The sequence below is a fragment of the Tetrao urogallus genome, assembly GCF_951394365.1.
Source record: "Tetrao urogallus genome assembly, chromosome: 2".
NCBI lineage: Eukaryota > Metazoa > Chordata > Aves > Galliformes > Phasianidae > Tetrao > Tetrao urogallus.
Window position 1 is genome coordinate 71,691,008 of NC_136814.1, and position 72,089 is coordinate 71,763,096.

A 72,089-nucleotide genomic window follows, 5' to 3' on the forward strand; every position below is an offset into this window, starting at 1 on the left:
GATGTGAAAGGTTGAGTGAGCATTAACAAGTGACTTGAGCAGGAGTCAAAGTTCTTGAGTGACATGGTTGAACCTCAAAAAGCTTGCTCAGATTCTTGGTTTTACCAGGCAGCTTTATGCTTGAGTCACTTCCTTAAATATCTGAGACTGTACTCCTTTGCTTGCAGGGCAAGTGATCTTACTTTAACAGTAAGCTCTCTCTACCTGGGCATAGTTTATAGGCAGGGACTGAGTGTTTCTTTATTGTTCCGGTGCAATGGGTCCTCAAAACCTCACATAGACTATGGCATGAAAGGGTTTCACGTTGCCCTTATTTCAGGAATGTGATGATAATGCAGCCTCTCTCGTGCAAAAAGTAGTACAGGTAGTGCTAAAAAAATCTGCAGTGAATAAGTTGAGCACTTACAGTCTTGAATATCTTACTAGAGAGGACAGTAAAAGACTTGCAGCAGAGGCACAAGATGATAAAATGAGTACATGTTATCCAGGACAGAGGAAGGGTTTATTAGCTTGGATGCAATCCCTTACAGTGGTTATCCAGACACTGGATTGGGCTGTACTGAGCAAATCTGTCAGCTTATGTGACATATTTTCTTGTCATTGTGGGTATTTGTATGGCAGTGCCATAGAAATTTTCCTGGCTGGCCTTGTTGTCAAGAAGCTTCAATAAGCACTCAGGTGAAAAATGCAGGCTGTGCGAAGGAACATGTAACATGGAGTGGGACTTACCCTGAACCAAGGGTACTCCAGATGTTCCAGCAGTTCATTAAGACGTTCTTTGTTTGTTTGTTTACTTAGTTTTGTGGGTTTCTTTGTTTTGTATGACTCTTGCAAATTGAAATTCCCTTTAATCAAGAACTTTGTTGGCTGATACCCCCTTCTCTATTGAATATTAGGGGTAATGAAGGCCAGTTACATTTGTCAGTAGGTCCAAAGGAGCAGAAATGTAAATCTATAGAGATACTGAAATGGAAAATACAGGACAAATGTTCTCTCTAACAAAAAAAAAAAAAAAAAAAAGCTTGCTAGTTCAGGCAAAGCCAATATCCTTAGACCTTCCACTGTAGCCATGTGCTACCAATTGGATAACATTCCTGTGGTACAATAACTGCACCCAGATCTGTCCTGCAAAGGTCCTCTTGTACCTCTAAGTACTTGTATTTGGTACATCTAAATATAAAAAGAACTGAAGTTTCTGTTTAGAAATAGTAGACTGTAACCTTGATAAGTGCTCTGTACTGTGGCTAATTTGTCAGGTTTCCCATTACTCTGTCTTTCTGAGCTTTGGCAATTTGGGGTGAAAAAGCATGCAGGCAAACACACAAATTATATCTATGATGTATCATTAGCAAGAATGTAGAGAATTTATTGCAGCATTCCTACTTAATTTGTAAGCAAGTTTATTCTGGGTATGGTTTTGAATCCTGTCCAAAACTTTTGTTTACAGAAATGATCTCCCAGATTCCACTTAGGCAGACAGATATCATCACTATCCTTCGGCTATTAATATCTGTCATTGTGTAAATGTACTATTACCTTTACTTGTCTTTCTAAAATACAATATGCTGCTGAAGATTCATTCTGTTAAATCAAGTGTCATTCACAAAACCTTTGACTAGATTCTTGTCACAGGATGCTTTTTTTTAATCAGTGTTCCACACCATATCATCATGTAGTTCACTAGGAGTTAAAGAATTGATGCTCCAATTCCGTGGACTGTTGATATTTTCAGACACTCAGTTCTCAGAAGAGAAGAACTACATCTCCCGGAAGACTTTCACTATTCTGTTTCCATTTTATTTTCAGAGGGAAAGATAAAACTTCTTGTAAGTCACGAGATTGCCCCTTTTTCTTTTACTGCTCATCTCTGTGGTGTGTATTCCCTAGCTGTCTCGCCTTCAGCATTAAAGTAAGGCCATCAGTTTTGAACACTCTCTCATTTATTTGGTTTATTAGCTTCAATCACAATTAACTGTATTACTGCTATTATAACTAGTAAATTAACTTTTCTCCTCAGATAATTGCCACTGCCACTGTTTTATTATTATTATTGTTATTCCTTTCCCTCTTTGTTCCCTTTGTTCCCTTTCCATACCCCCTCCCCCAACCCTGTCCTCACTCCCCTTTTCCTTTCTTTGGGATGGTGGGCCTGTGGGACTGCTGTCCTCCTGTCACAGACACAGACAGATCTAGAGATAATTCCATGACATCATCTAAGTTGGTTAAGAGCATCTAGAGGTTATTCTGCAGAGAAGCATTCCTGGGTGAAAAAACTTACATGACCTGGGCAAGAAAAGCATCTATTCACAAAACAGTGTAGGAGACAATGTGTTAACAAAATAATTAAACATAGCAAAGAGGAAAATGGACCTGGGACACAGATGGGCAGAGGCTGGTGGGCATTTTGAGTTCCTGGAACCTTTGAGTCAAACTATTCACTGCAGTATGTGCATAGTCACATATTTACTGCATTCATCCTGGCTTGTATCAGAAATAGCATTGCTAGCAGGAGCAGGGAGGAAATCGACCCTCTGTACTCAGCACTGCTGAGGCTGCACCTCAGTTACTGTGTTCAGTTTTGGGCCTCTTACTGCAAGAAAGACATTGAGGCCCTGAACCATGTCCAGTGAAGGGCAACAAAGCTGGTGAGGGGTCTGGAGCACAGGACTTATGAGGAGTGGCTGAGGGAGCTGAGATTGTTTAGTCTGCAGAAGAGGAGGCTCAGGAAAGACCTTATCACTCTCTACAACCACCTGAAGGGCTTGTACTGAGCTGGCAGTCGGCCTTTTTGCTCGTGTAACTGGTAACTGGATTAGAGGGAAGAGATTGTCATATTGCTGGAAGGCCTATCCGATTGAGGTAAGACCTCTGGAGAAGATTTGCCTATCCTTCTCTTTGACAGCCAGTTCCTCCTGAAGGACCCCATACCAGTTCTGCAAGGTGTTGCCGCCACTTCCCCACGTTGCAAGGCTCTGTCACTCTGCAACCAGTGAACTGGACACCTGCGTGTTTGTGCAAAGCCTCTCCCGGGGAACACAAAATTTTTCTAACAGTCTTTGTACAGGTAACAACCATGGCAGGATCTCTACAAGCTACTGACACCGTACAAATCATATGTCTGGTAGGGTGAGTTAGGATGAGTGCCCTTGACGTAAACCACATCCAGCGATCAGACTCACCATGTGTATTGGCAGAGGCTCAACAACCTGCTGTACAGACTGCAGCCAGCAAGGCGCGCACACCAACACCGTTTGCTCACCCTGTGCGCTCTGTGGGTGGCAGCTAGCTGCTGCCCTCCCGGAGGCTACTTATGGCCAGGTAGCCTGCTCCACGGTGGGCAGTGCCAGCTGCGCCCTTGCGAGCTTGGCAGCCTGACCACAAGCTGGCAGCCTCCTGACACAGGCAAAGCACTTTTGCTGGCTGGCTTCAAGAAGCCCCCAGAGGAGCATTTCATCGGCCCTTTTTGCTTCAGATCCCTTCCCCAGTGCAGTCTTACATGCTCTGAAGCTGTTCATTGCAGAAAGAGCTTGCTCTTATTGCTAAAAGAAATAAGGATAACAATTCTCTGAAGGGTAGAGAGACTTTTATTAAATTATCTTTTAAAAATCTGAAAGCCCTCAAACTGAAATGGTATGATGCAAACGGTGATCTTAGGGCTGAGATTCAGTTTTCTCTCTTGGTATGTTAACAATAAACCCATAACAGTGACAGCAGTGTTTAGGTGCTGGCAGGTTTCAGTACTGCTGTCTCCTTTTCTGCAGGCTTGAAGCTGGTGCTGGTGTTGGTCCTGCAGCTTCTCCAGCTTCCATCTAGACTCTGGGAAGTGCTGGGGAGGCAATACAATACTCAGAAGACCACTTGGTCTTGCTCTTCCACCAGCATTTCCCCTCCTCTGTTTGAAGGATGTCCTCATGCTCGTTTGTCCCTTTCACTGGTGGCAGCGTGCAGGAAGAGCTGTCAGGTGGTTGCTCTTCAGTTCCGCTGCCTGACTTGTAGCAATTGTTGTTAGTCTTGGATCGTTTTAGGGACACCAGGAGCTGCCGTTACAGCCTTTCCATAGCGAGCAAGTCCGATTTCTCTGTGCTCCTCTTGTCGCTGAAGCCAGAGTTGAAGGGCTGGTGGGTTTCAGTTTTGCCATCTGCTGTTCTCTCTGGGCTCAGAGCTGGTCCTTGGGATGGTCTTGCTGCTGCTCCTGCTTTCTTGTGCACTTTGGGAAGTGCTGGGGAGAGCATACACCAAAAACGCCTCTTGGTCTTGTAGTCCCACCAGCGTTTTCTCTCCTCTGTTTGAACGAGGCCCACCTGGAAGACCTTCCCTTTCACTGGTGGCTTTGTGAAGTTGGAGATCTCAGGTGGCAGGTCTTCAACTCCACCGCCTAGCCTAGGACGCTGACGGAGCGTCCTGGGGGTCCCGCGTGCCACCAGAATCTGCGGGCGCTGGTCCTGTCTGGGAAGCCTGCCGGGTTTCCCCGCAGAGCTCGTGGTACCAGTGGCAGAGTCCGTGTGCAGAGAGGGGCAGCGACTGCGCAGCAAGAAAGGCCGGATCTTTCCTGGCTGGATGAGATGGGGCAGGATGGGACTGCCCTGCCGTGGCGATGCTTGCTGCTGGGAGCAACGTGGCCTGCACAGGGGGCTCCTGTGCCTGCCTGCCTGCCTCTCAGCACCTGTAAAACAGGGAGCGGGCATGAGCCACAGTAGGGTAGGGGGGCACCAGGGATCTTCCAGGCCCACCCGGCCTGGCTGCCACGTGACAGAGGCTGGTACGAAGCTTGGCTTCTCCCGGGGGGCTGGCCCTGCCTGGGAATGTGCCAGGCTGACCCTCAGGGAACTCACCTGACTTCGATGCCACCACTTGCAGACACCATGTCCACCATTGCTGGCGCCGGTCAGAACCCTACGGGCACATGAACGTGGCACAGTGAAAGGACTTGAGGGGCAGCCCTCACCCCCACCCCAAAGCCCTCAGTCACCTAGCCTCAAGTGACTCCCATCCTCAAATATCCCTACCTGTCGGCACCAGGAAACGGTGAGCAGAGACACCCCAGCCACCAGGAGCAGGAGGCTGGGGATAAGGAGAACGCTGTCGACAACCATCGCTCAAAGCTGGTCACGACCGCACTGGCAGAAGCCAAGTGCTGGCTGCTGGATCACATGGGCAGAGCCACAAGATCATAATCCAGCGGGTGGGGATAACTCTGTGAGGTCACAGCCCACACGGAAGTAGAGTAGCCCCCAGCATGGGGATGGGGGGAGTTATGGACATAACTTGAATATAATAAAAAATACATAAAGTTGGAGCTTTGACAACAAGGGAACACGTGTCCCAGTTTGGGGAGCATCCTTGAGATGCGCTGCTGCCATCCTTGCTTCAAACACCTGAGTTAGGCTCAAGTTAGAATGGGAAAGCGGTTTGAGTTTGCTTTTAGTTCTCACCATCCCAGTTCTTTTTTAATGGGTAATTAAATGAATCCTCTTCAAACTGAAACTGCTTTGTGCAGAGTTGTACCTGGTGTGTGACCTCCCCCTCCTTATCTGAGTTGTTCCATCATATCGTTCACCCCACCACTGTGAGCAGGGTAAGCAAGAGAGCAGATGGGGGGCGGGGGCATGGCAGTCAAGGTCAGTGCCCCCACAACTTCAGGATTCTCATAAGGTAGCATTCCAGGCACTGGTGTAATTGCTTTTGTCTGAGCAATGCAGATCTGGGCTCCTCAGGACAGCCTCCAGCACTATAGACAGAGACAGTGAAGGCATTTAGTAACTCCGCCTTCTCTGTATCTTCTGTTACCAGGGCACCCACCTCATTCATCAGTGGGCCTACCCTGCCCCTGCTGTTAGTTTTGTCTGCAGTGTACTCGAAGAAGCCCTTTCTGTTGTCCTTGCCCGCTCTTGCCAGGTTAAACTCTAAGGAGGCCTTAGCTTTCCTAGTTGCCTCCCTTCGTCCTCTGACAACAGTCTTATATTCCTCCCAGGTGACCTGCACTCCTCCTATTATCTGTAGATTCTTATCTTCCACTTATTGCATTCTTGCTGCAATAAATCAAATGTTAGTTACAATTAATCATGCTGACCATCTGGTTCACTTTGCCAGTGCTTTGGTATCCCAGGCAATCATGCATGCTCTTTAAAATACTGATAAAAGCATAGCTTTTCCCCACTTTGGTACCTGGATGTCCTGGAAGAGTCGCCATTACAAAGCATCAGCCTTGTAACTCCCACTTTCTGGTCATGAAATATGTGCTTTATTCTGTTTTCATGAATCAGTGTAGTCTCTTGTCTTTGAGCCGCTTTCTTATCTCCTGCATTATCTGCACAGATACATGCAGTTTATTCTTGTAGCCTTTTCTGGCCTTTATTCCAATTGGATTTCATTTATCATGAGCATAGGTTACCCAGATTGTGCAGAATATTATTGCATTTATGTTCAGATCTCAGTAACTGGTGACAGAATGACTAGGAAATATCAATCTAATGTAACTTTTATTCCAACTATTTATAGTAATCACATTAATTTCTTATTACTGCTCCGAAGTGAAAATGCTCAGTTTCAGGATTGACTGTGGTATATTTATTGCAGGAGAAATAAATAATTCATCTGGTATTTCTAAAAATATAATTAGTTGGTGAGTCAGAGCAGAATTTGATTTTCCTAAATGTTAGGGATAGAAGATTGGGATTATCGTGATCACTTTGTCTGATCTGTGCCTACACTGTGCCTTAAGGGTCTGCCTGATAATTCTTGTGTCATTTTGTGATTAAGCTAGAATGTTACTTGACAAGACTGAATAAAAGGCCTGAACCACATTCTTGCAGTTTGTTGAATGTTATTTCACACAACAAAAGTAATAGATAAGCCCCACACACTACATTTGGTGATTAATCATTTTCGTTTAAAAATTTAAGGCCATCAACATTTATTAATGGGCTAATTTCTATTAATTCAGTGCACATTTTTAGAGCATTGTAAATAACTGTGGACCTCCATAAATATGTGCGCGCATGTGGTTCTCTCTCTGTCCCCCTCCACTCCTCCTTTATATTTATTTAAGGCAGTGAAACCTATTTCTATTTATGGGAATCCAAATATTACCAAGAACCTGTATCAGCCATGTGCAGTGTAGAAACACAGAAGGAAGCAGCTACGTTTAAGTGAAAAGACAGAAACTAAACCAATTCCACACTCCAATAAAAGCAGTCAGGAAAGATGAAACTGAAAAAAAAATAATAATGAATACCACATATAGCAGAAGATTAATACTTTATTGATTGGGAAACAGATTGCTATGGACCTGTTTTATTTTATTGCCACTGCTATACAACTCTGCCCTACCTATGCTTACAAGTACTTTTTTTCTACTTTTTCTACCTGAAGCAGCATCTACATAATTCAGTATGAATAAAGCACTCTCAAGTCAGCCAAATAACTGTAAGCATTCAACATCAGAGTCGAGAGAATGATTTTTAGACAGAGAATAATGAGATGAGGAATAAAGCACTTCTAATAGGCTCAGAACCATGGTACCACACACCACGGCCTGGGAGAGGTACTGCATCATGTCAGGCCATTGTAACATACAGTGTGCATATAGCTTGAGCTGAGGAAAGAGAAACTAATGCTTTGTACTACATGTGAACACTGCCTACCTTGAGATGGCAATGTTACAAATTCTTGACATAATATTGGCAAATGCATGTTGGCTCATGGCAGAATGAATGGGTATTGGCTCTGAACAGCTGATAGCCTGCTACAGACAGCAGACATTTACAAGAAAAGGAGTAGACTGTGAATAAAAGACTGCAATGCAGAAATGGTAAAGCCATTATCAGTATTTTAATTGCTGGCAAATGACTGTTGAAGGGAGGAAAAATGTAAGTTTAAAGGTATAACAATGCGTTGGCTCTTGCCTCAAATAAGAGAAACTATATTTTAAGAGTGCACTTGAAGACCTAGAGAAGGTAATGGAGACAGAGTTTTAAATCATTTGTGATACTGGAAACTATACATTACCACTATCCAACCTCAGGCAATTGGTACCTCTTACAGTAGGTTAAAAAAAAAATAAAAAAAGGGTTGGTTTGTGTTCTAAAACATTTATGCCTGAAAAATAAAGTGCAATTGTGGGAAAGGACCTATCGTTTAGTTTTTTGGATGAATAAAGTTATTGGAAATTCTATTTTTCTGATGAGAACTCTCAACAATATCAATAAAGAGAGGAAAAAGACCTTTTATCCCTTTCTCTGGCCCTGGAACGGATTTCCCTGACTTGGTGTCTCTTTGTGTACACATACCTTCTCCTCACTTGCAATGCTAATGCCTCATAAGTAGACATATGTTACATAGACTTTCTATACATCTCCTTGGTTCATGGGAAATGAAAGGTAAAGTTTCTAACAGCAGAGTGCAGTGTGTTACAAAGAGAAACATACTGCAGTTCCATTTAAAATATATACTAATCTTTTCTGCACTGTTTTCTGAGGCAGTGTGTGGCTGATTATTTATTTGTTTTTATAACAAGCAGTTCAGAACTGTGATGGAATTAAACTGCTGTTGGAAAGTCACTTGAATTACTAAATAAGCGATACACCTTTTAGATGATTTTCTTACTGCAGAGTAACAAAATGCATGGTTATACAGTGAGAATAATGCATCTTCATAGCTCTACACAGAACTACAAAGAACCACATTCATGGCAAAGGACCACATCCTGCTTGGTGAGGAATCCTTGGCCCACCAGTGAGGCTGAGCATCTTGCACACTTAAAGCATTCTTCATGCCACTGACGCTCTTCAAATGAGACAAATTTGGCACCTCCAAGAGCTGAAAGAGATTATGAGAGGAAGTAAATTCAGCATTTCTGGACATAGTTCAGAAACGTAACTAATTGTTTCCTGAAATGTGATCATGTTGTTGTTCATATAAATGAACAAAAATCCATAGTCTGAAGTGCTGTTTGTTAGCTGAACTGGAAAAAAAAAAAGAACCAACTAAAACGCTGTAAGGTTTTATACAAAACATATTTTTTATACAAAACATAAAAGATAATGACAATTAATTTATGTAAAGCTACATGTTACTTGCTTGGTTTCATACCCTGTTATGCATTCTAAACAGAATGGGTTTACCAGAATGTCCCTTCAGTTTACAAACCTTCCCAAAAACTGTCATGAAAATTATCTGCAATGCAAAGATATACACATTCCTATATAACACTGAAATTTAGCCTTTTCCACTAAGTATCTTAATATCTTTAAGAAATTATCAGATCACTAAATTCCTACGACGAGTATTTGAAATGAAATAAAACAATTGTGCTTCTTTTTTTCTTCTCTTTTTTCCCCCAGAAGGAGGAGAGCAAAATCATCTCCATTTGGTTGGACATTCATGATTTTCTTTATGCATTTGCATATGCAACATGCACCTGTATCAGTCAGGCAGTACTTTTCAAGATTTGACTTCCCACATAATGGAATCATAATGCAGAACAGCAGCCAATGGTCTCAGATAATTTCAGCTACCATGGACTACTGACCCGTATGTCTAATTACAAATCATTTAGGGACACAGGGATGCATGCAATTAATCTTTGTTGCTTGGCAAGCTCTCCAACATAACAGCTGTGCCTTATCAGCTGGCAGTTAATTCACGTTCAATTTTATTACATTTATATTTAAAAACAAAGCTAAACCAATTACAGCCATAAGGGAATTGTGTGTATGCATTGTCTCAGGAGGAATCTTTTTTGAAATCAAAAGAATGCATTATTGGGGATGATTTTGAGTGCAGAAAAGGGTAAATTGAAGAATGTTTGGCATATGAAAGAACTCAGTAGTCAGAGAACACATGATCAGTATTTCTGAGTAAGACATTACATTGCATGGGGTGAGGCCTCTGTAGTACCTAACTCCCTCAGTCTTTAATTATGACGTACTACTTTTTAATGCTGTTCTTTAAACTAAACATCTGATTTCAGAGGAAACTATGACTCCACAGTATCTAAAAGATAGCACTCACCTGTAATAGGTTTCTTGCAAGTAGCACACTTCTTAGCATAAAACTTGCTGAAACAGTCTACACAGTATGGATACTCATCTCTGGAAACAAACCTTTGCCCAGACAGCTGAATTTTACACCCAGCACACACAAAACACTCTTTATGCCAAGGCTGGTCGTGGTAGGCCACTCCCCCAGAAGTTATTACCTAACAAAGTAATGAAAGAAAGGATCATGAAGGATTATCAAGTATTTCATAAGTCCTTCCACTTGTTTTTTCTCTTACAATATGCATAAGAGAGACAGTGCGGTCATCTCAATTTGACTCACTGCAGCTGATCTGAACATACCAGTGTACACACCTTATAGTTTATAATATAACAGGTTGTCTAGTGATGAAACTCTGGGTAAAGTCTGAGCATCAGGCGTACTCTTCCTACTCATACAATTCTCAGTGATGGAGAGTAGCTGATAGAACTGATATTGAGACAAGGGTTAATCTCCAACTGGAATTGACATTTTCCTGCCTTGAAACTCAGAGAGTATTTTATGCAGGAGGAAAGAGGCAGTAAAGAAGCAGAAATGAGACTAAAAGGAGGTCTACGCTGTCAGAAGAAAAAAGACTAGCATCTGTCAGTGTCATCAAGTTTATAATTCCTTGCAACTCGCTCAAAGCTCTCTATTGGTTATATCTGAAGGGGGAAATTTTCAGCTGCTCTCTGGCTTTTATAAGTGTGATCAAGAGTAGGTTTCACTGAAGTTGTCAGAGATTGTATAAAGGAATTTTTCTAGAAATAAAATGAGATGTAAGGTGGTATTTCTACTGCTAAGACACATGTATGAGAGTGAATGAATGAGTATAGTTGGAACAGGAGGAGAAAGAGTTGTAAACAATGAAATAAAAATAAAGGCATCACGACATCTCTCTGGAAAAGCACAATTTCAAGAAAACAAAGAATAATACTGGGTGATGTCAGGCAATAAAAAATGTAAATGGTTATTAATATTAGTATTCAAGTATTGGGCTACTTCTAACTCATATTTGCCTTTCTGTAAAAATCTCAAAATCTCAAATCATCTTTTTCTGGCACAAAATTCAGGATTTCAGTCTGGCAATTCAATCTCTTTGATCTCAGCTCTTGTTTATGGGACAGATGCAATTTCATACAGTAAAGTTATTTTAGCTAGCATGCATGTAGTCTGTTTGCATTCCTAGATTTTTTAAGAAGCAAATCCTGATTTCTTTCATGCAAATATTGCTAACCTCAATTTCTCTAATAAACTTGGATAAGAATTACTATATTTGTCATGTGATCATTTAATGCAAATTAATGCCTAAATACAGTAGCATAGGAATATTTAGACACACTTTATAAAGCTTAACTAACAAAGGGAAAAAAACAACAAACAAACAACAAAAAGCAAACAATAAACAAACAAGAGGCAGCAAGTTAAAAATTTAAGCAAGTTTGCTTAAATTAAAAACTTTTGTTAGAGGAAGATGTTTACAGCTTAACATTATAAAAATTTGGAAATAAGTAATTTGATGAAGAGAAATAAATCTTTTTTTTTTTTTTTTTTTCCGACCATGGACACTAAAGAATAAACAAAATTCTGTCATAATAAGCAGCTTAAATCAATTCCCTAGAGAATAGAATCAGATTAGTGGGTGTTTTCATCAACTTGAGACAATTTTAAAACACAAGAAATTGAAGGAGAGATGAATTGATATATTTGGAAGAAGAAAGAGAAACTTCGCGTTCTAAAATATTGGGAAACTTGACTTGTGTTACCATAACTAAATAGTACTTAAACTGATTATTGCTTGATACATTTCAAGAGACAAAGAGGTAGGACTGAATGCTTGTCTCAGCTTAGGTGGCTCATTATGCATGCAAATATATCTGACAAATATAAAGAGAGGCATGTTCATTAAGGCAAGATCAGATATTATTGGGTAAGAAAGGTGTTACACAACTTTCTGTAAAACATCAACCTTTGTTAAAAATCACAACCTTTAACAAAATAACAAAATAATCCCAATATATTTGTTTTGGTGAATAAATTTATTGCAAATCTAAACAAGTTTATATCAACCTGTTTATTATCAATTATGCACAAGGGGACAGCAAACACTGTCACAGCCAGCTTTCAGCATCCAATATCAATGCCAGAAGGAGGACTCGACTTGTCCTATCAGCTCACCAAACGTTTTGCATGATGCTGCTCTGTCCCCCATGAGCAATATTGCTTCACTAAGGAGCATAGGTATCTTTCTTTGAGATCTGAAGTTAGATGGTGTGACACCCTTGTCGTATTCTGTTTCTCCAGTGTTAATATATCAATATTTATGTATCTTGATATAAGTTTGCTCTCAGGAAAAGAGTTAATGGCTTCTACAGAGGCAGCCATTGCCTAGAAATACAGTAGCACAGAACCAAAAAGTCACTAACTACAGATATATAATTTTTGCTACTAATGCACATCTCTTTTCTGTTGATTACCTAAACTATTGCAAGGACTTGTCTTACAGAGCTACGCAGACACACCACAATTTCTGATGTATTTATCCCCATAAATACACCCAACATTTCCATGAATAAGGAAAGCTAACTGGTATTTCCATTCTATTGTTAAAGAACTGAAACAGAAAAGGGGTTATTAAAGCTTTCATACTTCATCCATACAACTCAGGAATCAGACAGGGGAGCTTCAGTTCATTATATTCTCCTAGATTCTCTCCTAAATGCCTTGAAAGCTCTATTGATGAAAAAGACTACAGGCTTCTAATTGGAGCATCAACGTTAAATACTTTAAAACAAGTGGTATGAATACCCACTAGACAGACAATACAGCCTCCAGGTGCTCCTGAAAAGGAACTAAAAGCAATTACAAGCAGTTGTAGTTGATAAGAGGCTCTGTTGATTTCAAGATCATTTTCCCTGCTTTTTTCTGTTTGGCTCAGTGTAAAGCACTAAAAACATACAGTGTTGACAAAACGGTAAGTAAACGGGTAGAAAGCTATGTTCTTACTCTGTTAAAGCTTGTTAAGCATGCAGTCTGAACTTTCAGTTAGCTGTGCAACTTGTATTCAAGAACTCCCACAGATAACTCCCCGCCCCCTTTTATTTTTCTTATCTTCAGCCCTTTTACAGAATATTTGAAAAGAGCTAATGTAAGAATTTACACGTTCTGATGATATTTTCTTTTTTACCCATTGTGTGATGCTGGTCTAGATTTCAGACCTCCAGATGAGAATGAAACTATGAATTTGCAGAGGTTGTTTTAAACCTGCACATTATAGATTGTGGAAAGAGTCTTTGTTGGTGTACTTCTGCTGTTGGACAATCTGGTCTTGATGAAAAATAACATGGTAGCACACTGCAATGCTTTCATTTTTCTATTGCAGTTACCTTTTTGCAAGAGTAGCAATGATGAGCAAATTGTTTCTCAAAACAGGGTACACAGTAATTCTCATTGTCTTTGGTGATCAGTGGTTTTGTTCCCAGTGGTTGCTGGCAATACTGACAAACAAAACAGGATTCATGCCAGGAACTGCCCTTAAATTCCATTTTACGGGAACCTGCAAAAATCAACACAAATTATGCTCCCAGGTACAGTCTTGCCAAAAAGGTTTCAAATGTCTCATTTTTCATTTTCTGTCATAGTATTTTATTATCCCCCATGTTTTCAAGTACGTAGCTAATCTCAAGAACACATTCAGTACTCTGTGATCACGAGGCAAAGGACATGCTCACTGGCCTAAAATGTGATTTTTATTCTCTATTTATTTGACTCTTTTAGAGTTACTCCTCTGTTATACACTCCAGTTGATCAGAGTTTCTCTCAGACCACTCAGTGATGATATGATGTTTAGGTACACAGCACTTCTGTAAATTAAATGTGAATTTGCTTGGATCTTTAGTATAAATATTAATGTATTTTATCTTTTTTAAACTAAGTTTCTTTCACTTATAATTGCACTATTTATCTTATCCAGCCTGAGCTGGAATTTTTAAAGTATCTCTATGATAAACTACCGTGTCTCTTCTTAAAACTCATCATTTTCATCCTAGTTCAGTGGCTCTTTTTTTAAAAATCATATTCAGCCAGTTGCTTTGATTCAGTGCAAGGACAGATGCAATCCCAAAAGAAAGTCTCTCCATTAAATGTCTACTAGAGAAGCTGTTAAATTGTGTGCAGGTGCACTGTATTCCTTAAAACATATTTGTTAAGCCTAAGATAAACATATATGTGTGAGACTGATTCTCCACTGCGGCTTCCACCCCTGCCAGTGGCATCAGCCTGCGCAGAGGGATGCCAGGTGCTTTTACCATCCTTTCCACAGGAAGAAAAGAATTATGCTATAAATGATTATTCCTGGATAACTTGTTTCCTAGATGTAGGTTTAAAGGAAAGAAAACCTACTGTTTGAATTCCAGCATAAAGAGTTTGCAGCTGCCTCCTAGCAAACTGAAGGCTAAATGTACTGTCTTTGCCTACAGAGTATTTTCAACACAGACCTAGCAAGCCAAAGAGTCAGTGGCTAAGGAAGAAGAAACTGGTTAGCATCTCTTCAGCTCTTTGTTTGCTCTGATTCTTGTACTGAACACTTGCTGAGAGGATTTAGTCTCCTAGACTCTGGAACAAAACCTGCAAGGAGGATATACACCAGAGGACAATAATGTAAAAAAAAACACAACAACAAACCAAACAAAAACCCTCTATACTCTGATGTTATTCCGGTCACATCTAACAAGGTGTGTCTCTATTAGACAACATTCTTCTAAAAATATACCACATTTAAGCAGTACATCACCCTACACTGAACACAACTATATTACTACAACATTTATTTCCACTAATATAAGTTTTACCTGTGATGAAGAAGAAAAAGAAATACAAGTGTAAAAGTACATAGTTGTATCAATGCTACAGGCTGAACCAGGATATCAGTAACCTAGTATTTATATAAAGAAAATAATTCTTCGTGGCCCAAACTAGTAATCATAGGACCACAGCATACAGTTTGCTGCTTGTATTTGGAGCTAAGTGAATCATCTGTAAAAAGGCTTAAGGATTTAGGGTAGTCCGCTGCTCCAATAGTTTGGGACCCACTCTCCTTGGCAAGCTACTGCATTTTGGCACTTACAGTGCCAAACCTGCTGTAAACAAATCTGTATGTGTTCTGTAGTAAAAATACTGCTAATTATTTGAACACAGAACTTAATGTTTTGACAACTGAAGTAAAAAGTGTTTCTGTGTAAAAGAAGTGGTTTATAAAGAATGTGAGATAGTTCTGGTTCTCAAGGCCTTGCCAACGTGACAGACAAAACGTAGATCTTTTGTCTAGCTCAGCACACCTGCTGATGATAGCTGTTTGTCCACCTATACTCACAGTGGGATGCACTTCCTACGGGCTGCAGGCAGAATCAAGGGCACAGCATGAGTACATTTTATTCTGTTTTGAACTCTAATATCCTTTATAAGGATTCATAAGTCCTGCCAGTGCTAGACCAGAGGGCCTGCCTTGCCTATCTTTGCTGCTGGCAGGGTACTGCAGGAGGGAGTGGCAGTCCTGCAAGCTGCACAGTTGTAGCTAGGCTATTTGAGGATGTGATTTTAATTGAAAATGCAGTTCCATATTCCACAGGAGGATCCCTGTTGTCTTACCAGGCATAATGGTCTTCTGGCAGTGGAAACACTTTGATGAATACTCATTGGAGTAGCATTCAGTACAGAGCAAGAGCTCATCCTTGGCAGCAAATGGTTTCTCTACCAGAGAGCAGCTGCATTTGGTGCACTTGAAGCACCTCTCATGCCAGTGTCGGCCTTTGTAAGCCAGATCCTTGGAGAAAGTAAGTGCATGTTAATAAAGGCATTTCTTTACAACAAGTGTTTACAAAAAGTGTTCTTTTCCCTCATCTCCTCCCAGAACTGAAGAGAAAAATGCAGAGCACTGCAATGGCAACTTGAAGAGTTGCATCCAGCAGGTGTGCTCAAAGGCAGTGTGTCAGGGTATTTTGCAACTCTTGCTAGGCCATTAGGAATTGCTTTGGCACAGGCAATTGAGGCAATTGTCCCTCAGCATGCAACATCAGAGAGATGTTTATATTGGAAGACCCAGCATCTATTTTTACTGTTGGCCTTCAAGGAGAAGCAGGTAATTAACATTTTAAATGTGCAGAGGCCTCCTGACAAGAAGCATATTCTCTACGGACTTTTAAGTAGAACTTCATGTATTTTTTAACATTACTACTTTTCCTTCCAGCTGACTCTACATAACAGTAAAAAAAGATCATATTATTGCAGAGAACAAGCAATTAAAATCTCATTAATTGAGAACAAAATGGTTCTTGGGACGTGTTATTAAAAAAATCATTGCTTTTGTTTACACCTAATATAACTCCCTCTAAAAGAACTGGCAGAAATATATTTGTTTAAGACTCAGCAGGCTTAAGAGATGAAACAGCTAGCAGTATACGTATGAGGCCTCCACTAGTAATTAAACAACAATAAAAAAAAGAAAGCATCAATTTTTTTTTTTCCAAGGTTAGAAAATACAAGGGAAAAATGTATCACCAGAAAAATAATAATCCTTAAAAAATTAACCTTTCCAGATCTTCTTTATAGGTAAGAAGCACCAAAAGGCACAAAGCCAATCTCATTTTTCTACTTTGTCAGTTCCCCACCACTTAAAATGCTAACATGAGAAATGAAATACATACCAGGGTTCATTTGGGCATTGCTGAGTGTTGAGAACTTTCATTTCCTTTAGTTAGCACTCTGAACCTTTTAGAAAATGGTCTCTCACACAAAAGCCAAGAAATGGATAAGAAGGAGAGGAAGAGAGCCAAGCTCTAGCAGCTTCACAGAGGTTGGACAACCTGCTGTAGACCTCTGTGGGTCACTTCTTTAGCTGTGACACTCCTGTCTTATTATCCCTGCTTTTCTGTCTCTATTTTTCTTTCCACTCCATCTGAAGATAAGATTTTTTTAGTGACCTTTTATATTGTTATTCCTGCCACTTAGAAAGTTTAAATCGTAGAAGTGGGGTTAGTGAGCTCAGAGTACGTGTTCTCCAGGTGATAGTGACTGGAGCATACAAGTTTGCAACTGAAAAACACTGGTGAGCATCTGAGAACAGTTAGCATCCATATCAGTGTTTTTCTTTGACTACTCCTTCATGGAACTGAGCTGTGCTCATACGGTATACTTTGAAAACCAAAATTATATTGGCTGGAGAGAGATCTCCTGAGAGATTTACTTGAATAACTTTATGATCTAGCACTCACTGTGGCACCAAGGGACATGGTCTAGTGGTGGGATTCAGTAGGTTCTTTTATTTCAAAAGAACATAAGCAAAATGAGCATGGGAGAAGGTGATCAGTACAAACTGAACTCAGAAAAACAAGAGGTTTTTGACAGCTTTCATCTTCTTTTAAAATTGTAAGTGTAAAGGGCTGTAAATTGAGCTAAAGGGTGCTGGAAAACCTGTCAAAGATCACAGAGGAATTCATGTTATTATTACTTATTCTTAAAAAGAGTAGAAGAAAATGGATAGCCAAGCCCAGAAACACTGCCGGTCACATTTCATCTGAGAGACAAACAAGGCGAGCATGAAAGTTAAAATGAAAATATACCTAATTTCCAAAAGTAGTACAAAAAATATGAATTATAAATCATCTTGATGTCTCTATGTCAGCATTTGCTGTCGACGTAATTTGCAGAATAGCTGAAGACAATTTTTCCAATGGCTATCTCTCAGAAATTCCAAAAGTTCCCTCATCCTAATACACTGAACTATATCAGCACCCCAAATTCCCTCAAGCACTGGTCAGCTTCTGCTGCTGACGAACTAGCGAAGGTGAGGGATGGAATCCAGATGTGGTCCATGCATATGCCACACAGAAGATACTTGAGGTGCATGTACAAGCAGATTTTCTCATCTGGATTTCCCGGTTCTGGAAAAATAGCTCTGCTGTACACAGATGCACAACCACTATGCTCAGGTTCCTTCACCAGCTCAGGACTACACAGAAGTCTGATATAGAATCAATCATTAAAGAAATGAGGATAACTTAGCAAAAAACAAGAAAGTTAAATCCTTACCTTGGAATCGCATTCAATAGGTTGCTTGCACTCCTCACAGGGGTTGGCAAATAGGCTGTCGTAGCATCTAACACAATAAGCATTTTCTTCCCTTAATGCGTATTTCCTTCCACGGAGAGACTGCAGGCAGTAATGGCACTCTGAGTGATTGCTGGTCATTCTGGTGGAGTTCTCCAGGTGGTTTGGAAAGATGGAAAAATCATGTAATTGAATGGATAACAGTTTTCTTGCCCAGATAATAATAAATTGTGCATTACCTATGAAAGTTAGGATGGGTGTTTTTTAGTCCTTTGCTCTGGATTTCTAGTGCTGAGTTGTTCCATAATAAAACAGTGGTCTTTAATGATTTGTAATGATGTATTGTGTCACCTAAATAATGCAGAGCAAGAAAGTTGCTTTGGCTTACTTGAATGTTATTTACGTTGACAGGACAGGTACCTGAAAAAGAACGTGCCTTCACAGTTGTTCTGTATATGCAACTACTGCCTTTATAAGCACTAAGTACTGGATTGTGAAGTACAGTGTATCCAGAAATTAGGGAATGGAAGGACAAATAAGATAAATAATTTTTAAGTAAGTTCAAAAATTAATCCAACTCTGGGGCTAAAAGGCCATATAGAAGAGGCAAGCTCGTTGTGGTGTTTTCTGGGCTCTTCTTTGCCTTTCTTTTCGTTCTGTTCATCCCTTTATTTTGAAAACAGCCACATCTCCGCAAGCAGAAGGAAGACAGTGAACTCCAAGCTTTATAGCCCTTTTTTTTTTTTTTTTTTTTTTTTTTGCATGATCCAGCTGTCCTGCTAACATTTGTTGGCAATGTATGTAGAGCAGTGTAAACACCCCCAGGTAACAAAGAGCAAAATATAAATAAACAAACTAAAATCCAAATAAAATTGTAACTTCAAGAAAATTCCTCTTGTTTTTATTTGAAAAGATTACTTTTTCTTACATGCTTATGTATTGCCAGGTTCACAGTTGGAAGAGCCAAAATACTGTGAGATAGATAATATTTCTGTGCCAGATAAGTGAAGGAAATATCACAAATCTACTGAGAGCCAATTGTATGAGTTTCTCATCCTTCATTTTTCCAGGCTAAAGAGGCTTGGATAAGCATCCTAACTTCAGCAGCTTATAGATCTGCAGTGTTGACTGTTTTGAGGATTGTAGAGATGAAGGCTTACTTATTTCAGTTATTTTGTTGCTGGTTGGATCATCAGCACTTTGCTAAAATTGGGTCTAGATTCCTGGGAATGAAGGAAGAAGAAACCAGAAAGTTCTCAGTGAAGCAAACCCTGAAACATCTGCCAGACTCACTGGATTACAATTTTCATTAAAGTCATCAGCAAGTGTCACTGCAATCAGAGCAATCAGCCAGCAATCATAAATTTTCAAGTAACTGAGAACAATCGGGGAAGGTTTCCTAACACATCAGTGACTTCGGGCGGCGGAAGTCTTTGCACACTGAATAATGGTGCGAGTTTATCTTAACCAGCTGCAAAGGAAGAGAAGCATATTAACTAAAACCAGGAGCACTTAGCACCACAGAGCTTATATCTAGTCCACTTAGGGTAAGTTGCTCATTGGTTTTATACATTCACTGGATGTTTTATACCCATGGTTCAGCTTTGAAAAAGCATTTAACTTCTACATTTCTACTTAGCTGTTTTCCAAAATGATAATTTGAACCATGAGGCGTTCAGTTACTGGAGGTCTCTACTGGTACTAATGCACAAGTCAAGGAATTTATTAACCTATTTCTGGAGGGGCTGCAGTAAAACTATGAAAAAGTGTCAGGGAGGAAAGCTATAATGCAAAAGTAATGACTTGTTCATTTGGCACAAGCTATGAAAAACTTGTTGTTCCTGTAAGCTGAAAATCTTTGGAGCTGAATTGATTTATTGTTTTTTTTGACTGCCCTAAATCTTAGAGCTAACCTAGACACGGTATGGTAAGGAAGTCAAATTATTTGCAACTCAAATCAGTGCTTGCTTAGATATGTGCTTGCTTAAAAATATTACAGATATATTTTCTGTGATATCCTTGGGATGATAGTATAAGAGAACTTGGATATGGAGTCCCATTTCCTTAAGATCAAACAGAGCTTTGAGTGTGCAAAGAATTAACCAACTTATAAGAGAAAACAACATGCATCAGCTCAACTATAAAAACCAGGCACTATATAGTAATTCAGTGCATGATCACTTAGCTGTCACTAGAATCATGGTTACGTTTTGCTCATTTCTATATTGGAGAATTCTTCTAAATTGGTGTTTACAGAGGCAGTAGAGAAGAAATGCCTGTGGCTAGCTGGGCTCTGTGTTGAAAGTTGAAGGACAGGCTTGAAAGTGGATTTCAGAATAACTTTCACTCCTTTTTCTTATGGGAATTAATGTTGTGATCTGCCCCTGAGGATTACCCTCACTATGCTACCTTTCCACCTTCCTCTCTGCCGAATCAGTACCTCAGCTTCCAAACAGAGTTCCATCTCAGCCTAGAAGTGATAACAGCAAAATCCTAACAGAGCATGCATGAAGAACTTATCTGTTGCTTACAGTCTTCTGTTTTTTTTCCCCACAAACCTTATCAACAAGTAATTTCATATATTTACAGATACATCTCTGTTTTTTCATTCTGATGAATGGCAATAGGATTTCACATTATTAAAAAGTATGCAAGCTGAACAATTTTGTTCAAAAAGTTGTTCTCTTGATTTTTTTTTTCCCCAGGCCAATCTATTCCAGGAAGCGTAGATTATGTGCTTGTACAAGATATGGTTTTCTAATACCTAAGCATTTCTGAATCTGTAATGTAGCTATCCTCCATAAAGCCTATACGGATATGGGAACAAAGTCCTAATAATGTTGCTTTATGTATCATAGTGGTTACCGGAGAACGTTAAAAGAGTATCCCCAAGACCATAACCAAGAACTGAGGTATGATCGGGCTGCTCCTCTGGTAAAGCACTCAAGTGCAGAAAAGATTTCTTCAGAAAAATTCTTCAGAGTTTGACCATGATGAAATAGGACCATGTTTGGATATGAAGCAGAGATGGTATGAGAAAGAGTGATTATTTTTGCAAATCCTTTGGCAAAGTTCTGGGTAATCTCTGCTCGCTACTTTTACCCTTGGACAATGAAAAAAAAAATCTCATCTCCCCCAGCTTCTCTTATCCTTGCTCCAATAAATAAATAATGTTACAAGCACCACGTAGTTAAGTAGAATGTTTTTCTTGTGCTTTGATCCTAATCTCTAGAGAAATATGTTTACTTTAAGTTTGCTGGAAGCTAGACTTCTTGTTTTGAAGGTCAGCTAAGAAATCTCTGGAGGTCTGGTGCTATTCACTCTCATGGAATGAAAAGCTGACTCCAGCATTCCAGCAGCCCTCTCGTGTCCCAGGCACAGAGAAGGACTGTGATTTCTTCATTCCTTGGGAAAAGATGATTTTGTTATCTAGATTGGAGCAAAGCTAAAGTACAGCTGATTCTTATATAGACAGTTGGCACAGATATGTGATATCAGTGCAACATACTGTTGGGAACCTGCTGTAGCAGGGGAGTTGGACTAGATGGTTTCCAGAGGCCCCTTCCAACCCCTACTGTTCTGTGATTCTGTGATTTGTAGCATCAGGGTAGTCCTAGAGACATAGAGGATGTTGCCAATGATGTAAAGATCTTGCAGCTGATGTCCCTGGGGTCAGATCTGAGAATGCAGCAGTCTGATGGTATAAATCATAGAGCAGATGAAAATAAAACAACAGAGCTGGCTTGTCTGCTCACTGTTACAACAGATGAAGACAGAATTTAGCTACAGAAAATTAGGAGAGGAACTTTCTGTAGACTCAGATTGTTTTCTACAAGATAAGGGATACTGTGAGTCTTCTAGCAAAGAAAACCATATTAAAATTGTTTCCAAGTCCATGAAAACCAGTTAAATGTAGGATCATTATGAAAAGAATAATGGTTTTCTCGTTGAAGCTAAAAACCACAGCCATAATGCTAATATATGTCTTAATAATTTATCTTAATATTCTCCATAAATATATATTAATACACTTTAGATTATCTAAACAAACAAAAAGAAGAACAGAAATGTTGATCATACACTTTTGTACATCTATTCATACATATGAAGATATTTTTTGAGGAAATCCTATTTCCTGATCTAAATAAGCCTGCTGTTCAGCTGCATAATTTTTTCCTTAAGAGAATACAAGGGCTGTGAGACAGTCATAAAGAAGGAAAAATGATGGCAAAATAAATCACTGTCACAACACTGAAGGATAAGAAAAACAAATCAATCCCTTATGAGGGTTACACCCTGAGTTGCAAGTCAACTCAGGCACTGTTTTATTTTCAGCTAAGTACATATTTTCATCTTGAAACATGTTTTTGCTTATTAGCATGTATTTTCTGATTTCATTTTCCCCATTTTTTTTTTTTGAAAGCTGCTGTATAATTCATCACATACATTTGCAAAACATATTAGTGACTCAAGGCTACAACTACATTATAAAGCCAACAACATCATTATAAGGAAAAGTTTCTAACAAGACCATTATTTCATAAATGAGAGTTTCTAACAGTGTTCTCCCAGACCTATTAAAAGTTCCGATCCCTCAAAAAACAATAAAGAAAAAATACCCCAAAATCCATAACCAACCTACACTCTCTAAAGGACAAATAAATGGATGCTGTATGTCCAAATGTTCAGCAATACCCTATCTTTCTCTCCTCCGCAAGAGTATCTGTAATTTTCACAGTTTGTCCCAGAAGTTATGCTGGAGTGTTTAGCATGCCAGAATATTTGCTCTTCTAAAAATGGGTATAGAAGCAATAGAAACCAGGGGCATACAGCATAAATCATGTCAAAACATGTAGGTACAAGAAAGCAGAGGCACAGGCATTAGCTATGCATGCTGTTTTGTCGCTGTGGCACAGCACAGTAACACAAACTCAGGTCCTGGAAGTACTGAAGTGAATGCAGAGCAATCACTGATGAAGTTCTGCTGCCAGTGGCCAAGACAGGCGTGCTGACCAGGGCTGTGCTGTAGCAGTGTGAGCACAGTGCTTCATGGGCCACTAGTGACACCGATTTGGTGGAATATCTCAACCAATCAGCCTATTGAGAGCCTATCTAGTAGCAACACCACACTGCATTATACCGTGTTTATGCGCCTTATGACCACGAGTGATAAGGGCAAAAGTTCTGTCTTTAGAGAGGGACTGAGCATCACAAGTATCCTCCAATTTTCTCCTTAATTGGTATCACTGTCTGCTTTGTTTACACCATACAAACTCAAACACTGGTGTTAGTTATATAAATTTGTCCTTTATCCCACTGTAACACAATTTACAACTTTCTCAAACTTCAAACAAGCAGACTAGAGCAGTGGAAATGCTTGGACTATGGGTGTGCCGTTGCATAGACATACAGAAATTTTGTTGCAGAAGACACATGACTGGCTTATGTCTCTCAGGCTCTCCTTGCTGGCTATGAAATGGCCTTGCCCCTGCGCTTCCACAACAAGGAAGGTATTTTTGCTCAAATTCAGCCACAGAACTTTCAGCAACAGCACTCAACTTGCCCATTGAAAGAGACAAAAAAATAGCCAGCTGGCCACAGAATTAAACTTAGATGATTTTCTGGATTGCTATTATTATTATTTTAACTAATCATAGAATGGCTTAGGTTGGAAAGGACTTAAAGATCACCCAGCCCCAGGGCATGGGCTGGGCTGTCCCCACCAGCTGCCCAGGGCCCCATCCAACCTGGCCTTGAACACCTCCAGGGATGGGGTACCACAGCTTCTCTGGGCAGCTATGCTAGGGCCTCACCACCCTTTGAGTAAATAATTTATTCCTAACATCTAACGAATCAGCATATGAGAGTCTGAAAGTGCAACAATACCAACATTAGATGCAGTCATTCCAGTCAGAATGGCACTGTTCTGAACACAGCAAGCTCAGCTGATTTTCACTATTGCTGTTCAGTAATGCTGCTCTGTGTTTAAGGAGAGACAAGCCATCTGTGGAGTGCTCAGTACTGTTTCCAGTCTCTGGCTGTTACTAAGGAACATAAATCCAGATTCCTGGGCACTGTCAATATCAACAGCAGATATTCAAGTAAGGAAGTAAGGTTAATGCTAAGGCTTAGATAACTGCTTTTATTTTTCTGAAATAATTCTAACACACACTTTTTTACAGGTATTTAGAGTGTGGTACAGCCAGAGCACTCTCCTATGTTCACTGTGAATCTCAGCCCTTTATGGCTACTGTCAGATTTACAGAACCAAATGAAACCACAAAATATTTCAGTCACGTATTGGTGTGCCTTTTTGTGTAAAATCCTGGCAGAATTCTCAGGCACACTGTACATATTTAGCCACCAAAACAGGTCTGAGGACTGCGCATGGCACAAAAGGGCATTTGAAAAGAATTATACCCAAATTACCTTGTGAATGATATGCTTAATAGACATTTATACTGTTTTGAATTAATTGACTTGAGTTTCACAGCTTCCAAGAGCAGTCATGAACCTAAGATGTAGATGAAAAATCACTAGTGAATCTTACGTAGAATATTAAAGGAGCAAGTTTAAAATAAAGTGGGATACACCAGGGGCTGACACTGGGACAAATGCTGCTTAACATCTATATTAACAACCTAGATGATGGGACAGAGTGTACCTGCAGCAAATTTACAGATGACAGGAAACTGGGAGGAGTAGCTGATAAACTAAATGGTTCTGCTGCCTTAGAGAGGAACCTGGACAAGGGTGGAGAAATGGGGTGACAAGAAACTCATGAAATTCAACATATATCTCCCCTGCATCTGGGGAGGTATAACTCCATGCACTAGGATGTGCTGGGGCACCCAGCTGGGAAGCTGCTCTGCAGAAAAAGATCTGGGGGTCCTGGCTGACAACAGGTTGAACCTGAGCTGGCAATGTGCCCTTGCAGGTAAGAACAACAGCAGTTTCTTGTGCAACATTAAGAATAGCATTGCCAACGGGCCACGGGAAGGGATCCTTAATGTCTACTCAGCAATGGTAAGACCAAATCTGGAAAACAGCTTCCAGTTCTGGACACCAAGAGAGACATGGACATACTGGAAAGAGTCCAGTGAAAGGCCAAGAAGATAACTGAAGAACTGGGACATAACTGTGATGAGGACAGGCTGAGAGCTGCGACTGTTCAGACTGGAGAAGAGGAAGCTCAGGAGGGATCTTATCAACGCTTATTAATATCTGAAGGGAGGGTGCAAAGAGTCAGGATCTTTCCAGGATGCCCAGTGACAGCACAAGAGGTTCCCTCTGAACACCAGGAGCACTTCAGAGCTCTGCAGGTGACAGAGCACTGGTACAGGATGCCCAGGGAGGCTGTGGATTCTCCCTCATTGGAAATGTCAACATGAAACATGACGTGGTCCTGGGCCACCTGCTCTATAGGACCCTGCTCTAAGGATGGGGCTGAACAAGATGGACTCCACAGATCTCCTCCCACCTCAAACATTCTGTGATGGAAAACAGGTTTATCAGTGCTAAATTCACAGAATTTCACAGAATTGTAGGGGTTGGAAGAGACCTCTAGAGATCATCAAGTCCCACCACTCTGCCAAAGCAGCAGGCAAAATGATAAAAGATAAATGATAAAACAGCAGGCAAAACAGTCCTCAAAACTTCAGTATTCCCTTCCAAATGTTTGGGAAGGAGCAAGGTCATTGCCATAAAAGGAATGAAGGTCTCCTGTAGATGACTTGTTGTGATTACATGTATAAGCCAGACATGCATGTAGTCTAAACACAAGAGAAATGCAATTGCTTTCAGCTGGAATGCTTGAATTTGAATGTATGTTTAAAGCTTTGCTGCCCATATCTTTGAAGCACAGATTTTGTAAGGTATTTCACAGATAGGCAAGTAGGATTTAAAAAGTAGAGAAGCAACTATATTCTTAATTACCATTAATGTTAATGTTTCTTAATATTTCAAATCTGATAAACAGAGTCTCTAAATCCATCCCAATTAAAATGCATTCAGTGGAATTGCGTACATTTGGTTAGAGAGGAAATGGCAAAGGAAACTAGTGATTTTAAACAATTTCTGTCCAAACAAACAAACAAACAAAAAAAAGTAAGCATTTTTAGTAGATTCAGCATTTCTGCTGGAAAATATCACTTCCAGCATTCTCAAGTCCCAGCCATGTGTGAAATTAGGAAAGACTGACACTACTTTGTACTGTCACTGTAAAATATGATCAGCACATCCTTTGTCAAGAAGCATGATATTTAGCTCTAAGCATGGCCCACATCCTTAGCCCTTTTTGTTGAGAAGGAGTTACTGACTTGTCTGTGGTATCTTGTTTGCAGTAACGAAGATTTTGTTAACTGGAGTGTTGCAGGCTGGTGCAAGACAAAACTCCTTTTCTTCACTGGTTATTTTAAATTGCAGCTGTTAATGCAGACCTGGCTACAGAAAAGATGTAGAGGTCTGGATGTCTTCAGTCATCCTGACTGTGTCAACAACTTGGCTCAGAAGGAAATGTAGGCAGAGAAGCATTGCTCAGCCCCTGTCCCGTATGGAACAATGAAAAATAGGGGGTGTTCAGAGTACCGAAATCTACACTACTTCTTAGCAGAATTTAGCAGGGCAATCATAGAATCACAGAATGGCCTGGGTTGAAAAGGCCCACAATGATCATCTAGTTTCAACCCCCCCGCTACGTGCAGGGTCGCCAAACACAAGACCAGGCTGCCCAGAGCCACATCCAGCCTGGCCTTGAATGCCTCTGGGGATGGGGCATCCACAACCTCCTTGGGCAACCAGTTCCAGTGCGTCACCACCCTCTGGATGAAAAACTTCCTCCTAATATCTAACCTAAACCTCCCCTGTCTTAGTTTGAAACCATTCCCCCTTGTTGTAAATAGCCATTCCCCCTCATGTTTATACACTCCCTTCAAATACTTGAGGCCACAATGAGGTTTCCCTGGAGCCTTCTCTTCTCTAAGCTAAAAGGAAGCAGATCTAAAAATAATTTTGCAATGTGAAATCACTATAAGCACACACATACCTTTTGTCAGTTCAGCAGGCAAAATCATCCTAAGAAAGATGCAAGAAACCCTGTGCAAGATGGCAACAATCTGCTCATCAGGAATGTATCCTAATCCCTTTTAGAGGATTAAATTCATGCTCTGAAACTTGAGCATTTATAAGCTTCCAAAACTAATATAAATTAAGAAGTCATTGCACTGGGGTATTTTTGAGGGGAAAAAAGTATTTTTGCATTCAGCTCTGCTGAAAATGCTCTAATAGTTTTATTTCAAGTTTTGATGTATTTCAACAGCAAATTTTTGTGAATAAACAAAACATAATGGAAAATATCTGTTTGTTTTAGAAAAGTAGGACTCAACAAAGTGAAATTTGAGTAAAAGATATTGGTGAAAAACACCTCAAATTCTCAGCAGAAAATCTTTCACCGAAAGCATGTGTTTTATTTTTGATTGAAAATGAAAGTTTCATTGGGATAATAAATGTTATAGCTAGCTAGCTACGTGTGATCAGTTTGAGGTAAGAAATTTGGTAGCAAAAGAAGGATCTTTGTGCTGGGTAATATTCAATTAAAATGGTGGGAACATAGAAAAAAACATATTGTACTTACATGGAAATAGCAATGAATGAAAATACTACGTATTTTTGAAAAAGAAGGATTAATAATTCGGGTGAAGTGGTCAGGGGAAGAACTGGGGTCACAGCCAGTCTCTAGCAGCAAATATAAATTCTTCCACCCACCCTTCCTGGCTTCCTCCAGCCCCCCTTCCTGCCTTCCTCTCACCCACTGTCTCCTGATTGTAGAAATGACTTTAAAAGCACTTGAGCAAAAAGGAAAGTTAAAAATGAAGAGCCATGCTCAAGTCCTGATCAGAGATTGTGCCGCTTAGTTCATCTGCAGTGTACAAATGAGAGCAGCACTTCTTACTGTTCCGTGCTAAAACTGCCAATGTTGGAAGTGCGTGCCAAGAGCAGAGGAGCCGACGGGAGGCCTGATGGAGGCTGCAGCTCACAGGGAGTGGAGGGGCAGCTCTGGGCTCTGCTCCCTGTGGCAGGGACAGGGCCTGAGGGAACGGCATGGAGATGTGGGAGAGGGGCAGTGGGGGTTAGATGATGGTTCTGCATCAGAAGGCGGTGGACGTGGAACAGGCTGCTCGTGGCGGTGTCATGGCCCAAACCTGCTGGAGTTCAAGGGGTGTTTGGACAGCACCGTTAGACATAGGGTTTGAATTTTGAATGGTACTGTGTGCAACCTGAGGTTGGACTCAAAGATCCTTGTGAGTCCCTTCGACTTGGGATATTCAGTGAATCTGTAAGTTAGTTCCTCTTTATACAATGCAGTAAAGCCAAATGCCTGCCCAGAGAACAGCAGCCTCTAAACAACATTGTTTTTTAGGCATTGTTGTCTTGCCTTTGGGACTTACGTGGGGAAAGCAATAACTGTAGACAGCGATGCCTGTCCTACTCCAGCAGTGAGGTGCTTGCAGACCATGAAATGAAACAGCCTGGTTACTAACAAGAGGTAACAGAGGTTCGGTAGGCAGCGTTGATGCTGCCTGCAACCTTCAAGATCTGAAAAATAGATCGGTCGCACCTTTCCTTTGCAGATACATCAACTGCAGGGAATGGAGCTCCTCTACCTCTTGTTTAGTTCAGGGACAGAAGGAGGATGGAGAGTAATTTATGAGGACGGAAACATCACAAGCATTAAAATCCTCATAAAAAAGTAACAACAACCCACCACTCACTAACACTTTAACTAACTGGGTTCCTTAAAAGTCTGTGACCTAGTTTAGAACTGCTTTAAGAAATACAATGAGTAAAGGACGAGCACAAGATAAGCTTTAAAGCAACCTAAAATTGGAAAATATTTTCATTACTTGGTTTAAAAAAAATAAAAAAAGGACCTCATCCCTCCAAATCCAAACATAGAACCCCCAAATGGTAAGACAGCAGCTGCTGGAGCAGCACAGCCTTCTATTTTTCTGTCTCAGTTGTACCTGACCTAGTTTTCTAAGAAAAAAAATAAATGGATCTTCTTGGCTTTTGTAATAACATTATGATATCAAAATGAACCAAGTCTAGGTTTCTGATTTTAGCTGTGTTAGAAGAGGCCATTAGCTAGGTGGCATTACAGCTTAGGAAGAACAAAGACTACTACTACTAAGGTAAGGAGCACTGGTAGATTCCTACCTCCGTTACCATTATTCCTGGGTATTTACACTTCCAAGCCCAATGAACAGCCTGAAGACAGAGATGACATGATTCTACAGATAAGCTCGGGGCTGCTGACCATAGGTCAGTTTGTGAGGCCACCGTTGTACACAGTCTAAGAAATGGTGACAACAGCAAGCATAGCATGTGCAACTTCCATTCATGTTACATAGGTGGCGCTAAGAGTGACCACTGTTAAGGCAGTCTCTTCTCTGCAGAGAAGAGCTCTATGGCGTGCCTCCACAGACCTTCCCAAGGGAAAGCTGTGCAGTCCCAAGGGGAAGGATCAGGCAGAGCAGTGTGCTGAGTGCAGCCACCAACAGCCTCATCTCACAGCAAAGGGTGCCTATGCACTCTTCACTACTGACAACTAACACAGAAGCATTGCTATGAGCACCAGCAGCAATAATTCTCTACATTTCCATTTCTTTGGAATGAAAGAATGTTATAACAATGCAGTCTGATTAAAATACATATGCATACATTACTTTGCCTGCTAGGTGGATAGGTGATAAAAGGTCTGTTCTGCTGGGGAGCATCTGAAGATGTGTACACTTCTGTTGCTTTTATAGCAGTGAATTGGTTATAGAATGTAACAGACAGAGGGTGAGAAAGAGTGCCAGAAAAACACTGTGGATGTTCTTAAGTCTCTTTCTCCAAGTTGTTAAATGGAAGTGGGCTTTGTCTTGAAACAGGACCCTAGGAACAGCTGTATATGTATATAAATTACCATAGCTGAACAATTCCACTCAATTCGTAGATGTCAAATTGGTTTAGTATTTTTCTAGATTAAATTTTTAACTCTGTATGCTAGGGTTGGTGTTCTCACATCTACTGGTGAGTGCTAGGCACAATTCACTTACAAGGTTTCAACATTTGCATCAAGGTGGCCAAGACAAAGTACTACGTTGTGGCTGTGTGTGCATTTCACTAACAATGTGGAATTATGGCACAGTACTTTGTTCCTTTTCTCATGATTAATTTTTGCCCTGCCCAGTATTTGTTTTAAACATACTGTAGAACTGGAAAACCTTACCAGTTTATATCTACACATGGGCATCAAGTGCAGGCTGCAGCTATTTGGACTCGAGAAACAAAAAATAAAATATTTGCTTCTATGACATATTCTCTGTTGATAGTAAGACAGCACACTTAATTTCAACACAGCAAAAGGGTAAACGACTCTGTGGGTAAAAGCTCAGTTCCAGAAAAGAGCTCACTATGGCCTTTCAAGGAAGCATGCATCTCTGGTTTCTTGTTCTTCCTTTACAGAGAGGAAAAATAAAGGAGTGTTACTAGGACTGAGTAGAGATTATCTTTTGTTGTTGTTACTGTTGTTTTAAATAGGCGTTTTTGTGCATTAGACATTAACCAGAATAAAAATGTTAATTGAAGACTTTCTGAAGATTTGAGCTGTTGAGTAGATAACATTGTGCCAAACAAGATAGAGTTGGTGCCATGACTCTGTCTTAACTTCAGCTCTCATTCCCTGGGAGCAGCAACAGACCTCTCTCAGCTCTGAGTTTTGTTCACACCCTGCCCATGACCTACCGTGAGGTCTTTCCCAGGTACTTGAAATATTTGTGACTCTTTCTTTACCTGCTCTGTTTTCTTAGTAGATAAGGTCTTCAGAGCAGTTATGTGGCTGGGTATCCTAACATTTCTCTTAAGGCCTCCGATCTCTGTGCCAGACGTTAGACATATTTCTTTCTATTTTAACGTAGTCTATCTTCCTAAAAGTGGCAATGATTTAAAATTAGACCCTGAAATGAATAGATCTTGGTATTCTGTCTTTCTTTATTATGAAGTGAGGTTATTGACCTTTCAGTTACTGCTCTGCTGGGATTTTTGTAATGTTCTGGCATGTGAAAAGATTTTTTATTTCATTTATTTGGCACTATGACTTTCATATTTTTTTTCTATGGTTATAAATACATTCTATCCAAATTCTGAATCCACTAAGGGATTGCCCTATATTGACTGCAGGAAAATTAAAGCTAAAAATTATCAGAACACCTCAGACAGTCAGCATTTGACTCAAATCATTAGGAATAAAAGCTCACTTAATTCTCTGAATGCTGGAGGAAATTTGTTAAAAATGAAGAAATTCCTCTCTAACATTTCGGAACATTTTAAGAACATGCAATTTAACTCAAGGATGCTGTGGAACAATGAGTCCACAGAAGATATTTATGTGACAGCATGAAGCCTGATACTCAGCAGTGGCAAAGCAACTATCCTAGCAAAGTAGGAACAGAAATCACCAGTTTCAATAGGGTACGATGCTCAGAATCTGTAACCAACCAGCAATGGGGAATAAGACAGCTCTAAGACAGCACAGTGGTGAAAAGCAGCAGAAATCTTTAAGGAACAAATATAAATTCAATTGCTTTTCTTTAACTTACAGTAAACTTAGCAAATGTTTTCAGTAAAAAGTGAAAGCCAGTGAATAGATGCATCAAAAAATTCTGTTGCTGCATTTAAAAAGAACAGCTTTAGCTTTTAATTTGAAATGTTTCTTAATGCTCTTCATTTCCAAACACAAAATCAAACAAAGACAGTTTTCCTCTAATCTTCTCCCTTTTTCTGCATGCAAATGGCATCCTCAATCCAGACATTTACACAGCTCTAATTGTGCAACAATTTCATGTGTTATAACACATAACTGAATTATGGTGTGGCTGAATTAGAAATTGCAGAGGTCACTTGTGAAAGATTCATCTCCTCATATATGCATGTATAACCTAACACTGCTGTGGGCTTCTGACCAATAGAACAATAACTTAATTCTCTGACATTTTTCAATCTTTTCAAAGACTTCAGAATGCTTTTCTAATGATAAAAAAGTAGCCCTAAAACACAGCTGTGAGACTTGCTCAAGGTCAGAGAGCAGACCTGCAGGTATGGGAAGGCGTGCAGCCAGTCTTCATGGCTTTGCCACAAAGCAAATCTGGTTGTCAGGGTGTAGTCATGGCACTGGCCTGGGATGCTGAAAACACTACATGAAAGTTGCCAGGTGGTCAGCCTCCCATGCCAGCTATGACTTAAGGGATCTGAAAAGGCTGCCTTATCTGGAATATGTTGCAAGGATTTACCAGTCCTAATATACGTACTTAGAACAAATTCAAACTTGAAGGCAAACATGGCTGAGAGGGAAAGTAACCTGATGTTATGGAAGAAGTGAAGTAAAATAAAAAAAATAAACCCTCTTAATATGAGAAAGGGAAACTGGAGGGGATAACAGCTGATATATACATGGTTCAGTATCAGGAGAACAGGGATATTACAAAACCTAACCTAAGTCCATAGAGGCTAACTCACAAGTCACTTTTTATAGTTAAGGGAGTGAGAAAAATTCCTCTCCAGGGTGATTCCGAGCAGAAACTTAATTTAGTCATTATCATGGAGGCAACCAAGGGAGGTAAGTTAGTCTTTGTAGTAATTTGTTCCTCACTGCATCTCTGTTACACAATTTTATGTCATGGGATTTTTTATGTCATGGGATTTTATGAAATTATTTTTAGATATCAGTTCATTGTTTTTGGAGTAATGTCTACGTATTTCTACAAATCTATCCTTACTTCATTCCTTTTACATTTTACTGGAAAATACAAATGTATAAAATGAGAAGCTCACAGCCTCTTAACTAAAACTAGGAGATTCCCAGAAGATCCCCACTGCAGGACCACAAATGGAATACTAGCAGCATTTCCTTATTCCAATTCCCCAACTTTGTCTCTAGAGATTTTAATAGAAGAGCTGAGCTGGAAATCATAAACATCATAAACATCCTAGAATTAGACATAAGGCATCATCTTACTCTTAGCTGGCAGGAAAACATGAAGAAAAACTTAGGTCAGTTTTACTCCTTAGGCAATGTAAAAGTCTGACAGAGTCCAGAGATTGTTTAGCTGAGAGGAGTACTGCTCATCTGAGCAGGGTCAGGGTTTTACCTTCTGATTCTAGCCCAGACATTAGGAAGCGTGCTGGTGAAGATTTTCACGCTTCTGTCTGTTCATGGTAAGGCAGTATGGAAAGTTTTAAACATTTTTGAGAAGTAAAACTCAGGCATGGTAAAAAAGATATGTAGAAAGCTGGGCTTATTGGCTTATGGCAGAACTTACTTCTTTCCAAGTCAACAAAACACGCTTAGCAAAATGTGATTGCCTGCAAATAACCTGGAGATACCACTGGTCACAATAGATCAGAATCTTTTTCAAGCAGCTTTTGCTTTCATTCGGCTCTAATGTTGCAAGAAGGTTAGTATGTCACCTCAAGTTTCTACCAAGTACACAAGTGTGAATCAAAGTGACTTTTGTGATACTGCAATCAAATGCATAGCAAGTCCATCAACAATCTGTTGTAACATCAATACATCAAATCTGTCCTGTTCTGTTAAAACACTTTAGAAATGTCAGCTGTTTATGGAAGAAAAATATTAAACACAACAAAAGCATCTGAGACTTATTTTCTAAATATGAGAGAGTTTGTGTCCAGCTCTAAGTGTAAAAACAGATCTTCTGACAAAAATATTTTCAACATTCCACTACCAAAATGGAAATAATATCTGATAGTTTCCTCCAAATTTAATCTTTATTAAAAAGATTGCTATTGTGAAATCAAGTATGTGTACAATTAATACATGTAGTCTTTAAATAATCCTTATTACCCATATTCCTTTTTTAATTCTATAATACATGCACACATTTCCAGCAAAATTTCAGTAGGCAGCAATATAGCCTTTCAATTCTCTTCCTCTTTAAGTTCCAAACCAAGATTATATCATAAAAATGTGACACAAAAAAGAAAATGTCTTACTGATACAGAATTTACAGAATTTTGAGATGCTACATGATTTCCACAACAAGATTAAATATTGATAGAAACACCAGCTTGGAAACTGGTTTTACTTCAAAGAAATACCAAGAACGCTCCATGTTAGGCAATGATGTTATTTGTGACTTACCAGGCACTACTTTAAACATTTGCAATTTGATTTTAAAAGGTACTACTTTGCAACTTCTCTTGTGATAGCAAATAGCTATGAACGTTTGCTAAAAGATAAAAATGATTCAAATGCCACAGGAAACAGTATATTCAATTTTCTTGGCTTGTTCTTTGGAGTAAACAGAATTAACTCCCATCTCACGACAAAGGAAACAACAAACAACATCTCCCACATTAATGAGCGAGCCAGTTCATAAAACAAAAACGATTTCATCTGAAAAAGCGTGCTTTCTCTTCTGAGTCATAAAGTCAAACATTTCTTATATATGCATAGCTCTGCATATAATTTAAAGAAGCAGTAGCCATTCAAATTTGCAGTTCTATCACATAAAGGGAGTAAGGAAATTAAGCTTCAATACTCACATTTGGTTTTATTCTGCTTCTCCTGGTAACTTCTGCAGCGAAATAGAGGAAGAAATAATTACACGGCTTCACAGAAACAAGCATTCATCAAATCCAAAAGAAACAGAACACTTTGCCAGAGCTATTTGAGGGTCCCATCAGAATTTGGCTGGATAGAAGAAGGCTGAGGGTCAGTTTGTTTCCCTGAGACCTCATGACATGCAAATAGCTCGCTGCCTCACCACTGAATCATTTTTTGACATAGTGCATTTACAAATCGCAAACACATACCGTGTAGGAGGATCTTAAAGGAACGTACTTCAGCCAGTTGTCAAGAAGAAAAAGGTATGTCTGCTAAAAACTCAAGAATCAAAACCCTTAAACCGTTCTGTAGATAGAAAAAATAAAATGATGGATCACCATTCGTCCCCAGCTACACTGTGGCCCACAAAGAAGGCATCCAAAGGACTTCACTTGGGCTTGTAATTCAGAGAAGGGAAAAAGTCGTGATTACTAACCTATGACTGTTGCGCACAGGAAATGGGGGTGGGTGGGCAGGAGTAAGACTTCTCCAATTAAAGGAAAGACTTCTGGGGACTGGGCTGAATTCCTCTGACACTACTAAAGCAATTTCTGGGCTGGAACAACTTGCCTCCCTTCCACTACACAGGAAGTGGCTTGTAAGGCATTACCATCTGTAGCGTTAACAGCCCCATCCAGGTTCTGCCTCAACATCCCTCAGTTCTGGCCTACTTCAAATCAGAGTCATCTCTTGCTGTTCAGACAGAGGGACCAGATAGCTTTTGCAGGCATTCCACCACATACATGAAGTACATAGAGCATATATTTTGCAAAAGACTCTCTAACCAATTTTAGCTAGGAGAAAGAATATTGCACCCATTTAAAGGAGTAGGCTGAAATTAAGCAGTGAAAAAAAAAAAACAAACAAGGATGGCCTCTCATCCTATGAACTGCTTTAATGTCCAGGCAGATTGTTCCACCACCAACAGCCAATGCATGTAAATCATTTAGTCTACAACGTCAAGTGGGTGGGAACTGCTTTGTACCACAGGCAGAAGACAGGAAACATTTCAAACATACGAAGATTTTGGCAAATCTGGACAATGTGTTCTGGTGGTTACCTGTGTCTGGGCAGTATCTTGCAATTAAGACTGATCATTTGATTGCTGTTGCCAAGAATTCATCATCTCTATTCCAGCAGCTGACTGGTTTATTAAACCTCTGCACACACTTTGTTTTCTACCCAAACTAGATTGAACTCTTTTCTCATATCTCTGTACAAACTATAAGCTTTGTTTATGCCAAATGCTTTTAATGCTGATTTTTCAAGCTTGCTATTTTCATGGATTGGGAAAGGAGAAGACAAGTTAGGTCCAAACATGAGTCCAGAAAGTGAATCATCGTTTTGCCTTTACTTCCAGAAAGAAAAAAAAAGCTGAAAGCACAATTCTTGATCGAATACCTTGTGAAGCCCACAGTCAGAGCAAGCAAATATTATCCAAACTGATCTGTCAAAAAAATTAATGACACTCAGAAATAGCTCCAACACAGTATGTTCTTTCCAAAAAGGATGAAAAGCACAGGAACATCCTTTAGCCATTACCTGCCTTTAACTTCAAAGATGATCCTTTCCATACTTTTCTAGCTGCAGAAAACAGTATGTTAATAGAACACATGCCAGGGGAAGTGTTTTAAAGTATTTTTGCCAAAAGATGCACACTGAATACAACACAAATTCTGCTGCTTCATTTCATAATTAGATGATGTCTCTCATCTCCTCCTGAACTTCCAGAAATAGAAAACAGCTTTTTAGTCTGAGCCCAGATGTGACCTGTCTTGACCTAGCTTCCTTTTCGCACTGATTTGGAAGTTCACAAAACAAATGGTGTTTCTCTTTAAACTTCTCAAATTCTCTTCCCATCTCACTTCACTTTTTTTTTTTTTTTTTAAATTTTCTATTTATTTATTTATTTTAAATAAGGTGTCCTTCCTTGCTTAAATATTTAACATTCCTATTAAAAACATGACCAATTTGTTGCTTTCCTCAGAAAACATCTTTGCCATTTACTGAACATGTTGTTACCTGGGTCAGCAGAGAAAGAATCCTGTGCACCAGTATCCTGTTTACCCAAAAGCTTCAGACCATTACTATCTGCTATTTTTTTGTCATGATTCAGAATGTTTGAGTAGCACGTATCTGGGGGCTCCAAAAGCACTCGGGAAAAATCAAGAAGTGCCTCTATTCTTCTGTTCCTCCCTAGGCACTCACTTTTGGCCACTGCTGGAGAAGTGATCCTGGGGTACACATTCGATCTGCCTTTTGTGTTTTCTGTATGAGTACTAAACTTCCCATTCCCCCCCCAAAAAAAATAAAATCAAAGAGCAACCATTTCTTAAGGAGCCTACTCAAGAACCTACAGAGCCTGTAGCTTCATCTAAGCAAGCTGTTAAGAAAGATTCTTTCAGACATCAAATCCCAATGCTACCACTCGAAAACTTGAGGACTTCTGTTTGTCTGTTTTTGTTATTTAAGAAGTTGCAGAACAGAATTGGAAAGAAGGCTGTAAGATCCAGTAGAGCAACAGTTTGCTTATTTCCAGCAGGCCTGGAAACAAACAGCTACAAAAGTCAGATTTTGCCACTTAAAACTGGGGGGAAAAAAAAAGGATGCTGAAATTTTTTACTACTTACAGTTAAAAAAATCAATTCTAATTTGCTGACTGTAGAGGTAAATGAGATTGAGAAGCCTGTTTATATATATTCACATCAGCTTTTAGAAGCTTTATAATGTGCTGCTTAAAGACTGTAGGTGTAGGACACAAGATCACGCTTACTACTGAAAGCCAAATTAACAGCACTGATTTACATACTGCATGTTACCTTTCATTTTCCTAGCTATGCCAATAATTGATTCTGTTTTGTGAATGGAACCTCTGATTTCTAAGACGAGAGTACTCTTACTCTCCAAAACATTTCTCATGGGTAATAATCAGAAAATTGTGAATATTCCTTTTCTTTCTCTCTCAAGATACTCCCATCTGATGAACTGAAGACTGATTTTTCACATTTGAGAGTGAAAAAAAAATCTGCGAAGATTTTCCTACCTTTATCTACTAGAATTCTTAGTAGCCAGAAGATATCTCTGAATTCTAGTGTATCTTTCTTATCTAATTAGAATGATACATATATTTTTATCATTCTTATAATAATGGCTACCATATAGCAACTGTGATGCATGATATAGTAGATTGTGTAAGTTATTCTTATAATATGTAAATCAAAAAAAATCAAAGTGTAAATGTAAATCAATCAAAAATATAGGAACACTCAAAACAATACGTTAAATCAAAAAGCGCATAAAACCTTTTGGAAGCTGTACATTGCAAGTCTAACAATCACTGCTTAAGTCAATATTGCATTTTAAATACCTCATCATTTAATTTTATTAAAATAATTTCACATTTGCATACAGAATATCACATAGCATATTATTTACAAAATAGATTCATGTCTTACAAAATTGTTTATGTTCACTGTAGAGCACAGTGATTATTCTGGCCAAATAACAGCAAACCAAGCCTATTCTCCATATGCAAATTCTTTCTTAAACATAGGTAAATACAGTATTTTTCATCTTACTCTTCAGTGTTCGCAAAGGTATCCTCCAGTCAAAGAGAAAAACTATCTTTCATTCTGCCTTAGCTCTATTCTTTCTGGCACAGTTTTTGCCTTACAATGTGTAAAAGACCAGAATTATGAAGGGAATATTGTTAAACATTAGGTACTTCTATGTATGGTTAAAATCCATCACAGTTAATCCATTACTGAGTTTTCATACTGGGCCTCACCAACTTTTTTTTTTTTTTCCAAGCTAGCAGATACTTTTGATCAACCACACAGAACAGACTAAATGCTGGGAAACAAATATTTTAAAAAATAATAACAATAAAAAATATATTTAAACAAAGCAGAACTTGCATAGAACCTATTTGCTTCCTTTCAACATCAAAGAATTTTGGCAAAAATGGGTGAATGGCATTTTCAGATTTCTTGTCTTGCATGAAATCAATGGGCATTACTGAAATAATGCAAGGTCAAGAAGGACCTGATACAACTAAAACATTTCTGGTTTGAAAACTACCTTCTCCTAAACACAAGTCAGAAGTGCATTTGACATACAATAATTATGTCAATAATAGTGGCAGAACTTGAAAGACTTATTTTACATATTTTTTACCTTCCTCAAGACAAAGTCCTTGTGGAAACAAGGCAAGTAAAAAACTTGAGAGAAACATTCAACATTTAGTTATTTCAGATTAGACAAACAGCCTATAAAATTTATGTAGAAAGATCTTAAATGTTAATATTTAAATTCTTTTCTAAAAACTTGGGGTAAACAGAACATCAGAAGTTCCCTCAAAGCAGCTGACAGAATGCAAGCAGGTACTTGGTACAGCTAAGGGAACTGGACAGAGCATTCAACAAGACTGCTGAATGAACACACAGAATGTTAACTATGGCAAGTGAAATAGTATTTACCCATCCTCAAATTACCCATGCAAAAGGATTACACCTCCTCTGTCCCAATTAAATTAGTTTTAAATGAGCTGCCATTACTGCCATTAATAGAATACACATAAATAGCATGGGTGTGCTGATTTTCAAAAGATTTCAGTATATTTAGAGGCTCACATAAATACTGGATCACTTCTTTCAAGTTTAGGAATATGACCCTGTACCTGATGGTTTCACTCTTTAGTAGAAAACATCCACTAATTCTATCAAAATGTAAAAATGGGCTTTTGTTTGTATACTACTTATAAGAATTATTATTTCAAACCTAGTCTTCAAAATTAAGATATATTCTTATGCACGCTTAAATGCAACCCTTACACCATGACAAATCCAAATCAGAAGAGCAAATCTATAAACAAGTGCATGTAACAGAATACAGTGTTATCACAAGAGAAAGCATTTCTTGAGTCTGCAAGTGAAGTTGCAAATTAAAACAAAACCACCAATTTTATACCCAAAGCATCCTCCTCATCCAATGTATTAATATCTTATATGCATATACATCTTACGTGTATGATGGAGTAGTAGATAAACAAAACTCCATTTGTCACCATTACATGATGATGTACTCCTTGGCTGTCATTTAATAGAAGCCAAATATTAATTAAAGCTTTTCAAGCATTTTCAAGCTGTATGATGGACACACTCAGTACTCATTTTATTCCTCTGTTACAGAAGATTTTCTAGGTCTGAGAACAAGATCTTTGACAGAGGTAGTGATTTCCTGGAGCTCCTTCCGAATGGTATCTGCTCCTTCTTCCTCTGTTTTATTGTCATCCTCCTGTTCTGCCTTCTTAGACTGACTGATCAACTGTTTCACTACTAACCCCTGGTATTTGATTAACAGAGAATGCTGATCCTGAGGGGAAAAAACAAAACAGAACAAAAAGTCAATGTAATGGAAAAGATAACACAGACCTTTAATTGACTGAAGAGTAAATGTTAAAAAAAAAAAAAACATCTTCCCATTCTTGTCTGAAGAGGAAAGTGATAGGCAAATATATTTCCATCGAAGTGTTTTGCAACCTAAATTCTGAGAAACAGTCAGAGAGGGGGAAAAATGAAAAGTGCACCCATGCAGCAGGAACAGGACAATTAACTGAAACAATAAAGCAATGTAGTCAGTAAAAATAATCAGTTTTGGCAGATTGGATACAGAATTTGAACATTTCAATTTTTGGAGAGGTACCTCTTTTCTCAAACTGAATTAGAAAAGTTCAAAGCAATCACGCTCTAACTAGGAGAAAAGAGAGAGTTGCAAGAATTGTCAGTGATTTTTAACACCCCACAGTATGCAGCTAGCTACAGATAAAGGCAAAAGCTTCAGTACTGATGTACTAATGACAGATGGACTTCATTAAAAATATTGAAAATAGACTTAAAATACATTATAGATCAGGCAAATGACATTCTGCACATACGGTAGTGATTAGACATGAAACACCAGGATGCCCGTCTCATATAGCAGCATTACTATAATGCCATTTGGTCATAGGAAAAAAAGTGCTTTCATGCAATAAGGCCAGAAAGGAATACCTCTGGGATCTTGCTGCTTAAGAAATTAATGATCTGTGGTACAGATCTTCCCGGTGCATGAAGCATACAGTGGGTTGAAAACTGAAATAACAGTACTGATGTCAGGTGCAGAACAAGAGCTGGATCTTCTGTTACTTTTAGCTGTTCAATCAGAGCTTGTCTATGTTGAAACAGGACTTGCCTAAGGAACAAGAATAGATTACAGTAAAATCTGTTTCCCATTCTGTCATAATTCATAATAGACTGTAAAACATATCTGACATTAAGAATGCTATTTTCTTCTCTGACTGACCGATTCTTGATGTGATATTTGTGATATTCCTTATTAAAAGGGAAAACAAAAAAAAAAACACAAAAACCAAAAATGGAAGCACTGGTGGAGCTCAGATACTGCAAACCACCCTAGCAAACTTAAATGTAATCAGTCAGTCAAATTAGCTAAATACAAACCCTTCTGTCTGCCTTCTCCCACAAAATTAGGACTGCCCACCTTTGTATTTTTCAGATAAACAGTTTGGAAAGAACAACTGACTCGTACTTGCACAATCGATGTGACTGCTAGCAAATGAATCAACTGACATTTGTGCAGCAACAGAGCTAATTTTCACATAGTGTACACAGAATAAACACAATTAAGGTACCTTTCCTTCTTTTTGTCTCCTTTTTTCACCATAATATCACAAATATCTGCTGCAGTATCAAGGTATGAGAGGAAATCTTCTAAACTCTATTAAAAAATAACAGACGTAAGAATCTGTGTTAACAGGCTACAAAATGAGGTAATTACTGTTCACAGCTAATCATCCCAAATACAACTGGAGTGAACTACAGAAAAAAACCCAACGATTTTAACGAACGTTTTTTTCATCTTCCAACAGTTCATATATTTAAACATGCAAACTATAGTATAAGACATCAGGTCTGAAAGTGAAATACTAAAAAGAAACAAATTTTGCAACTCCTTACAGATTTTTCTTCTGAAGAAACACACAGTAAGGCATCTTGCATATAAGAAGTAATAAATCACATTCATTTATACTTCACTGCCATTATCTGTTGTGTATTTTTTTTTTTTTTAAATACTAAAGAATACTTGTTAAAGAATACAGGAGAAAACAATCTTTCAATTACAAGAAGCAACAACCACTATACCGCAGATTATCTTTCAGATTTTGTTTTTCTCATTTACAAATAAAAGATACACTAGATTCCATCTGGAAGCAAACAGCTAGCTAACTACCAGTTTTAATGTGAGATCAAATATCACCTGTTAAAATTCAAATATAAAGAAGTACTTTGGCTTAGACAAATTCAAAAGATGTCTCCAGTTCTCACTGCAGCAGCAGTTATGTACTGTACAGAATCACAGAATCACCAGGGTTGGAAGGGACCTCAAGGATCATGAATCTCCAACCCCCCGCCACATGCAGGGCAATACCATACCATGCATTACAGCTGTTTATTAGCACATCACCAGAACCTGGACTCAAACATTCTGGAAAGCTTTACCTTGCCATTCAGAGAAGCATGCAGTTTAGTTAAAGGACCTTTGGTATCTTCTGGTAATTTACCTAAAATCTTGGTCCTCACCTGTATGAGAGAGGAATGGAAATAATTAGTAATACTGATTACTATTTTAGCTGTGGACGTATCAAGAGATCAAGATAATTAAATAAATCACTCAACTACTTGAAACTGCTGAAAAGGAACTGATAGCTCTGTACCTCGCTTGTAATGGAAGAATAATTTTCTGTCGTCATCATTGAATCAGATGCTAGGAAGTTGAAAATAAGATTTGTAATGTCGGTACAGACAGTCTTCAACAGGTGCTTAGCAAGGTTAGTCTGAGTCTCATCTGTTAAAAAAAAATAGAATAAAAATAAAAAGACAGGAAAATACCTTACTACAGCTATTTGCTTCATATGAACAGTTATCACAACACTTTCCAAAACATGGACTCTACCAACTACAAACATTAGCACTAGAAATTCATTTGAATGCATGAAGCAAACAGCTCTCATTTGCAGTTTCTTATGGAATATTATTCAGCATAAATGTGAGCTTTCAAATCTGTAAGTGCATTTTAATGCACTGTGCTTCAAAGGTATATGAGTCCCTATGCAATCCTCTTGAACTACTAATACAGCATTGATTCTACCCATCAACTGGTAAGAAGTACATAAAGGCAATGGGAAAAGCAGTTAAACTAAGCAGGCACAGGAGGTAAGACTGAAATAGAATTTTTCAAAAAAGAACCAGCATACAAGAACAGAAGTTAATGGGAAATAATTCCATTTATTTCAAACCACAGGAATGTATCTAGATTTTGTGTGTTGGCATTTCCTTTTGCTGTAAACTTGCTACAGAGAAAGTTCTCAAAGAAAACTGAATATAGCACAGAATCTTGGAAATGTCTATAGTATTTTCCCAATATTACTTCCCTGTAACAAAATACAGGTAGCTAAAAATGAGATTACAAAGTAACCTACTGAAAAATCAATCTACACCTTTTTGAAAAACCATCTTCAAGGAGCAGTTTCTTTCAATACCAAACCAAGAGAAGCGTGGGGGTTTTCAGAATCAGGAAGTATTCAATGCTTTCATTAATTACACGGGTGACAGAATGAACTAAGTTTACTATACATTTTAAAGAAATAATAAGAACTGTGAAGGGAGTGACATTTCAAAAGAAACATTTCAGAAGAAAGGACAAGAAGGACAAGAACACACAATAATTTGGACAGAATGAAGACTGTGGATATGAAGAGAATGTATTTCAGAAAGTGTACAAAGTGCACATCAGCGCAAGGTCAGTTTTAAACACTGTAAATACATCCTAAAGTTTTCTCATCTTCTTGAAACTGTTGTTCTCCTCTGACTCTGCATGTAGATTCTGAAATAAATTCCGGACTCTTCAGTAAGTATTTATAAAGTATGTATTTATTATACCTGTGAAATACTTGGTTCCCTTTTCAAATAATCGAATGTTGTTGTACATGTTTGAGAACTCCTCCTGCAAGTCCTTCATAGTCTGTCTTCTGCTTGCTCCGGAGGAAGATGTTGAAGATGTGAAAACGGAACGCACAACTTCCTGGTAACTCTTTGTTAGAGGTCTTAGAACAGGAGAGAAAAAAAATTAAGCATAAAAACATTGAAGGTTTTCCAAACATACCAGCAGAGAAATCTATCTCCTAAACCAGTAAATGAGTGGGACGTGAAAGCCAAAGAGTTACAAAATAAATAAAAAGCAACTAACTGAAAAGAGAGAGAAAAAAAAGCATTAGGAAATTCAAATATATTTCTGTAATTACAGAAGTACTACCAGTTACAGTATGCGTGGTATGTAAGTGCTTAACAAAGCTTTAATGTCATAACAGCTCTTAAACGGGGAAGAGATGTAAGACAGGAGAAGATTAACTGCAGCAATGCTATTCTCAAATTCTTTAAAGAGTCAGTACACAAGATTATAGATCCATGAGAGCCATAAGATTGCAAGCTTAAGATGCATTAAGATAGCATATACCCTTCTTAAGGCACAGTTACTGCTGCACTCCAAGTTTAACCAAGGTAAAGCTGTTATGGTCCTCTCATGTTCTTTTTGCCTAGAACACATATATTCATATCTCTCTCTTGCATGGTGTATCTTTTTAAAAGAAATTATTCATCTCTTACTACATCAGTTTGCTGACCTGAGTAGCTAACTATATACCACAGGCGCCAGTGGTAACACAAGGAACACGGGACATGAATATACCAAGGTAGGTATGTACAGAAGACAGGAATGATGAAATCTCAACACAGATCAATGTAAGGGTGGAGAAATACACTTCTGAATCTAAAATCACTTGCTGACAACTACAGCTAGGCAGAGGCATTATTTCCCATTACTGTATCAGTACAGCTTTCTAATAAAGAAGGAATTATGTAAGATGGAGCTGTGTAAAAAGAAGATATTGTAATTCACTTCCATCAGTAAAATTATTTTTCCCTAAACAAGAAAACAGAATTGAGAGATTCTTCCGAAATGAACCACAGACTTTCTAACTCTATTTGAATGATGGAAATTACCTCATTAGATGTTCAGCAAGTTCTGTAATGAGCTCTTCAGGGCAGTCCTGCAAATGGGTCTTTAAAACATCCTGCATTTCCTCTTGCGACATGAAATGGAACTCCAGCTGCTTATTCCTACCTGCAGTGGCCATAAACAACACTCACTGACCAAAGTTTATACTTAACATCGCTGTAGCTACCGTGTGCTACGAGACATAAAAATGCTTCTGTATGAGAACTGATGAATCACAGCCCGAACCTCTGATTGACCACCTGAGGCGAGCAATGATTCAGCCCTGGGAGCACAGGTGAAGACAATTCTCCTGGGCTACCTGAAGGCGTGGAGCCTGGCTCCACCTCTCCTAGACCCCATTTAAGTGCTGACTACCAATGGGCAAGATCTCTTTTGCAGATTGCTCCTCTTGGAGTCTTCTCAGCAAGTCCGGGACAAGGGTAAGCTTTCCATCCATTCTTCTTTATTATAATAACTTGTTTAGCTTAACTTTCCTGTATATTTCTTAATTATAACATCTGTATATTAATTGATTGCACACCTTCCAACTTCAAACATCCACAGAGTCATTACCAAAAGAAAGCATGACTACAGACAACAGTTACAGTCTGCACGTACAAAAAACTGGTGAAATCTTCTGTTACAAGCAACTGAAGAAATATACTAAAATAGACTTTTGGTGAGAGATTTCAAAACTGCCTGGTCCGTATTTGTTTGGAAGGATGACAATACCAATGCCAAAAAGATAATTTTAAATATCAAAATTAAATAGAACATTATTATTTGAGAAATTTCACAAGGTTGTTTATTTTTTCCTTAACCCCATTCAGTAACATAAATGATCAGTAACAGGACCCTCAGCTAGAGATTACAGTACATAAAACTTTAGACAGATTAAAGTAAGAAAATTAAACCAGACAAGAAGTAGTAAGATCTCCTTATAAGCTGCTTGTAAATGCACATTAAATACTACATCTGTACTTTGGTTTTGGCAAAATATTAAGATCATCAGCAAGCAGCAGAAGTTAGTTTTTACATATGAAAATGAGATCAGGACAGTGACAGTGAACCAGAAAGAGACAGGCATTCCATGTACCAGCTGCAGCATAAAGAAGGGTTATTTTGCACCTAAGGAAACTGAATGAATGAAAATCATAACTTTCTCAGTCATGCTGCAGCAGTAATTATCATCATACAATACTTAGAGAAAGAGATGGAACTTAAATCAGGATTTGAAGGATGTTACTTATATTTGAATGGTTACATCTGCACTTATCCTGGATTTTAGTTTGAATATGACAACTGAGTGGTTTTTTTTTCCCATCAAAGAACTGATGCAAAAGTGAAGTCCACCAAACACAATCCGTTTACTATAATTCTGCAAAACTAGCAGAAACAATTGTTAAACATGAGCAGTTACACCAGAAAGGGGCAATTTAACACAGTTTACTCAGTACCTGAGCAATCTTGAAAAATAACTTAATCTGTGTGTAAATTACAGAAAACTGTGAGAGGAGTATGACCCAAAATTAAGGTGCTCTATATCAAAGCTTCAAACATTCTGTTTAGAAATATCTTGCACTCAGTATTCAATGTCTAAACACTACATATAAAATGGAAACACGCGGTTCTGTATTTGAATTAAAAATGTAATAAAAATTATCACTGTTTCATTTTCAGCCACTGCTAAAGATAAGTCTAATAGCATATGCATCAACTTCTGAGGAAGCCATCCATGCTCTTCCTAAGTCAGTTGGAAGAAATGGTCAAGAATAGAGAGTGATGCAGACTCATCCAATAAAACACATCTAAAACCAGTCAGAAAGATGGGCTTTTAAAGTACCTTCTTTCTCACACTAAAATGTGAAATTACAAAGGTGACTAGCTCAAACACAAAGATCTCAGTAAAAAACAAGATGGATCTTATTTTAAAATACTAATGGAGCTGGATACAAACTACTCTATTTATCATACGTTATTCAACGAAAGTTAAGAAACCAACTAAAATAACCACATCAGTTGAGGTTGGAAGGGACTTCTAGAGGGTCATCTAGTTCAACCTCCCTGCTCAAGCAAGGACACCTAGAGCTGCTTTCCTAGTAACTTGTCCAGGCAGCTTCTAAGCATCTCCAAGGACAGAGGCTTCACCATCTCTCTGGGCAATTTGTGCCAATGCTTCATCACCCACACAGAAAGAAGCAATTCCTGATATTCAGAGGGTACATCTTGTGTTCTAGTTTGTGCTCTTTGCCTCTTGTCTGGCACCAAGTGCCACTGAGAAAAGCCTAGCACCAAACCCATTGCAACCTCCTTTCATATACTTGCATACATTGATTTCATCCTAAAATCCAGTGCGTTTCTTTCATAAAACCAGAGTTTTAAAGTATCTGCTCTAAATTCCTTGACTTAGGCTACTTTCTTAAAGGCTACTTTATATAATTCCATGATTATGATACGAGCATTTCATTTAAATAACAGTATTACATCCATTGGTACAATTCTAATGGAACAGTACTCTCGTATTCCTTTTTAACTGGAACTTACCAATACAATAGAGAAATCAGAGGTGTTGAAAAGCAATTGATGATAATAAACATGTAGCCATGAATAGAAAATACCCAAACATACCTGTGCTGGTGGTTTGTGACTCTTCATCACTGTCAGCATCCTTCCTTCCTTTCTTCTTGGTTTTCTTAATCTTGATTTCTCTAGCATTACCACCTCCTCCTCCTCTCGTGCTTCCACTGCCCTCTGGTGGAGAATTACTTGCTTATTTCATAATGAAGTTACAGCACTTAAAAGTTAGCAATATTATGGTAATTTATCTGCAGTACTTTTTAATTAAAAAATATATATCAACCAGTACACTAGTGTCATAACAGTTCCATTCTTAAGATTTAAAAAAAAAGCATACCAACTGAAATCCTCATTTAAACTACAGTCATAAACAATCACAAATGCCAGCCATGTCAAATTAAAATTACCTCTAAAATAACCAAAGCTGCAATATCTTTTTGCAAATGAAAGCAAATGCAATAATAATTTCCATTATGGAATAGGAGATTTTCTTTTGGCTGAAGACAGTATTTTAGTAAGCATTTAGCATTTTGTTCAGTGATGCCAAATAACAAAGCTACTCTAAAACATTCCAGTTAATGTGACTTTGTTAACTGTCAGAGAAATAATCCTCCATGGTAAACATTTATCCAAAATATTCTTGCAAGTGTGCATTCAATTAACTAGAGAGCTAACTCTTGTTCTGCTATTCCTCAATGACAGTAAAGCAATGAGATGATTCTGTCCTGACAAATATAACAAACTACTTACCTCATAGGTACCACAATCCATGTATTTGCACTGCAGACAGCATCTCAGTGTGCAATACAGTCCTTCTGCATAATGTAAGCTGCTTATCTGTTTGGTCTCCTTTTCTTTTCCTTTTTTTTTTTTTTTTTTTTTTTTTTTTTTGGAGTTAGAAGAAATCTAAACTCCAGAAAAATCAGTTCTATACATTCCTTAAGTCTTGAGAGACTAAAAATTAGTTCTATACTTAGTCCCTAAGTCTCAAGAAACTAATTATTTTTGCATATACATATAAGGTCCCAACAGTACTATCATTTAAGAAAAGGAAAAACAAAGGCAAGATGATACTGCTTAGAAACCCGTGTGGACACAATTATTTTGCTGGAACAACAAACTTGTTCAGCTGCAGATAACAAAACGCAGTGAAATCTTCTGAGTTTTGATCTCTCAAAACATAAAAAAGAATGGATATTTTTCACAAGTCTATTTGAAAATGTGACTACACTGCGAGCAGATACAAACTGTCAAGTATGCAATATATTAGCTACTTTGCCAAAAAAGCTCCTTTTGTCTTGTATTTCACTTTAATAGCACTACAGAAAAAGCAACACTCTGCAGTCAAGATCTTATCCAGAAAGCAAACAAGCAAGACTTCAGCTAGAAAAGAGGGTATGGTGTATGACTTCAGTCCACGGGAAGGATCATTTCTGCAGTCTCTTGTTTGTAAAAGACTGTTATAAAAGACAACTGACAATTTATTTTGCAACCCCCAAATTTTCATTACACAATGAAAATTTCAATACACAGCAGGATCTGCATTGTGTAAATGGAATTAACAATATGCCAGGTCAGGTTACCCTTATGCAGTTGGCAGGTCACACACAGGCTTCCAGATAGGCAATGTGGCATTTGTCACGTTTTGCCATTATGAAATAAAACTTAAATGAACTTAAACCATGATTTTGATTGTAAAATAGCTAAGTCACTACAAAAAAAACCCCACTTTTTACTTAGTGCTTACTGACAGTGCAGCATATGTTCAATCTGTACACGTGAATGCACCTACAGATCCAGTGTACATGCTGAGTAGAGTCTTTAATCCTTAGAAGACTGGAAACTGAAGACATTCTGCTTACCACAGTTCAAATAAAGTTCAAGCTTTTCTGCTTCAGCTACTGGCCTAGAAAAATCTGCTGTCTCTTGTGGCAAAAATAAGTTTAGTTTCCATGCCAACTCAGTTATGGCCTTTTTAAGAGCCGAATCTTATGTTTTAATTTTCAGATGATATATATATATATAATTAAAAGAGATGCATCAGTGCTCTAATACTGTTACCTTCAGTAGCACATAAAACTGTGCATGTGCGTTCAACACAGACTGCTGAGCCGTGCTGTAGCAACATAGTTTTTGGAACTGAAAATAGAGTGTTCTAAAAATGTTTTAAACATAGAAAGATTTCAAAGGCTTAAAATGACTATCTCTAATCTGTCTCAAATTAAAATCTACATGGATTCCTTGTTTCTACAGTCAGATGCCTTGTGCTGGATGAACTCAGGATATCTTTATGGGACTTCATCTGTACTTTGAAATCTCAAATACATTCTCACATACATAGCTCTACACCTATAGTATAATCATAAGAAGTAGCTGGATCGTTTCCTAAGTATCTTCAGCAGTGGACTATAGGAAATTACTGGACTACAAAATAGAATAATTTTAAATATTTCTGAAGCTAAGTTTTTTTTTTATGCCTTACCTGTTGCTTTCTTTCTTCTTTCATCTTTTTTGTCCTTTTTATTAGCATATGAATTTTCTAAAACGTATGACTGCTTTAAATCTTCTTCAGTAATTAAATGAACAGGGCTGTTTTTCATTTCCTATAACAAAGAACATGCAATTAATAGAAAAAAGGTAAAGAGAAGGACGAAGATGGATAGGAGAACATTTAAGCCATTTAGCCACTTCGAAGTATACTAATCTAAGACAACGTTTTCCATGAGCAACACACAAGGATGCACTTATTCTTCTTTTAAAAGTTCAGGATCAGATCACATTGTTAGTGTGCAAAACTGAATATACACTGCATTACACTAATACAATCTCTTTCCTCATTTTTGCTTGTTTTCATAAACTGCATTTGAGGCAAGAAGCAAAGAGATGGTAACAGCAACTAGAAAGCCAAATAAACTACAATCCAAAACTCAATGTACCATTTTGACCACTTGAATAACCATACCTTTTCGGCTTTCTGTTTCATCATATCAGAGAACAGATCACTACAGCTGCTTAGAAATTTCTCACTGACCACGATGGTGTCGCTGAAGACTAAACTTGAAGAATTTTTGTTCAAAGATCTCATCACTTGCTGAAGCAAAATCCCAACATCTTCTACTGACAATGAACTTGGCAGAAGAGTCTAAGGTAAAGAAGTTTATAGACAATAATGTATTATAGAATGGACATATTTGCATGCGGATAAATAGGATCCACAGATACCCCATTTCATAGCTGTTAACTACTTAGAATATATTGCACTTATACAATAAAAGTAGTAATTTAAGAGTAAACACTATTTTAGATCTTCTTCCCCAGTGAACACTGCACAAGAGCATCAGTGCTACATCTGGGAACCAGCACAACTTCAAAACACGTCTCAGCAGATATTGAACAACATCAGATCCAAAACAACACCTGACCTCCTCATGAGAGATGCAGTAATGCTCTAAGGTCTAAGAACTTACTAGAAGAAAATGGCTAATAACTCTCTACTTACAGAAAGTAAGCACTTTCTGTTACTTACATACTAAGAAAACATACTGCTCTCTAACTGAATACTGACATGTCTATCGTTGTTCTTGTTCAGATCAACTTAAAGGCCAACAAAGTTACTTCACTTGTTATATCTTAGTCTGCATATTCTTCTCCTGTAACATGAGATGTACATCACACACGTACAGTTTCAATAATATAACATCTGACACACATATCTGTCAAAATAAATAAATCCAACAACAGAAAGAATCACTTACTGCTACATCTATCCAGCTTCCAGAGCTGATAACTTCATCTACAGAAGCTTCAACTCGGTCCACAATCTCTTGACCAACACAAGCTGCTCTCAGAAATAAGAGTTTTGTGGACTTGTATCTTTTTTTGATGTAGCCTGCTGGGTCAGGGATGCCAAGTCTGTACAATGCATCAAATTCTAAAAAACAGTTAGAAGCCCATTAAAATTAAGTACTGTTACATACTCATTGGATCCTAAGAAGTAATCTGCTTGAAAAGCTGGAAAAGAAGAATTACGTTCCTACACAGAAACTCCTAGGTGCAACTTCAAGCCAATGCTCACCTAAAACTTACTTCAGCACAAGTTACAGGTAAATACAATCTATATATATATATATATGAAGATTAAGTCACGGACGTTGCCACGTGAAGTTTTGGAAAAAATGCTTTATTCAGATTCCTACATTATAAAATCTATCTTTGCAATGACATCTTCCCAAAGTACTCTAACATAACAGAATATTTACAATACATAAAATGGCAAATTTTTGTTTTCTCCAATACAGTTGTAGAATCATTCAATGCCTCACAAGCAAGGCATTCAAAGCATTCAGTAGTTTAAACTTAAGATATTCTGAAAACATTCAAGCACTGTATTAGTCAAGCAGTATTACAGAAATGCCTCATAGTACTACAGTAAGCTTTGACAAGACTCAAAATGCAAGACTAACTGCTATTTAGGGACTTGCCTTTTGGGACCATAAGGGTACATTCTCTGTTTATTTAGCTCCACATCTCCTGTTTTAAATCATCATTAGTCATCACTCAGCTTCAACTTAGATATACATATTAGGACTCTAATTAGGACACTAATTGTTATCCACTCTAGTTTTGCAAATCTTGTGGAAAAGGTTCTTCCTTTTTGTGCACTACACTCTTGGCTATCTGAACAGTTAACAGTCAAAGCTTGGTTGCAGTCTGGACACCTGACCCAAAATTCCCAACTGTGTGGGTCAAATACAACCATGTGGAAAGTCCAAAATGAGCAGTCTAGGAAAAGTTTTCAGAACAGTAATAAAAGCAGCATTTTTAACATGCTTTGTAAGAAATACTGTTACTGTTTCACAACATGGTTTTGTATGCTGAAATATGGTTGTGCTGAAGTAACAATGGTAAGACAGTCTCTAAAGAGGAGAATCAACTACTTTATTTATTTCTACTTATTCTTGCGAGGCTTTACTCTAATACAGGTTCTGTCTAGCATAAGATTATTTACCTAAACTAGCTTTTAAGAAAGACATGTTATCTAAGAGAAAAAAATGTTAATTACCTAAGTAACCATTTTGTTTGAAAAAGGAATCCACCCAGTTGCTCTGTGTTCTGGCATAGATGTCAGGAACAAACACAGCTTTATCTTGCCTCCCACCAACCACAGTGCCTTTTAGACGGCCGGTGTTAACAAGTTCTTCTAGCACAGCTGAAAGAAGGAAAAAACGAAACAGTATTTCTCATCTTGATGTACCCATTTATTAGAAAATAGCAATTATTTTTTCCATTCTATTTTCCCCTTCATTAGTTGTTTTTCTTTCTAGCATTACTTGAAAGAAACCAAAGATCAAGCTACAAGCGCTTGTTCTGCTGAAACATTTCTGAATCGTATCAATTATTTTTAACGCTTCTGAGAACGTTCTTGACAAAAGCTCAGGAAATCGTACAAAGTTCTCAAAGAGCGAGCCACTATGGAAGGATCAAAACCCTTTTTATACAACACATCTGGACAGTTTCAGTTTTTAATCTAGAAAATGCAGTCATAAAAGGCGCTTGCTCTGAGCAGACAATACAATATATTTTATTAAAAGTGTTCTTTTTGCATTCACCATTTGCATGTAACCCAAGAAGGAAATAAAGAGAGGTCTGAACACACTAAAACGATACAAGAAACTGTTACCTAACCTGCACAAATGCTAGCACCTTGCCTACTGGTCGCCATCTTCAGAGTTTGCAATGCTCATACTGTTGCCAGGAACAAAACCACTTAAAAAGCACAAACACTGCCGACAACAAATGCACTGGTAACTGTTAGAACCAAAGACCTAAGCCTCTCTTGATTCTAGCTAAGGTATTTTCAGTTCGTTAAAGGTAGGTACGAATGTCTGATTTGCCTCTTACGCTCTGCTTCTGCTTTTTCGTTAAGTCACTAGGTATACTGAAAAATATACCTCAACTGTCAAGCTCTGCAGCAGTTTTTTTTCTCTGGAAGAGGCACAAAAGTGTAAGTAACATCATTAAAAAGATATCTTCAATATTTATGGAATTGAAACAGCATCACTGAAAAATGCATCAAATGAGTTCTGGCAGTAATAAGGTTTTTAAAACTTATGAAACAGCAGATGGAATGAAATACAGTAAGAAGAACTAAAGATAATGTTGAACTAACTTATTAGCAGCAGCAACAAAAATAAGAAAAAGCAGTGCTAGAAATGCACTTAGCCATTGCGCTGACTGTTGGTGATCAGAAAGCACTAGAACTTCATATTAACATTATACATGAGGAGTATATGATCATGTAATTGCAGGCAGGACCGGTTTAAAAAAGACTAATTGCATAATGAAATTTGTTATTTTGCAGCATTATTATGAATAAACCTATAAATCTATGTTTTAGTAATTTTCCTCTTAACCTACAAAGAGTTGGATAACAAAGTACTAGTTTTTCCTAGGAAAACCTTAAACTGATTATATGAAAGCAGAGTATTTATACAATTTGATTCAAATGCTAAGATTTTAATTTATAATGAATATGCTTGTCACAAAACAAGAAAGTAAGCAGAGAGATTAATGGAGCTTGAGTATGCAGTGGCCTGAAGGAAAAGGAACCCAACCAAACAGAAGAGAGATATTAACTTCCATGAGAGGAGAAGAAAAACCATTAAAAGAAACTCAACAGCAGCAATATGTGGTCAGCCAGCATACAAGACTAATGATGCTTTAAGTAGAATTTTGAACAGATGAGAAGGAAATCCTGGTAGTCAAAGAAAAGCTGAAATATCAGAAGCGATGTTAGAAAAAGTTGAAATATTAGCAGTTGGATAGGAAATCTTCACGAATTTCCATTTAAAGAGTTGCAGAAAATAAAAGTAAACAGTTTAACAGTATGCTTTATCTCTCAGCATATGAAGACATTGAACTGTGACCATAACAAAAGCTCTGCCTCTAATATCACAGAGCAAAGTCAATAAATAAAATCCAGAGCAGTTAATGCTGTTTGGCTACATAAAATCTGTCCCCTTTTGTGTGCTTCACTGATAAAACTGCCAGTACCTAAAGGCAAATAACATAACAGATGACAAAATGCACTTCTTGCATCACCCTACACCCAAGGGCATTTCAATACTATATGCTCTCATTGCCTTAGATACAGAGAACATCCCTTTAGTTATGGATAGCACAAAACGTTTATCACTTTTTATACTACAGAGAAACATATTGCTTTATTCTAGAATTGGTAGCATATACTAAAATGTTCCCTTGAAAGTGTATTTCTATTAATAAGGAATCTATAAATGAACAGAAACAAAAGTCTGAATGAAAACTCACAGTAAAGTAAATGTTCTTGAAATCCATACCGTGTGATCAAGTTACTTACAGGTGTAGGCCTTGTAAAAAGACAAAAAGAAAACAATGCATTTACTGAAACTGACCTGGAGAATCTAGAAGCAAGATGTTCCAAATGGCCGAAACTATACAGTATCAATCCACTACACTGGAATTTAACAGTGTAAGCCTTCCTTAAAAGCCTTCTATTTTAAATTATGATGGAATTATAAAATATAACAGAGCTATGAGAATTATATGGAAGCGTTTTTTGTTTGTGCAAGTTGAAGATTATTAATATAATCAGAAAAAAACCCACTTTTAAAGCATTTGTACTGGATATATGTCAGTACGTAATTGACTGGGGAGGAGCACAATGACAGCAAGGATAGATATTCTCTGAACACATTATTAAAAAGCTACTCATCAACAACTTCAGCCAAAACGTAAAAACATTTCAGTCACACCTGCCTTGCTCTCCTGGCCCCCATTTAAAGAAAAAACAAAATCTAACATAACTGAACGTGTCACTCGGGGAACCAAACTGCATTTAAAATAAATGTAGCCACCCATCTCTCTTTTCTTTTTACGCCACAAGTGAACGTGGTCCGTAAAGAACCAGGAACAAGATATTTTAATACATGGTTGCAGGTGCTGCCATTTACCGAGTAATCGCACTGAAGAGACCACGAATGCGTGCCCGATGCCGGGAAACAAAGGCCTCTGTAAAAATCACCCCACGGTTTTCCTGGTCCAGCCTTCCATGAATAATTCTACCCAAACGCTTGGATAAAGCCTGTAAACAGAAGTGGGGAAGACTACTAAAATTGGGTATGATTATTATTATTTTTTTTTGTACAAACCTGAACAAAGCAATTCATTATCCATTTTCTCTGATAGTTAAGAATTAAATTAGCAACAACAAACACAAAAGAAAGAGATGGTCATATATGTGAAAAGTGAATGAATCCTCCAAGAGATAAGGAAAAGCAATATGTTAATTCCCATATTTTAGAAATATTTCTGTAGAAGCTGATAATGGAACACAGATTCTGTTTATAAATTAAGAGAGTCAACATGATTTTACCTCATAAGACTGCTCACCCATCACGTCTCAGAATTACCCTTGGAAAAAATATCTTCCAAAAAAAAAAAAAAAATCCCATCTCAATCGAAAGTCATGAATTTTAAGACAATTCACCCCAATACTTTTAAGCACTCGAACAGTCACTAACAGAAGTTAGTTCTGTATTTCTATCATGAATCTTGACTTCAGCTTTAAAAAACATTTATTTACCATTCTTGAATAACCTTAAAAGTTTCTATCGTTGTATTTCTGCTTCTCAGACAGTTAACGAAACTGATGAAGTTACCTTTCTATCTTCTCTCAAATAAATCAAACAGAAATCTGTCAACAACTGTCACACTGCAACCTTTATATATTAATTATTTTCTGCCTGGAATTACAACCAGCCCATTACAATTAAAGCCATGGCTATTGCAAAGATGACAAAAGAAGGTGAACACAACTGATTCTACACTAACCAGGTTGGCAGGTTACATCACCTGTGTCAGGAAGTCTCCTGGAAGGTCATATGCCTTGCAGAGTTCTGATATTGTCACCTGGCCAGTTTCCTGTAGTTTATCATTTATTTCTTCTGCTAATTGATCTAGGTAATTCCTTATTTGAAAACAAGGGGAAGAAAACAAAAGACAACATGTTACAGACATCCTCTACTGAATTATGAATTGACCTGACACTATATGTAACTCTTTCTGCTATGAATTTTCCACAATAAACTAAGTTATTGTAATTGAATAAAGGAGAACAATGCCAGTGAAAGTGTGTTTTAAAAACCTGGTAACCTTGCAGCTAGTATTTAAATTTGTTATTTATCTGCTTGTATGAATCCATCAGGAAAGCAGGAACAGGAAAATATCTTATTAGAAGGAGTCTTAGAAAAGCACTTCAGTGAGCAAAGTAGGTGTCAGTACTTCAAGGGAGCCAGGAGCTATGCATTCCTTGCCACGAATAAATCCTGCAATACAATCAATAAAAGAGACATCCCCGAAACAGCATTACTGCAGTGTTTGCTGGTGAGCTGAAAGCCATGAAACAACTTGCTCACACATCTTAGACTTCTGAGGTAAACAAAGAAGTAGGTGAAAATGAGGGGGCTTGTCAACAGCTGAGGCCAACAGTGAAGCCACAGAGAAAATGCAATCTGGCTCCTGTATACAAAGACATGAGGAACTATGAAGTAAAGCCCTCAAGACAGACATTCAAAATGCCTTTGCTTCATGGCTTCAGTGATGATTTCAGACATGCCTCACTAGCCACTTGGAAAAGTAACAGTGGTCACCAAGCAGCTGTAGTAGCAATCAAGAAAAATGTATTTCACTTCAAAAGCACCAAAGACTGATCATCACTGTTAGCTTGCATTTTCAAAAACAGAAGAGAAGTGAGTTATGCACGTTGCTCCTGAAAGTACTCACTCATTTATAAGCTGTCCTAACACAAGCTGAACAGCTTTGTCTGATTTAACGATATCATTAGCTCTATTTTCAATGTGCAGAAGGTCCACATTTATTATCTAAAAATAAAAAGTAAAAACTGAAATTAATTCTCAAACATCGAGCTACTAAATGAAAAAAAGATTTTTTTTTCCCTAATAATGCACACATCTACAGTAAATTTGTAATTTGGAACAAAAGTGAGAAAAAAATAATAAACTTTGCAACTGTGACAATGTTAAAAGAAAGCTGCATAGTAAATAAAAGGGCACAAAACTATGGATAGATAATACTAAGCTGTGTTTCAGAAAGGTTTTCTGATTCTAAGTAATTCTGCTCTAGCCAGAAGGGAAAATTAGTCACAGAGGAAGACTACTGGAGGATAAAGGTTAGTGGAGACAAGAGATTAATGAAGGAAGAGGGAAGATCCAAAGAGGCGTGCAAAGTTAATTATGCATGCTCCTGCTGCTTTAGAGTTAAATGGGAAACATATCTTTTCTGTTTGTGTCCTCAGTTTAAAAAGGAAGAATCCATCAAGGAAATCTGCATGTTTAGGGTTGATTTCATAGATCATGGAATATTATTAAGCACATAGGAACTCTAAATAATGCAGCAAACGGATGCACAAAATAATGGACAAAATCCACATTTATAATATATATGGTAAAGAAAAGGAAGAAGAATATACTTTTTATTATTAAAAAGTTACAAGTTACCTGTTGTAAGTCAACAATGTTTATTCGACCTTCAAAAAAAGAAAAGTACAAACATACTTTTAGTGCATAAACCATGCTCGAAAAGGATTAGAACACAGCGTAGTTCATTATATACAAAATACTTCACTACTTCTACATAGACCAACTCGACCAATTTCAGCTTTACTTATGGACAAATGAAAGAAATCACAAGTGGAGAGAGGTGCTTCTGCCCCTCTACTCTGCTCTCATGGGACTCCACCTGGAGTACTCTGTCCAGTTCTGGGGCCTCCAACACAAGAAGGACATGAAGCTGTTGGAGCAGATCCAGAGGAGGAAGAGGGCTGGAGCACCTCCCCCTTAGAGGACAGGCTAAGAGAGTTGAGGCTCTTCAGCCTGGAGAAGAGAAGGCTCTGAGAAAACCTTATAGTGGCCTTCCAGTGCCTGGAGAGATTATACAGGAAAGCTGGGGAGGGGCATTTTATAAGGGAATGTAGTGACAGAATGAGGGGAAATGGCTTTTAACTGAATAAGGGTAAATTTAGACTAGATATTAGGAAGAAATTCTTCACTGGGATGGTGGTGAGACACTGGAGCAGGCTGCCCAGAGAAGCTGTGGATGCCCCCTCCCTAGAGGCACTGAAGGCCAGGTTGTATGGGGCTGTAAGCAACCTGTTCTACAGGAAGGTGTTCCTGCCTATAGGAGGAGGTTGGAACTAGATGTTCTTAAAGGTCCTTTCCAACCCAAACCATGATTCCATGGGTCTATGATTCCATGATCTTATTCTACACTATAGCTTTGCTAGAAAACTGGTAGAGAAACTCCAAAAACAATAAACAACTCTCCCTCAGGAACTTTAAAATCAAACTATCATAATGATAAGATACACAGTGGTGTCACAAACTGAAACTCACTTGTAATAGTAACAAAACAATGGATATTCTATAAGAACATTGCAAACTTTATCTTTTAAAACATACAATACTGTGAAATTCACCCACATACATAACTGAAGTACAATACAGTCTCCTCATTACAATCAGTGACAAAAAGAAGTTTGAAGCACTACTGAACTCCTTGCACATGTATGTCAGGTCAGACAAAGCAGATGGCTTCACATATAGGTAAAATAAGACCTACCAATGATAATTTTAAAATGTCATTATTATTAATATTAATAACAATGTGAAGAGAGAATGGTTTTGAAATTCTGAGTCCATGCCAAACACCCAGCTGAGTATTTAAATACACTTAAAATGGATTTAAAATTAGACCACTTCCACCTCAGAAATTCCACAACGGCTTAAGAGAATAATTAAGTAAAAGCCTAATACAGACTTGAAGTGAAAAAATAAACACTCAAATTCCTGGATAGATGAAGCATCAAGGAGCGTGCCCACCTTTTTGGGAACACGATGGGTACTGAACAAAACTTTCAGATCTATCTCTGATCTTCAGAATTAATCTTCAGATCCAGAGGAAGAAAGCACACATGACACTTACCACCACAAACGCTGAGCTCATCCCAGATCTCCTTACTGATCTGTGCTGGAGTGACATATTCTTTCCCATCCAACGTATGCACCACTTCCAGCTGCTTTTCCGCAATTAGTTTAGTGACAATTTCTATACAGTTCCGCTCCGACAATCTGAGAACAACACAAAGAACAACCAGTTAATTCTAAGCACCTGCTAACTTCAACTCATGTTTTGACAATTCTACACACAGGGAAGAAAACGACTGTTTTGCGTTTCTGTGTATTACATACATTTCTGATCAGAAAAATTACGTCAAGAGCATACTTTTCTCATCCCCCACAAACGAGGCACTCAGCTTCTCTCAGGAGAGTCATCGCTGAGATGTGATTTCCATTCCCGTCCCGATCAGCTGCCAGCTCCTCCTGCAGTAAGGATGCACCTTCCTGTGCAGGGAGGCACAGCTGTGCTTACAGAATTCGGGTCAGACACTTAACAAGCTACCTCAACACCTTATTTTTTAATATACTTTATTTCATAACGCGCACAGGCTCTTGCAACAACCCTGAATACTCAACAGTGCAGGGGAAGAAGAGCTGCGAGGCTGTCTGCCAGCTCAGACGTAAGCCATCCAGAGGTGCCGTTCTGGGCTCACAGGCGCTAGCACAGCATCTCGGGGGCAGGGCCTGCCGAACACCCCCACACACCACACACACATCGCTCTGTGCTCGGCTCCACTCAAGAGGCGGGCAGGGACGGCTGCCGGCGCAACGGTGGGCTCCAAAGCCCGACGCGATTCCGGCGCACCCTGCTCACCTGTGGGCCGCCTCGGCAAACTGAGCACGCTGGAAATCGGCCGCCAGACGCCTGATTTCCTCCCAGTCGGCCGCCATGGCCGCCCTCCCGTTCCACGTCAGCCCCGCCGGGCGGCTACGGGTAGCCAGAGCGAACACACCTCCGCGGCGCGCCCGTCGCACACAGCGCCCCCTGCCGGCCCGGCTGTCTCCGGCCCGCGGGTCAGCTCAGCTGCTTTCGAGGAGCGGATCCGAGGTTGGCGGGCTGCTCTTAGAAACCCCGTCCAAACTACAAGCCTGAGTAAGCTGAAAAGTCCTGCGTGGAGCCACGAGACGATGATTCTCGCGGGTCCCTTTCAACTCGCTGTTGAAGGAGCAAGGAAATAGAATCCTCGTAGCTGTTCCTGTCGGGAAAAGGAACAGGGAACTTAGCTGGGTTCCTTCTTCCTAACCATAGATGTATGCAGAGTGCTTTGATTTTAAGGATAGTCCACAGCCTTTGGAAAATCTCCCCCCCCCCCCCCCCACCCCCCACCCCCCCAGTCTGACGCTTTCTTTGAGCTGGCCGCATTGAACATTGCAGATAAAACCCCAGGTCAGGTATAATAGATTAAGCATTCATGTTGTGCCTGGTGCAACTTGAATTCAAGCAACAGCTGCAAAACCTGGGGAAAAAAAATCATCTGTAAATAGAGACTGTGAGTGTGTGTAGATTTGTTGTTGTTGTCATTTTCAAGAGCCATATTATTTTAGCAGCGAGCAAAGAAGGGGCATGTGGATTGTAAACGCGGAGCAGTTACAAATGTATCAGTAATTCTAAATTGCAGGTTCTGAGTCCTCAAAGAGATTTCATAAACAACCCTTTTCTTTCCAGATGTGTGTACATTTGCACAGTGTGTGCCTTAAGTTTTTCTGTGCTCAACTATTGCTCAAGTAACATACAGATTGCTCTTTACCTCATAAATCAGTGTTTTATTTAGTCAGCTTGTATATTAAATTTTCTGATGTTAAAAACAGAGTAAATGGTTAAATTTGTTACGTATCCACAAACCTCTTGCAGCTAACTAAACTCTAATGCTACTTATACCAGAGACCTGAAATTCATGCGATAGGTAAGTCCATTGAAAATAAAGTTGGTGCAATTAATTTTAGTACTGTGTTCTAAATTTGACTGATTCCAGAGCTGTGATGGTAACAGAAATGTTTTTGTTTCATTGCTTAAGGTATATAAATTAAATCTGAAGATTTTTATAGCTTTAATGTTAATGAAGTATTAAATAAAACTTTACATAACTATCATAGTATGACTGTTTGCCACATTTCACTGATAAAAAGCAAAGCAAATAATGTCTTATGATGGCCATGTGCAATATTGCATTGATTCACTCTGTCTCAAATGTGGGCAATAAAAGAAAACAGTGTTGTTAATGGTGTTAAAATGAGTCAATGCTGTACATCATACATAAAATGCATTACAAAAATGGATTTTCTAACATACACACACATGTTCATATGCACTGTTCAGAACTTTCTTTCCAGGGAGCTTGAAATTACTACCAGTCCACCAAAGGAGCGTGAATTAAAGAATGAGATTTTCAGTTCTGAGTTTTTTCCTGCTTGCCAATGCAACACGTTACCCTTCAAAAGACCAAAATGTTAAGAACTGGATGGGGTCACTCCAGGCTGCCAAGTGTTACAGAAAGTTATAATGGTTTTTCGTTCTAGTCAGCTGGAGATATCATCTCCTAGCTAAAAGACCAGAAAAGATTTGTGCATTCATTACAACATTTAGAGCAGAAGACAAACATAGCGCTCAAATGCACAAAATCCTGTCTTTGCCTAGTTCTAGACTTGCCTAGTTCTGCTGCTTTGGAATTGCTTCTGAAAAGTCCAGGTACATGTTTTTCCATTCCAAACCCTGGCTCCTAAGATCAAATGGGAATGTCCTTTAATTTTTTTTTAATTTTTTTTTTTTTAATCAGCTTTCAACACTAGAAGCTTTCTTTTACAAAGGCAGGAAATCTGAAAAATCTGTAACTTCCCATTCAGATCTCTGTGTTCACGTGTACTTTATTGTTCATCTATTGATTTGTAGCGTTGTACTGGAATATACATTAATTAATACAAAATATTTGAAAGAAAGCGTTCATGTAAGGCTTATTTGGAGTAATTAGTGATCTCTAAAAATGCCCTTGGTGTAATCTCCTTTGTTGAAGAGCAGACTCTTCAAATATTAAAGATTCTGAAATTTGGATAAGCAACCACAAATGTGTTTCTTGTGCTTTGCAGAATATATTTTCTATGAAGGAATTGGAAACAGTGATACACAACAGCTAAATCATACAGTCTTGTTGGCCCACCAATTTCAGTCTACAAGGCCAGCGTTTTCTGGATTTTTTAGTAATTTTTCAGGAAAGGAGAGTGTAAAAATGTAGTCAATGTAGTTAGGCCTGTCATAGTAAGGCTGTCATGAAAAAGTATTGTTATTAATGCCATTGAAATCTGGATAGCTAGGAATAATAGCTATAGAATAATAGGAATAAATGACTTGTATGTCATTTGATGTGGCTGCTGAAGATAAATTAGCAAATTAATCTATTGATAAAGGAAAATCCACAGGACAGGAGGACAACGCTATAATGTTAAATTACTGTGCATGGATTATGATGCCATTTGCAAAAAATACTGATAATATAGCAAGGTGCTTTTTGCTCCATAATGAATTTTTATCACTATAAAGAAAATATGTAGAAAGAATGAGTAGTGCAAAGTAGAAAAGAACAAAGTTCCTAAGAAGGGTGGTTCATTAGAAACCTTTTTACTTAGTATAAAAATGAATCAGGGGAACTGCAATGTGAATAGTATATTTTCTTTTCACTTAGAAAGAGTAGCGTAACAATTTGTTAATCTGGGAATGCAATTGATCCGATCTTAACAGAGAAATATAGCATAAAGTTGTGATTATTTGGTTGGCTGGTCTGTGTGTAGAGTAAGTTTTTTTGTATGGGGTATTTTGCTGAGGTAACCTGCAACGGTGAGAGATAATGTAACCACCACAGTGATTAAAAGAAAAAAAAAAAAGTTGAAATGATGCAAGTGGGAATTAATAGCTACTTGTCCAACAGACTGTGGAGAACAGCTTCATGCTCACAGTCCCCCTTTAATGAAGAATTTTAAGGAACATTGTTTTGTTTTTCACTGTGCTCTTTTGTCTGGTACAGTGGTTGTGCTGCACACTAATTGGAGAGTGCTTAGTCCAACCTCAGGCAGCTTTTCCTATATAATTACTTTAGTTGTGAAACTCCATACTGTCAGTTAATTAGTGCGATCATCTTCCTAATTGTAAATAGAATAAATTTGGTATTCCCTTGATTCTTTCTTTGCACTGAATATTCGTAACAATAAAAAAGCCATCTTTGAGTAAAATATTTATAAATGTACAGAGCATGAAACAGCGCATACATGTGGATCATTTCACTACTGAAAAGGAATATTAAATTCACAAGTGGCTGTCTTGTTCATACACTTTATTTAAGTGGTTTGGACATACTCAGAAAATCAGAGTCATGTAGATACCATTTTTATTGTTTTAAATAACTTTTTTGTGCTGCTGCTCTATGTATAGAGCTAATGAAATTATCTGTACTTCAAATTATAAAGTTTATATTGCTGTTTGTCAAGGTTGTTTTCTATATAAATATACTGAAGTGTTTGAGTGACCAAATTCCATTACTATTATTACTAATAAGTACTACTTAGTAATAAGTAGTAATAAGTACTACTATAAGTACTAACATTACTTGTGTTAGACAAAAGCCTCTGGTGCTTTTTTGAGGAATGGTTGAACATAACACTCAGGATTCATAGTAACCATTTGTTTCAACTGATATTTGGGAATACTTAGGGGAAGAGATGTTCACAGGTTTTCAGCAACATGTCCAATTAGAAATCAAATGTACTGTTGCAAATGTACTGTTGTATTTGAATGAATGCTGCTGTAAATACCTGTATTCTACCACTCAACTAAGTATTTCGATTAATGCGAAATAGAAGACCAATCTGTCATTTATAGCATATATAGTGAACTACTACATATAGTAAACTACTGCAAACATCAAGTATATCTTACTCTGATATACTGAGCTGTCATAGAACAGAGCACTGAAGTAGTATATAAAATTTTTATTCATAGTAAAGCACTTGTAAAATATTGCAAACAACATAAAATACATGTTGTTGCATAAATATACAAGTATTCATGCTGTCAAAGGCAACAAAGAATCTTCTTCCACAGCTAGATATTTTTACAGTATTTCATGATGCTTCTTCTGTTTGAAGCTTAAGTTACAGCTGAGATGTCATCGATCCTATGTGAAAGCAGCCATGAACTGAGGTTTGGATAATTTTTAATAGGCACTGAATTATCAACAGAGGTGCAAGCTCAGGGCATATTGTAGGTTTAGGTATTAAAGGTGCCTGAAGTCACCATTAAATGGAAGAGTGTATTATACCACAGAGTACTCTCTTTTTCACAAGTGAGAGAATTTTAATGGGAGGAAAAGAGACAGGTTTCAAGCCTGCCTGCCTTTCTGTCACTTCTTCACTTTCAAAATTACCCCTTTGACCCATGTGGTTTCCGTCACTTTACAAGGGAGCAGGCTCTTGACTCACATTTTCTTTCCCAACCTCTTGTGGTTGCTTTTGATCCCTGAATGAAAAAGAGGACTTTGGATCATTGGTTTTCTTTCTCTCATATCAGAGATGACCATATTACATTTTTCAGTTCGAAGTTAAAATAGTCATTGGGCTGTTACTGCATGTTCTCTTCCCTCTGGAAATTTGTTTTAGTTTCAGTCTATGTAGATAATAAGAAATTTTCTAATTCCCATACTGAATTAATTCAAAAACATTAGTGTTTATGTCACCATAGCACTTTGGCTGAATTATTTTACCATACATAAACAGGTTTATTAATCAATAGGAGAATCAGTGTGGAATAAAAATGCGTATTATTTGTGAAAATGATCAATGTGATATAAGGGTGCATAGGGAAAGATATCTCTGGCAATGATGGAAGTATTAATGACACAGAAAGGCACTGGTTAGATTTTATCAGAATCACTTACAGTTAATTCTGTGTGATCAGATTAAAAATAAAGAAATTGGAAGATTTGTAGGGACAACTTATGAAGGCAGGGGAGTAGGAGGTCTGTTTTATAAGAAGGGTCTATCTTCTTCATTTTAAAAAGAGCTGAAATATGATTGGTCCTTTAATAGAAGAATACAAAATTGATGCATATGGAAAACCTTTAATTAAATTATATACAAAATTGGCATGAAACCCAATAACAGTGATGTTCCAGAACTACCTCAAGATTCATTTTATGAGGAAAATAACTGAGGATGTTTTTTTAACTGAAGGAGAGAATTTGGTATTTGCTTGTATTCAGTGTCTGGATCACTTGTAGGAGATCTTTCTCTTATTTACAGTTAAGTGTTGTTTTGTTGTGGGGTTTTTTTTTGTTTGTTTGTGTGTGTTTTTTTTTTATTTGTTTGTTTGTTTGTTTTTCCCCTAGCAAAAATAAATTACATATGTTTTAGTGTTCTACTTTGCCCTGGTGAGGTCACATATGGAAAACTGTGTCCATTTCTGGGCTCCGCAGTTCAAAAAAGATAGGGATCTCCTAGAAAGAGTCCAGCAGAGAAATGTGAAGGTCATAAAGCACTTGGGGCATCTCCTTTATGAGGAAGTCTGAAAGTTTGGACTGTTAAGCCTGGAGAAGATTGAGAGGGGATCTGATCAGTATTTATAAATATCTAAAAGGTTGGGAGGCAATTGGATGAAGCCATACTCTTCAGTGGTGTGCAGTGATGGAACAAGAAGCAATGCTGAAAATCTGGATTATAAGAAGATCCACTCAAATATGCCAAAGAACTTTATAGTGAAGATGACAGAGCACTGCAGCAGGCTGCCCAAAGAGTCTGTGAAGTCTCCTTTGGAGATGTTCAAGACCCATCTGGCCACATGGTTGTGTGACCTAGTGTAAGGGAGCCTGCTGTAGCAGGATTTAGATGCAGTGGTCTCTAGAGGTCCCTTCCAACCCCCGCGATTCTATGGTTCTGTGGTTCTGTGATTTTTTCGCTTGGAGAAGTCTCTGGGGAGACCTTAGTATGGTCTTCTGGGACTTGAGGGGAGCCTACAAGCAAGAGGGAGAGCAACTTTTTAGCGCAGTCTAATAGTGATAGGACAAGGGGGAATGAATGTAAACTAAAAGGGGAAATAAGATTAGATGTTAGGAAGAAATTTTTTACTCAAGAGGATGTCCGACCTTTGGAGGCACTCAAGGACAGGTTGAGTGGAGTTCTGGGCAGCTTGATCAAGTGTCTGTCAACACTGCCTACAGCAGGGTTTGGAACTGGATTATCTTTAAGGTCCCTTCCAACCTGAGCGATTCAATGATTTTATGATTATTTGAGACATTTGGTAACTCTATTTTCCATAGTAAATCATTCTAATGATATAAATAGGTTACATAACTTTTTATATTTAAATTAAATTCTGTGCATGGAGACACAATCAAAAAGCGTTCTAATACCTATGAATGAATGTGTTTCAAAAATTTCCAACTGTGAAAGAAAGTAAACTCAGAGCTGGAACAACTGTATCTTGTGTTGCTAGCGGAACTGGCTAGGAGCTTGCAGTGATCAGTTATCACATTGCAACTAATGTGTGGTAATTTGAAAAGTTGCATTAGCCCAAATGATTCTGGCTGCATTTTTCCAAGCTATTTACTAATCCATTTTCTCACTGCTATTAGTAAAATTTCTTTTACATTAGTAAGTTAAATAAGATAGGATTGCTTTTATTTATAAACAGAATGTTAGAATATTATAAACAGAATAATAGAATTATTTTTAAAATTTCATTTTAACAGCTTTCTAGAAAAATAGTTAAATGGACACAAAGAAGTAAAAGAATTTGTGGGAAAAAAACTTAAGGAGTTAATGTGATTTTTGTATGAGTATTTTTGCTTCAACTCAGTGCTATGACAGCCTACAGCCTCTGAAGTTTAGGCATGCTCAAACAGAGTAATTTTATTCTATTTTGGCTTGACATATAAATCCATTTAATTCTGTATCGTTTTTCTAAAGGGTGACTTCATGCTGTTCACACTGAAAACAATACAGATGTGCTTGGATAATAAAAAAAAACTCCACTGTTTTTCAGATATGTCTTTATGAATATCAATACATCCTTCTGTTAGAAACAGAATATGAAAGATAGTAAAAGTAAATTCAAACAAAATATTTGAAAAGTCCATTAGTATAATTCTTCAATATTGTGCTTTTTTTTTACAGAAGGCTCATATGTATTATATAGCAGTCTATAATGTCTTCAGATATCAGTAACTACTAGCTATGTAATAACTATGCTGCTTTCTGTAAGATTTTCGCCCAGAACATATGTGTCATTATGGAATTTGTTTTTCCAGGCATTTCTGGACATATATTCCCAAATAAAATGCATACACAGACATCTGATATAACAGCTTTCCGATAGACATTTTATAAAATGTTATCCTATCTGACAAATAATCTTGGAAGTTGTCTAAGTTTAAATGCTGAGTTTTGTAGTCAGTGAAATGAATCAAACATCTGCAGAGAAGGATTCATTTTGTCTAAAACAGTAGTTTTTGGATGAGATGAATTACTCTCTAGAGATGCTTCATTCATTCCTGTGATATATAGAGAGCTTAAGGTTACTCATTTTGAAGTAGTCAACTTCCAGGTGGCTGGAGTTGACAATATTAATCTTCCCTTTCATAATTGGAAACTTCACAGCTGAGAACGTGCTAACAAGCTCTCAGGCTTTCCATCAAAGCTGCGCTAACACTGAATGCTTAGGTTTAACTTATCAAGGGTAGATGTTTCTGCTGATCTTTTGGTATTGTCTCCAAAACAATATCACAAGAGATGATTCAAGTTTCAACATTCCTCAGCTGTGAAATTCTATTTCAAGGCCGCTTAGAACACCTACAATGTCTTCCGGAAAAAAAAATAAAAAATAAAAAATTGTCTTATGTTGGAATATTATCAGGTGCTCACCAAGATTATCTTATCAGTTAAAATTGAGAAATGTTGGTTTAATTTGTGACTTGTATCTCTGTTCTTTTGAAATTCCTTATAATTTTAATTGAGGTTGCTGTGAGGTTAGCATGGACAGAAAGAGTATATGGTGGTAATGGTTTCCCATTAAGAGAGCTAGAGCCAGTGAGAGATGTGAGAGATTTTTTATTTTTTTACAGGGGAAGTCTTAGACAACAGTATGAGATGTTTTTGCCTGGTTTCTGTTTGCTGTTTCACTGGCACCACAGGAGGGCAGCAACCTGGAGAGCTGTGTACAGGTGCTGCAAAAGGAGTTTCAGTTAACTTCCTTGACAAGTAGGCAGGTGATAGTGTCCATAAATGTTCTGCCAAATCTGAGTTTATGCTCTGAAATTAAGAGTTTTAACTTAGTGGCTGTGTTTTCCTACTTTTAATTAAAAGAATATTTTTGGAGATCTTCATTTGCCTTCTAAGTTTACAGTCTCACTGGTTCACTCCTTATGTTTTCTTACGAAACGTAATTTTTTTTTCATCATTGCAGGTTGATGTTCTTCCTAGAGTAGAAGTTTAAATAGGATTCCTTGTATTTGAACTTGTGACCGCATCAATGGTTTTAGACTGCTTTGGCCCAGTTTTGTGAGTAATGGGGCAGAGGGACCCATGGGCCCAGGGAAAGGGGGGAAAAAGGGAAAAGGTAGAGATGGACCTAAAAACAAAACATCAGTGAGCTAAGGGCAAAAAATCATTTACTGAATATGGTAGCGGAATGCAGGATAACACAATATAATACAATATAATTGGAATTGAAGCTAATTAATCAAATAAAATGAGAGTGTGTCCAAAACTGAAGCCTTTACTCTAAAGCTGAAGGTGAGAGGGCTGGGGAGCACACACTGCAGAGACGAGCAGTAAGAAAAGTTAAAATCTCATGATAACAAAAACCACAAAGCCGTGACATGCCATCACGTTTTATTTTATGTCACTGAGAAGAATCTGGCTCCCTTTTCTTCATTCTTTCCCTTCAGGTATTTATAAACATTGATTAGATCCTTCCTGAGTCTTTTTATTCTCCAGGCTCTCCCACCTCTGCAGACACTTCAGACTGTTCTACACCGCTGTGGTATGTCAGTTGATCCAGCATGTCTATGGCTCTCTTTTACTGGGGAGCTTAAAACTGGACACAGCATTCCAAGCATGGCCTGACCAGGGCTGAGAAGAGAGAACCTTCATTCCCCTGCTTCCAGTAATTCTTCCTCAGTGCAGCCCATGATTGTCTTGATGTTTGTTTTTTTTTTTGCTGCGAAGGAGTGTTGCAGGATTCTGCAATCCATTGTTTACCAGGACTTTGAAACCCTTCTCTGGCAGAGCTGCTGGGATTACTCCTCACCAGAAGCAGGACACTGCATTTTCACTTTCTGAGCTTCATGAATCTACCAGTTCTACCAGTTTCTAGCCCGCTGAGGTTGCCATCCAGAGGGTATCAGTCCTTGCAGTTTTGTGTCATCTGCAAGCTTGCTGAGGGTGCACTCTGTCCCATCACCTAGATCTCAGCTGTGACTTCTTTAAATCTGTTTTCTTTTCATTATATGACAGTTTATTTAATGAATATGGAGACCCAGGTGTTTTTTAAGATGACCAGCACCCTGGCTTCATATAGTTGAAATGCCTCACGGCATGAAGTATGAAACGCCCTAAGTGTAAGTGCATGAATGCATTAAATATGCTCTCATAAAACTCTGATTATTCTGCAATGGGCTGTGAGATGTGCAGGTTATGTATATGTGCAGGCAGCTTGAAGGCAGCTGAAACAATCACTTTTTAATAGACTGGAGATCATAATGCGCAGAAATGAAAGGCATGGTTTATAACCATCTAGCCAATGGCAGAGTCCCACTATTTTACCCCTAGATCTTGTAAAGAAGAAAGCTTTAAGTTAAATGTCAAGGAATTTTGCTGGGTGCAGCTCAGTGCTGATAATAGAGCTTTTCTTTCACAAACCTTTGAGAAACTCATATATATGTATATATAAATGTGTTACATAATGTACAAAATAAACTCACAGCATAGAAGTCTGAGAGGAAAAGTGCCATCATTTGTAAATTTCTAAGTTGCATTTGCAGTTAATTTTGAAATTAAAAGACTAACACATAAACATGTGTTCACTTTTTCGGATGAAGTAACATCTTGAACCTAAATTACATTGCTTATTTATTTAGAATGGAAGATCCCTGAGGAAAGGAATATATTCCCTTCCTTTTCTCTTTCTCCCTGCCCTCCCCTTCCCTCTTCTCCACTCCTCTCCCCTCCCCTCCCCTCCTTCCTCTTCCTCTTTTTTCTTTACTTCATTTGTCTTATGCTTTCCAGGACCAATCAGCTGCCTTAGCTGAGTGACTTCAGAGGTGGATATCTCTGCTCTGTCATTGTATAAGAGGAATCAGAAAGGAAATCTGAGACAAATGGGCAATGTCAGACATTAAGATAATGGAAAGATTTACATCTGCAGAGAACATGTATTTTCTTAAATCTTTAATACTTGAGACCTGTCAGATAGTAAACCAAGTTCCTTTGCCTCAGAAATGAGAATTCCTAATTCCTGCAATGGTGTATTTTGCCTCTGCTTCCCAGTGTGTGTGAATTGATTTGGACTGTGCAGTCTCTGCAGTTACCCAGATGCATGAGAGACGCTCTTCATGTAAACACACTGTGTCCCTGTTATTGCTGCACTGTCAGCAGGAGTAAAGCCGTGTGTGTTGAACAGGCACAGCTGGCCTACAGCAGAAAGTTGGTCATCCTTTTTTATATATTTCAGTTCTTGACAGCGTGCTCATCAGAAATATTATCCTGATCATCTCAGTTTCCTTTACAGCAAACCCAAAAGGCATAGACAGTGTTCTGCTGTTATTCAATTCTCTGCTGAGAAAGGAATCAAAATAAAGGTGTATACAAAGAAAGAATAAGTGTGCTAAAATATTGTGCCCTTTGGACATAGCTGGTGTCTGACTCAAAGAGTTTTCAAATAATTTATTAAAGCCATGCTTAGAAAAAACTCTTTTTGTAGACAATTTAAATTTGCACATGCATACCCACATTAAGCACACTTTTTGTATTTAGGGTCCCTGGGGATTTGTAAACTCAGACCAGAATTTGCCTCTGCTTTTCTAGCTATATATGCCTTTCCTTGGGATGCTGAGGGTTCTTCACTCACACAATGTGTTAATTATCTTTCCAAAGGGAATACGTCAATGCTTTCTCTTGTATGTCTGCAATTCCACTAAAATTGCTTTCTAGTCCCATGAAAAATGTTCTCTGCCTCACCCTACTAAATGAGGACGAGATGTCTTCCAACCTCATTGAATCAATGGTAAGTTCCAAAGGCCAGGCTGAAAATGCCTGGCCATGCATCCAGACAAGCACACCTGAGTAGCTGTTGGTTTAGCTGGTTTCACCTGCTGCTGTAAAATACAAGAACAGCAAGTGCTTTTATTCATTCAGGGAATTATACATTTAAACCATTAGCCTGGGAAATAATGAATTTCAATAATTACAGGGAGTCTGATTTTCTGAAGAACAACACTATATTGTCATGTGAAATACAGTGGTGTTGAAATTGCTAGACGAAGGCAAGGGTTAAGTGGGAATATATATAAATATATATATATATATGTAATATATATATATTATATAAATATATATATATATAA

At 38.1% G+C, this 72,089-nt stretch overlaps 2 protein-coding genes across 3 annotated transcripts; both read right to left on the reverse strand.

Moving 5' to 3' along the window:
- Nucleotides 1–8,668: 8,668 nt before the first annotated feature.
- On the reverse strand, nt 8,669–34,809 carry FHL5 (four and a half LIM domains 5; the record flags this gene model as incomplete). The annotated part of the gene is made up of 6 exons (XM_079550360.1): nt 8,669–8,817; nt 10,012–10,198; nt 13,404–13,573; nt 15,664–15,838; nt 18,103–18,273; nt 34,726–34,809. 6 exons carry the CDS (start codon nt 34,807–34,809, stop codon nt 8,669–8,671), a joined length of 936 nt encoding a protein of 311 aa, XP_079406486.1.
- A 5,149-nt stretch (nt 34,810–39,958) lies between these two features.
- On the reverse strand, nt 39,959–60,381 carry UFL1 (UFM1 specific ligase 1; the record flags this gene model as incomplete). 2 transcript variants are annotated; one of them, XM_079532478.1, is made up of 19 exons in its annotated part: nt 39,959–40,159; nt 40,837–41,017; nt 41,478–41,563; nt 42,346–42,426; nt 42,561–42,691; nt 43,786–43,949; nt 44,905–45,025; nt 47,528–47,650; nt 49,959–50,079; nt 50,439–50,618; nt 51,232–51,407; nt 52,539–52,685; nt 54,806–54,864; nt 55,468–55,598; nt 56,369–56,483; nt 57,299–57,396; nt 58,033–58,061; nt 59,516–59,661; nt 60,305–60,381. In XM_079532478.1, 19 exons carry the CDS (start codon nt 60,379–60,381, stop codon nt 39,959–39,961), a joined length of 2,367 nt encoding a protein of 788 aa, XP_079388604.1. The 2 variants fall into 2 exon arrangements, with proteins under 2 accessions (XP_079388604.1, XP_079388603.1); XM_079532477.1 differs by having other exon boundaries at nt 44,905–45,046.
- Nucleotides 60,382–72,089: the final 11,708 nt, after the last annotated feature.